The 51,510-nt window shown below is 35.0% G+C and overlaps 1 protein-coding gene and 1 long non-coding RNA gene across 5 annotated transcripts; one reads left to right on the top strand and one right to left on the bottom strand.

Annotated features, from left to right (window-relative positions):
• Positions 1 to 1,537: 1,537 nt before the first annotated feature.
• LOC128683599 (uncharacterized) lies at positions 1,538 to 8,851 on the top strand. Of its 3 annotated transcripts, none has more exons than XR_008406307.1 (3): positions 1,538 to 1,568; positions 7,411 to 7,570; positions 8,643 to 8,851. It is a non-coding gene; the product is annotated as an uncharacterized LOC128683599 (long non-coding RNA). The 3 variants fall into 3 exon arrangements; XR_008406306.1 differs by lacking the exon at positions 1,538 to 1,568 and adding an exon at positions 1,597 to 1,854; XR_008406308.1 differs by lacking the exon at positions 1,538 to 1,568 and adding an exon at positions 4,580 to 4,724.
• Positions 8,852 to 24,578: 15,727 nt separating this feature from the next.
• Positions 24,579 to 29,567, bottom strand: LOC128683799 (uncharacterized). Of its 2 annotated transcripts, XM_053769758.2 has the most exons (5): positions 27,706 to 29,052; positions 27,450 to 27,636; positions 26,933 to 26,995; positions 25,961 to 26,191; positions 24,579 to 25,396 (listed from the first exon to the last, which is right to left on the bottom strand). In XM_053769758.2, the coding sequence occupies exons 1-5, from the start codon at positions 27,777 to 27,779 to the stop codon at positions 25,265 to 25,267; spliced, it is 687 nt and encodes a 228-aa protein (XP_053625733.1). In that variant the 5' UTR covers positions 27,780 to 29,052; the 3' UTR covers positions 24,579 to 25,264. The 2 variants fall into 2 exon arrangements, with proteins under 2 accessions (XP_053625733.1, XP_053625732.1); XM_053769757.2 differs by lacking the exons at positions 26,933 to 26,995; positions 27,450 to 27,636; positions 27,706 to 29,052 and adding an exon at positions 29,061 to 29,567.
• Positions 29,568 to 51,510: the final 21,943 nt, after the last annotated feature.

The raw sequence follows: 51,510 nt of genomic DNA, 5'->3' as shown, positions 1-51,510 counted from the left end.
GTCAAATTACTCTGCTTCTTCTCCATTGATAGGTCAATAATATTAACAAGCTTCTATAACAAACAGTGCTGTAATCATTTCTTCAAAAGTTATTGAATGGAATGAATACCACATTCCATCATGCATTTTAAAATACATATCTTGTGATGTTTTGTCGCATGCTTACCAAAGTTGATCAATATTTCGTGTATATGAAGCTAAGAACGGTCACGTTGTATGCAAATAATTATAACCATCTAATTTAAAAAAATAACGCACATAAAATATATTTACTAATTTTGATGCTTCCATTAGTCGTTATCTAACAGATTTGCTCTGTAAAGCGATGTCATTTTGATTCTGAAGTTATATTGACATACTTCCATACCCTTCATATTTTGAGACTAAATCCAGTTTGAGCCAATTAGGGAACATGTTATGGAGCCTATGGATATCGAACAATTGTAGCTATGAATAGGAGAAATTAACAAGAGTTGTTCTCTTTTTTCCTCTTCTTCTCTGAAAAGATCATATATCATGTATGCAACCTTCGTTTTGTTTTGATTGCTTATTGGCTAATCATTTGACTTAGGACCAATTTTTAGATTTTTTTCTGATTTGCTCCAACATTTTTACAAAAAAACAAAAGGTTAGACGAGATATCGTCCTACAGATCTATTATATTACTTAATCATCCTCCCGGAACAATATTTTTCAAGAACTTCGAAACTGCTCACAAAAGATTACTATCTACCAGCTCGATGTCTTTAATTTAGAGCATAGTTTATTGATGGTAGTCGGATAGGTTTTTTTGCACACTGGTTGATACTAGTGTGAATGCGACTTTGCAACTTGTCGGTCGGTAGTCGTAAAAGTCATGTCTGATACCTTCAGGCGACTTGTATAAAATTAGACACCAGTGGTAGCATAACATACTCGAAATAAGAAGAAGAATCTCCCAATTGGAGAACCACACACCACAAGACATGCTATATCTAAGTACTTTTTAACTAGATTCTTGGCAAAACCCATCCAAACTGCGAAACTGACTTAAAGTTAGCATATTATTTAAAGTTGGAAATTTTAATCACCAGTATGGTATAAGTATTAAACATTATTCGATATAACTCGTAAGTATAAAAACTAACGCTGTTGAACAGAATCAACTGAATTCCGAATCAGCGGTAGCTGTAGAATTACCAATGTCATGCCTGACGGAAGCGTTAGCTTAGTAATAAAAACATTTATCTACAGAATCCTATAAAACTTAATGAATCGTACAACAATAAAAGCAGAGACAAGTCTGCAATACAGCACTCAATTTATTTTTATCAGAGTGCACTTGACATGCGCCGACTGACCTCCGAATCGATGGAGACTGCGTTTGTTGTCATTTCATCTCTCTCGCACTTGTTGTACAGTTCTATCTCCCGTCTCGGCTGTCAAGGTGACGACGACGTCAGATCCAACCAATCATAGAGAAGCGTTGTGAAGAAGTTCGTATTTATTTCGACAGATGGCGTCACTAGGTCAGAATTTACCGAGTCACCATGATACATTTTGTTCTGAAATTGAAGCAATTGTGTCTTGTAAGTAACTCATCATCTGAATCTTTATTGCTTTCTTCAAAGTCCATGGAATTGAAGTGCAATAATCGTTGAGTAGTGCAATTTAAAAAATCCTTATTTCAAATCTTACTTAGGTCAATTATAAAACCACTCGTCGCGTCTATCTGCATGAACGTGATAAGCTCAAAAACTGTCGGGCGGATTTTTGTATGGTTTTCAGTAATAGATAGTGTGATTTCTGAGGAAGGTTGAGGTGTACAATTTATTATGGTTTTAGAACCCCAGCGAAGCCCGGGACTGGTCGCAGGTACTTTATAAATTTTCTCTTAATAATATAAGTACGGATGTATAACAAGGTGGAAGACCTGCTATTCATCCATACTAATAATATTAAGAGAAAATGTTTGTACTTTTGTTTCATTTTTTTAATGAAATTTGGCACAGACATACAACCTTCATAGAAATCATCTTCAGAAACCTTCATAAGTGACGTAGGTATTTTTAAATTATGGTGGTACCCGAGCGAAGCCGAGACGGGACGCTAGTATGCTATATAAAACTGCACTTCCTATTTCCTGAGTCGAAGTTATATTGATTTGGACCAACATCGCGCGTAATAATTATATTTTCAGAAGAAGCATGAGTATTTCATAGTTTATGTATAATCATCTACATTATTATCTACTGAATACTCTTAGATACGGTAAGTACTCGTTCCATTTATCTGAAGCATTCCTGTAGATGTTGTTGGGCAAATTCTAGAGCATACGTCAAGAGGTTTCCTACAAATATTTCCACAAATTCATGTTCACCCTCTCTTTTCAATAATTGCATATTTTGAATACCGTCAACATTTCTTATGGTCTTAAATCCGACTTGTATATATTTTTCGAGAAGTTGTGTGATGGTTTGTTGTCAGGTAGTTGTCAGGTTGGCAGTTTTCTGTTTACTTAAGATTAAGTAAATAACATTGAGAGGATTGAAATTGGAACACGGTGACGGTGATGTCATTTCAAATTCAGAAGGTGACAAGATACAGTTTGATATCCGACCATAATGTCTTCTTTTTATTATTCTTTGCTAGCCAGCTTCGCTTCATACGTTCATACACCGACAAGACTCGCTAGAATTTTGATTATCGATCGCCAGAGTCTCGATTGTCACAATAGTTATCACAGCTAAACTCTGCGAGTAATCGATTGGTGAAACTCAATCCATCCGGGAAGCATAGTAAAGCCTCTATGCAGTGAAATAGTCTTGTGAAGGTTCTAAGTGACCCCTCATTACTTTTCTCTTCCTCACCCTCATATTGTCGTGTTGCATTTTTCGGCTGAGACATCTCGAATTCGAGGATCTGCGAAAAGAAATCAATCGTCTACTAAACTAATGGCTTCCGATGCACAATGGAGAAGAAGCCATGTCATAGATAAGTACAATGTAAACAAGAAAATTGAATAAGTTATGGATTTATTAGGCGTTTATTTTCTGAAAAATAATAATATGCGTACAACAGTATGTTTGTGAAAGAAATTGATATTACGAGTACATGTATTTCAAACGATTTCCATTGACATGAAAATATTTGCGAAACTGTGTTTTGTATTCAATATATGGAAATCGTATTCACTGCATTGATATTGTCTCATGGAAAATTCCTCTTGTAATGTTGCCGTGTGATCTTTGTTCTTTTCAGTTTAATGTTTTTTAAGGACGTTACATAATGTATTATTATGTTGGTAATATGACTATTGTCTCGTTTTTTGTGAGGGTTGAGAAATGAAATGACAAAATACGCAAGTAGCATTCTACTTTGGAATAATAATCTTAATTAAAATGAAGAATTTATTAGATAAAATAAAATTGATTATAGAACATACTTTTACATCTCGTGGACTTTTGACATAGTCTCTTATAATTATAACAAAGCAGTCGTAAGTAGGAAACATTTTTATAAAATAAATATTTATACAATGACGACGCCAACGATTGCATTCTATACACAATATCCATTTTTATCCATAGGTACTAATATTATAATGACAAAAGAATTGTAATTTTGTTTGTAATGTGTATATTTAAAACACTACTGGACCGATTTTGGTGAAATTTGGCATAGAGATAGAAGAAACCTTCAGGAGTAACATGGCTACTTTTTTATTATGGTTTTACACGAGCGAAGGAATGGGTGCCGACACTAGTAACCAATATAATAAATATAATAAACACAACCTATTAGCGTTAAATTTATAGAACTTTCGAATACCAGTAATTGAAAAATATTCTGGCACAATAGCCGGAAGCACGGGCTAAATGCAGAACCAGCACCAGGTAATAAAAAAGTCCTTAAAAGAAAAAAAAACACATTGCATTCGAGCGACCGCCTACCGCAGCCAAAAATAGAGCACGAACCAATTTGATTCTGAATAATTTATAACTTTAACTACTATCTGAACCTTTACTAAAAATATACTTTATTTTAGGGTACATAGAGTTTCTTTTTGTTTAAATTTATTTGCAAGTTAGAACCTTGAATTCTTAGCGTTTTCTCTGGAGCATCCGTGTTTACATGTTGGCCGGAGAAAATATTTTTCTGACGTCTTCGGTCAAGCAGAACGTTTTAAATGTCACAGGCAGTAAATTTTTTGGAAATTTTACTTGAGAACAACTGAAGTCTACGGCGGAATAATAGGACAGACTTCCTAGCTAGTTAATTGATTTTCTTTGTAAATATTGCTAACTTATTTGCTAAAAACGAAAGAAATAAAAACTCTGAAGCCTTTCAGTATCATAATCTAAATTCATCTATTCAACTCATAACTCGTTTACCTATTTAATTTACATGAAAAATATGTTCACGATTCGACACAACCTAATAATATTTTATTATATTATTCAAAGTAATTATCAGATCACTTTACACAAAGTAATTATCAGATCTACCTACGTCAGTATTAATTATCTTATCGCAAGGTTTCCAAGTCAACATACTGTCCATAAATTTATTTTATTTTATGTACCTACTAACAGCGCGTCTCGGCTTCGGTCGGGTAAAAACATAATAAATCATACCTTCCTCAGAAATCACACTATCTATTGGCCAAAACCGTAAGAAAATCTGTAAAGCAGTTTTTGAGTTTATCGCGAACAGATAGACAGCGGCAGAGGACTATTTCATATGTATGTAATATTATTAAGACGTGTAGCCAAGCGCGACTACAAGGTCACAGCGACGGCGGCGAGTCATGATGAAAGGGAGACGGAGAATGTCAATTATAAATGTGCCGGAGGGAGACGACGATATTCCTATTGTGCATTCAGAAGAGAACGGATGCGGTGTGCAACTTGTGTAGGGCTGGTATCGATATAATTGTAATGTTGAGCTTATTTATTTTATTATTCCAACAGCAGCGTAGCTAGTCTTCTATACATATATTAGGGAGTGGAGTGGTGTTACTATAGAATATTTACCAAAAACACCAAAATTTAAGTTCGTCAGAAGCGTCAAAGCCGAAGTAACTAAAATCATTCCAATTTTATAATGGGTTTTAATTGTCTGGTAGATAAGTAGGTACTTCCCTTTTAGAATGATAGCAAAGTTGTAGACTTATCTATAAAATGGCTAACTTAAAAACTGCGGCTTGATGTACAAAAGAAGGATATGCATGGTCTGACAACTAAATGTGAAAAAAAAATTAAAGCGGCCCCTAGGCTCCGAAGCTTAACGGTAAATACGGCTGAGAAAGAAACCGGGAGCACGTTCAGATGAGAAAAACGTTTGAAAAAAAGTTAAGAGTAATCAAACTTTTAATAGTGCCAACCCTACAGTCGTGACCCCGCGAGAAAGCGGGCGCGCCGAGCCGAATTTGTAAAGAGAATAAATTAGAAAGGAACACTAACAACAGACTCGCTCGAGGCTTGTAATATGTTTGAGTAGTGAAGGCGATTTTTAAATCTGCCTTCTTATTTCGATTCCAATTTTGAATTACGAGTATGTTGCCATATTCTGTTTGTAGTAGGTTAAGTAGTAGTTCTTTTTTCTTCTTAATTTAAATTTCCCATTTAAATGAAGATAATACAATTCTAAATGTGAATCAAATCTACCTTTATATGCTCCGTATGCTTAGTTATTTTGTTTGTGTAAAATGAACAAGAAATGAAAATTTATTGAAATCTTAATCTGATTTAATTAAAATTGAAGAGTTTACTTTTAAAATTCAATAAAAACAAAACCGGACGTGATCCCACTTTTGAATAATTAATTTTAAGCACATTTGGGCGGCCATATTAGGAAAATTATATGTTGGATTAGACTCGTTTTCATTTTGTAGGAACTTTTCTAAAACGAATAAGTAGCTACTTACCTTTCGTTTTTTACACGTGTGCAATTAAAAATGTCGAGTCATCTTTCAGGGTGTTTACACAATTTCTACCTGCAGATTTTCAAATTGTCAGCTTTTTCAACTAATATAGTAGTATAGTTATAGTACAATATACTCTACCCCAGATATAAAAAAATCATATAATTGATTATTTTACTTAGTAGGGATGTAGGTACTGATGTTTTTAATAAATATTTGTGGATTATACTAGTATAAGTCAGAGTCCACGCATCACATGTTACATGCATAATTTTGTGAAAACACCGCAATCTCTGTAATTATCTGTCCAATTATATTTTTTTCTGTTGGTAATACAAATATTAAAAGAATCTCAAAATTCGAAGATGTGGGGATCGAAATCTATACTAACATCACATAGCGAATGTTATACTTATTAAGGTTTTATTGGTATTTGGAGTAATTTTAGACTTAGTAAATGGCCACAGCAATCACCTCAACAATCATACATTTTCAGTCGAAAAACACGGCCTAATTTGTTTTTCTCGACATTTTACTTTTTTTTATCGTCGTTCAACTACCATTCAAAAATAAAAAAATAAAAAAGAAATCAAAATATCTTTATTTGTCTCCTCAATCTTTCTAGAACAGTGTTCCTAAATATGATTAATACAAGTATAACATTATAGTAAAAACTATAACAAATCATCTCTCCTCATTACCAATATAACAGTCTGGCGGCGGAGACTGTTCTCAGCAGACTAAACTGTCTATAGGGCAGACAACCACCAGGAACACCCTAGGTGATTGTAATCGAAGTTAATTTCATAGATTTTCCACAATTTTTCCCGAAAATTTGGGACATGATCGATGTGGCGAAAAAAATAGGGGGAAATTATGGAGTGAATTTCGATTGCATGAAAATCGCGCCATCACGGCTTCTCGACCGATGAAAGGATGTGTTGGGTGAATATTTGATTGATGCGTCTTAGGTCAAATACGGAATGCACTTTTTTTTCTTATAAATAGAAAATATGTGTGGCTTTATAGAGTACATACAAGTCTTTTCAGAATACGTTCAGAACAAAATGGAACTTTCAATCCAAGTTAAACATTACAGTTTGATATAATGTAAATAGTATATATTCTTTTTCATAGTCGTATTCTTCATGGCTGAGGGTCGTGGACATTACGTAGAATTATACACACACAACAAATTTTTTGGCATTAGTAATGGAGTGGTTTGCCATTGCCTTCTCCATTTCACACACAAGTTAATAATCAACCAGTGTGCAGGTTTCCTCACGATGTTTTCCTTCACCGGAAGCAAGTGGTGGTCGATGAAAACAACTATACATGATTCTGATTGGTATACAAACTAATGTAACACGAGTAGATTCGAACCTGGGACCTTTCGATCCACAGGCTGGCGTCTTAACCATTAGGTACACCACACCACCACTTTTATTATATATTACATTACATTAGGAATAATGTACTAAGTACTAAGTATTTTATTGTTGCAGTCGCAGTATCAGCAAAAGTGATGGATGAAGAGAAAGACAGAAGAAATAATAGAAGGAGATTGTTAGGAATTTAATGTTAATGAAGGTATGACTGGAAACAGACAGTTGTGGAAGGAGAAAAACATTATGCGCCGGCCCCGCATATCCCCATCGGGATTTGGTAAGGGACAAGAGGTCGGAGTTTCCTAATGAAAACTTGGTCCAACTCCATAGTCCGACCAGTCGTGTGACAACGTGTGTAGTCAGTTCCGAAATCATGTGCCTATCACAAGAAGTGAAGGATTTGACGCGACGGACAAAATTTAATAAGACCAGAAGTTTTTGGATGAGTTGCACCATCAAAATGACGTTGATATTAATTGGCGCACCGCTGACATTCAGACAAAATGGCGTGCTTTGCGTTTTTCTGCACTATCGTTAAAGATGCCGTCAAAGTTGACGATGCAACCCATCCTATGATCAATAAACATAGAGATCTTTTTTACACTTTAAGTGCAAGAGGATTTCTTCTTTACTTGTGCTGATGTTTCACTGATAACGCGATGAAGATGATCAACCTAGGATAGGGTGGAAAAGTATAAAGAGAATGGCCAAGCCTTAAAATTGTTTACTAACTTCAAGGAATCCTCCTTAAAATTAGCAAATAATTTTACGCATATCCATGCGTACCGTGGTTAGAAACTGTAAACCGTTCGGACTGGAGAAAAAGGTGGAAATAGCATTCAAGTTTTACATAGGTACCTACCTATTATGTCTAAGTTCGTGACGCTCTATGAGGAAGTAACCGGGAAAATGTTCAAAGTTTTGATTTTTCGCATTTTTCCGGTTAGTTATTTTTTAAATAATTACACTACCTTGAAATAATGCTAAAAATATGTTCTCCTGGAATTTACTCTATTAATTTTACTTATTTTTTTACGAGGCAAAATGAAGAAAAACCTGTAAGGTTTTTCATCACCTACTTCAACCTACAAAAACTAAAAGATAAGTGTTATTAGATTTTTAAATAATACTAAAGGCGAACAAATACTGTAGAGCTCCCCGGTAGAGCGACATAAAAAGCCACTAAAATCATTTCAACTTTCCAGCCACAAAACTCGTTTTAAAATCAGAAGAACGGCATTTACTTCTCTATAAATAACACATAAAATGAATTGGCCAGAGTTATGTGATATTTATAATTGGTTAGTAGAGAAGTAGTCGAATAACCACACACGTTTTATTTCCGCCAGATAACGGGTGCCGAGTACCAGGCGCGCAGCAGGGCGCATAGAACGCGGCTCGTTTAGGCCTATACCGCTGCGCTGCTACTGCCGTATTCCGCTTCCAAATTCAAAATTTAAATTAAATATCGAAATGATTTAAGTTACAATTCAAAATTGGAATTTGTTTTCATTCAAATTAAAGCTATTCAATGTATTTGTTTTAAATACGGGTTATCGTCCCAATAAAATTATCAATTAAGAATTCAACTTGTTTTTCATTTTCTATAATTGTAAATATTTTCTCAGAAACCTTTTGGACTTTTGAAATGTCAAAAACAAATGTCGTAGGTAAATAGGTTTTTTTATTTATTCCCGTAATATTTAATCTTGGGTATACTTAGGTATTACAAGGATTTACTGTCATAAACATTCAAACTTAATAATATTTCTAAGTAAGTAGTTATATAAATATTTATAAAACTCAAAATATCGAAATTATTTATTCGCTAAGAAGTAACTAGGTACATATTTTTTTAAAGTGAATAACATAAAAATCGTGGTTGAAGTTAAATTTAAAACATATGAACCCAAAAAATCAAGCAATATTAGTGTCAGTTTCTGAAAATCCGTCTCAGATGGTCCTCAATCAGAAATGATCATCCCTTTAAATAATCCCTCGTCCGCCGCAGCATGTCAATAATAATTATATTTATCTAACATCCCTTAGGGTGCCACTCACAGAGGGGTGGAGGGAAGATGTGTCGCGCATTGCTAATGCGGTAGTTATTATAAATGGGGTGTCTTTGATTGTCTGTGGATTTTGCAAAACCCGTGCGATATTGAGATATTTTTTTTAACTTTTAAACTGTCAAAAAAAACTAATATTTGATATTGTATAATTATAGCTGTTAACTGTTATTGTATTAGATATTTTATTGTTGCAGTTTCATACGACCCGCTCCTCGATACTTTCTCGTTTAGCTATTTCCCAAAAGGTTGCCAAGAAATTTCGATAAGGCCGGTTTTATTTTTAACCATTTGTGATAGGTATATATTGTATCTATTTATGTATAACTGAGTAAATTCATTTGTTCAATAAAGTGTTGTTATATTGTATACAATATAACAATACTTATACTTATACTTTATTCATTTGTTCAATAAAGTATTGTTATATTGTATACAATTTAACAATACTTTATTGAACAAATGAATTTACTCAGTTATAGGTACCTCTACTATGTAGTGTATATGCTGGTTTAGTCAATATACCTATGCCAAGCTATTTTTTTAATTGTCTCAGATTACAAAAAGAAATTTCTTTAATCCAAGACATTTGTGTGGAAATTGGTTTGTCGTGGTAATTTCATGTTTTTCTGCGTTGCTGGAGACGAAATACCTACTCGAAGTACTTTAGTGTTTCGTCTTCCACCACTACCATGCCCCATGCTTTTTTAGTAATTTATTGTCAATTCTTGTGAAAACTCTAGTCGGAGTTGGAGGTAACATAATTAAAATACGAGAAAACAGTAGATGACAATGCATTATTATGATAAGCATGACCTGATAGTGCACCCTCGAACTAGATCACTTTATTGACGCCAAAAATGTACATTTTTGGCGTCAATCTTAAAACTGAGTCTAAGTAAGTACCTGACCCAGTTTGAAGTACATTTTCACAAAAAAAAACATTTTTTTTTTATTGAAAGATCTTCTGAAAATATCATGTCCGTGAGGTAAACCGTTGACGAGTTCCCTACGTCGGGAGCCGTTCAGGTCGGTCATGCTTATCATAATAATGCATTGTCATCCAAATTAAACGTGTGTACAAATTTTCAGCTAAATCGAAGATATCTGCTTCAAAACTTAACTGCAAGATCCCGACCGAACGTAGGTACAAGTTGATTTAAAGTTTGCATCTTGATGTAAATATCGTTGTTTGATAAATGTCTTTATAAACCGGCAAACTAAGTCATAAAATTCCCTATAAGTACCTATTCAAACTCCCAACTGAATCCAGTATTTTGGCGTCCCCAACACGTGTCCTGCATTACAAGCGTGGTTCCGTATATTTGGACCTGCATACTGGGTGTCATGGGGCTGCGCCCGTCGCCCTTCACCGCCACCCACACCCTAGAGAGTAAAACACGACAATTGCTATAAAGAACTTCGTAATTTGAATATTTAAATGTAATTTGCTAATAAAAAAATATTCATAGAATAATTTTTGATTATAAAAACAATATCTAAATAGCTGACAATATTTTTTTTCTTAGCACTGGTATTCATCTTAAATTTGTTTTAAAGTGCAATTGAACAACACGTTCAAATAACATTATTGATATGAGACAAAGCAAGACATAGACGTCGAAGTTATTTACGAAAGTCAATCAAGGGATAGCTATAAACTGGAGACTGACAATCTGTCTCTATTTATTTCAGAATTTCAATTCCACAAATAAACTTGTCATTCAACTAGAGGTAAGTACCTAAGTCTGCCCCGTAAGGAACAAAGACGTGATAAATACTTACTTCTATACCTATATCTGAAAGTAGTTATATATGAACTTCATGCTTAATTATTGCACATTATGCAATGCGTACCTAGGTCTTGATTTCAAAAATATTACAGAGTGGATGGAAAAACAGTCTAATGCCGGGTCCACGCTGTCGTCGAACAGTTTGCCAAACTTTATCAGATTATGTATAAATTGCTGGTTTTTCAAAATCAAAAATCAAAATCAAATCATTTATTCAGAAATTAGGCCTTCACAGGCACTTTTTCACGTCATATTCTAAATTAAATGATGTTTACCAAAGCTACAAACTACTAGCATTTCGGAACGACCACTGCTGAGAAGAAATGCCGAAAGAAACTCATTCAAACAGTGGTCCTTATTATGCCAGAAGGGCTTACCATTTTTTAAATATAAATTTATGTATAATTTTTTATCAGTTATTTAACAATGTAAGTACACAATAAAGTAGGCACATGGTCAAAAGGTATACTGAAACATATTATGATTGTGATCAAGTGCTGATGAAAGGAAAATATATATATACCTATATATATATATATATATATATATATATATATATATATATATGTATAATTAACCAAACAAAAAAAACTTTTAATTAAAGATAGAGCTGACCAGTTCCTCCCGGCAGCACCCGTTCACGAATTGACGCGTGAGTCAGCTATTACGAAGCTCAACCACAATAGAGGGAACTTCCCGACCCGATCCACGACGCCGCTACCGGTTTGACCATTTGAGTGTGCATGACGTACTCGATCTCCATAATCTAACATAATAGATACCTATGTTACTTTCAGACACTTGACGATCACAAATCACGTATATGTTTTACAAGTAAATGTCAAAATATATGCAATAAACACGTCAAGAAAATATATAAATAATTATAAAAAGGTAAGATCAAGTGTGAGAGGTAGAAGTTTTAGGAAGGGTCCAAGGTTTTTTATCATTTAAATAGTCGCTAATTGTGTAATAAGCATTAGCCATTAAAGCATTTTTAATCTATGATTTAAATTTTGGCATTGGCAAGTTAATAGTCTCTATAGGGAGTTTATTGAACAATTTTACACTTTGACCCACGAAAGACCGCCTAACCTTTTTAAGTCGGAATCTGTTCATACAAAGTTAATGCCTATTACGAGTGTTCACACTGTTAACATCGCTCAATGTTTTATACAGGTGTAAGTTAGATTTAACAAAAATAAGTACGTCGAAGACGTACTGAGATGAAGCCGTTATAATATTTATCGATTTGAATAATTGTCGCAAGGAATCCCGTGGCTTAAGCCCGTAAATAAAACGAATTGCTCGTTTCTGTAAAACAAAAATTTTTCCTATATCAGCTGCATTACCCCATAACAATAATCCGTAAGACATTATGCTATGAGAGTAGCTGTAATACACGAGCCTAGCTGTTTCGATGTTTGTACACTGTCTGATCTTTCTCACTGCAAAAGCTGCCGAACTAGGTTTTCATTGTGGTAAATAGCATTCATACTATGCAAATGTTCACGCATTCGCGTCGGCGAGAGCGTTGTGCTGGCATAACAATACCTTAGGGGTATGTATTATGTAAACCCCAATTTCTTCACCGCGGCGAGAGCGTACCTATTGAAATTTTCTCTTCGAAAATAGATGAATGCGCTATAACTTGTTCACGATGAGATCCATCGCGTCATCGTAAAAACAGGCTACTATGAAACATAAAACACGTCGTACCACGTAATTGCGTCTACAGTTTTCGTGGATAAGTAGTCATGAATCACTTTCTAATAATAACCATAAGGGTAAAAAATTAAAAGTGAAAAGTCCACAGCAATAACATGATTTTTGAAACCAGTTCTTACAAAACCTAATATATATACTAAAAAAGTACTAAATATACGAGATCTTTTTTAAAATATCGAACGCGAGGAATTCGAAGAACTGGCTGGTAAAAATAAAAGTAAAAAAAATGCTACCAAGGTCCGGTGGCGGGGCGTGCACGCAGACGCAGGGCCACTCCCGCGGGGCGGCGCGAGGCGTCTCGCCCCGCCCCGCCCCGCCCTTCGAAGGCCCTTCCAAACTTCTTACCCAACAGACTCCAAGTCTGCCAGACGACTGACACGCCCTTTTTTAATTTCGAATGTGATTCTTTAATGTAAATCGAAACAGGACCTCCAATCAACATGTCAATGTGTCAAAATCAAATCTTGGAGATTTGATTTTCACGAGAAACATTTTTTGGTCAAATTTTTGGTAAAACATTTTTAGATGGGCAGCGAATTTATTTATTTACTAGCGTTAAGTTTGTCGCATTTTTAAACTTACGTGTTTTGAGCTAAAACTGTTTAGGGCGGGTATAGGCGGGTATATACCTAATAGTGTTACTGTTGAAAAACTACATCCATCACCACAACTTCGCACAGCAAATAAGTATCCAGAGTGGCTGCGACCACGGCGACTGTAAGATCTTTAAAACATCAGTTTTACATTAATTGAAAACGTTTCGTGCTGTACCTATCCGTTAATATGTATTTAAATAATATTGGTTTATTTGAAATGTTAATATGGTACTATAGGTGTTAATACAATGATGGTAGATACCAAAGAGTTCTTGCGAAAGTAATATTTCAACAGGTCCCCCTGAAATCCTATTCGTCTGGGACACGCAGCTACATCCAGCCTACATACAGCATTATGAGTGTTTTTATACCAGATTTAAACAATCTTGCGGCGATATCTAATATAAATAAATAGTAGTTCGAAGTATTCGCGGTACCAAAATAACAAAACAAGCCATCGCAGTATGTTATGTCGTAGTAGAATCGTTCACACTAAAGTTTTTCGATGCAACGAAATATCGGTAGAGGTATCGCAGAAAGGTTTACCAAGTACGAAACCTCGATGTAAAGGCTTTCGCACTTACCCAGGTATTTGTATTGTGTAGATGTTAAATAAGTACTTAGGTACAGCTTGATGCACCACGATCATATTTTTGCACCAATCACCACGAGCCTGCTTTTGATCTATTGTCGCGAATAAACTTTTTTTGCAGTTAAGTATTCGTGTGCCATCTTATTGTATACCTATGTTGTCCACGATTAAACTCACTAAATCAGTGACTTACCTTACCTACCTACCTTCTTACCTACCTATATGTGATTCATAAAGTTGTTCGACGGGCTTGCTAAAGGCGAAACGCATCCGCCAAGCTATGGCTATGCAGTCAGGGATTATTGAGTCGTTGTCACAAAGTAGGTACTTACAAAAGACCTGTAACTGTATTTATTGTAATTACTTTTATTCCAAAATTTGATCTGCGTGGAGGCTTTCGAAATTCGTCTGTAGAAGCAAGTAGGTACTTACGTAGGTCGGTCGGCTGTCCTAAAATCTTTCAGAATCCCGAATATGATACGATTAAAATGCCTAAGTTCGGTATTTTAATGATCCGGGCGCTAATGATTCCTTCAAATAGTAGCAAATAAAATAGTCAATGTGAGTTCAGGATCAGTACTTACTAAAATATAAGAAGTCTTTAGAATACCCAACGCAAAGACATAAAATAGGTTAGTACTAATACTGGTTAATATTAGTCATCCTTTCCTTTCTAAACCTCAAATTGCAACATCGAATATGTTTGTTTTTATCCTTAACACATTTATCATTATCACAACAGAAATTCAAATATCAGGTTTCAATGTATAAGGTAGCAAATACAACACAATCTACCGCCACATCAAAAAATCCCATGAGTGGAGGGGATTCGTGGGCGGGCCCTCGCTCTATTCTATTAGCTAGTGAAGCAGTCCGTTCCTAAACCACCACGCATCTCTAATGCCCTGGTACTTCGGTGTCACGACTACCTGTTACGTTGTCATTTGGTTTGTTTTGTGAAACTCGTATCGTGCTCGTATCACATGGTGGAAAATCTTGGTCCATATTTTTTACACAACTTCGAATCTATGGGATCTTAGTACATTTGTGTCACTACAACCTGTATTCTGTAGAACATGCAGTTTTTTTTTATACAGCAGACCTTTTTCGTTAGTTTATATATTTTCTCTACTAGTCTGTGTTTATGATATCTTAGTATCGTGGTGTCAAAACTGCTTGTCTAAATGTCGTAACTTCTGCCGTTGAGCAGCATTTTGAAGCCATGTGGCGCGGTCCTCTCGTCTTTTTATTTGACTGGGTACGTTTTTCTCCTCATTTTTATGAAAGCTTGGTACTGTGGTGTCACTGCAACCTGTTGTTATTGTATATAATTTTTAATTGTAGGAATATATAAACGTGGGATTGGTAGAACATTTTTAACGCTCGCGTTGTTTACGTGTTAGGTACAAATTGTAACTTTAGTTGAAGTCCTACTCTCTGTTTAAAGACAGTTTACATTTTATTTTTTATTAGTATGATGATAGATTACATTCTTTACTTGATTTTTTTTGTTGCACATTTTGTTCCAAATCTTCGTCTTAAATTTAGAAAGTTTTAAATAGGTACCTTGCGAAATGTGGACGAACCAAAAATCTTTAGTAAATTTACGCCTAAGGGAGTTGAACAGTTCTAATAAAAAAAGATCGTGTCTATCTGTGGAAGAAAGCAAAACAAAACTAATAAAGTATGGTTATAACCTAAGCGACTGTTATAAACCAAGTCTGTCCAAGAGTACCTATGTATACCTACTCTAGTTATTTAAAATCAATGGAAATTTTTGGACTTTCTTATGATTTGTCTAATGACAAGAACTAGATAGGTATCTACCTAGGTAGCTCGGGAAGGTAATAGGTACATTACCTTCCCGAGCTGTGGTCCAAGTCATCGTTTAAATGTTGAGGAGTTTCAATATTATTGTCAATAACAGTAGCAAACTCTGCTGTTGAAGATTACGTCACTCGTATCTCTTTGAGTTTTGATAGTTTTTGCTCTGTTTACCCCGTAAAACCCGGGTTTTGACGTGATACTGTATGAAGTATCTGTAGCTGTATCGAAATAGGTATTTTTTAAAATAAATTATGCATATTATACCATAACGTCTCATAATTTACATCTCACATAAGTTTCTAATTGCGAATGCGTGTTGAACAACGCAGAATGTTACCTCTCATATGGCAAAGGTGAAAATAATATACGTTGTCGGCACAGCTAGACATCGGTTTTACGAACGCAGCATACCTACTGACTACTGCGTCCGTGTTTATGAATCTATTAACCAGTCAAGGTGACAACATGCGCGGGATCGATCAAATCGCGCCTGCGCGCCTCTCTGATAACCACGTGGCTGTCAACAGATGGCGGTAAGCGTTACAGCGCATGCGTGATATTATTGACGCGCACACAAGTGCACTGAGCACACTAGCGCAGCTGTGACATAAATCATATGTTTACCGCTTTTACCATACGGCTTCAAATTACCTCGCACCGCGTAATGACGCAATGGAGCTGAACATTCCATTTTCAATCTAATCCTGAATGTGATAAGTTCTATTTTCCACTACAGTAGATAGTAGTGGTTGAGCTAAATGTCTCGCCGCGAAGAGCCACGTCGTCAATTAGGGCCGTCTTTATCTGTTCACCGTTTGCGGGTTAACATGCCTCTGCGTAGATCGGATGGATTGATTTAACCCTATTATGTTTATTACACCTATACGCTATGTTTACCCAGTATACAAATCAAATCTTTCGATTTGTATAGATCTTCTTCGAATCTTTGTGTAAGTACCGTTTACCTACACATAAAATATTCGGTTTTGTCATAACAAAAATGTAGGTAGTATCAATGTCCACGTCTTGTCCATGAATTTTCTGCAGTAACTATAGTTTGTTATCTAAATTTAAATAATATAACAAAGATTTTCTTTTATCTCAAAATATATAAGCATCACACAATTTTAATTCATCAATTCAGTAAGAACATAGCTAAATAGTAGGTAAAAAACATTGTAGGATAAATTCAAGAATTATGTTTCTGACACCAGGTTCTTCATATATTTAAAGACTCATTAAAGTAATACGTAAAACGCTGAAACAGAATAGAATATAATAAAATTACTTAGGTATTTGTTAATCGGGGCAAATTGGAGGACGAAGAAAAACGAAATGTAGGTAGAAAGATGGGAGATAATGCATCTGCTACATAATACTTACAAGAGGTAGCATTTCATCCATCAACCTTTACTGGTGAAGAAAGTGCTGTGATACAAATACTTAATTCAAACGTATATTAAAGAAAATACATTAATCGATGAACGTTGAATTTTATCTCCACAGTGTTTGAAATGAATGATTCCCATCGGTCTGCAAAAACTTTCAGTATTATTGCGAGTGGACTGCAGTAGCACCAACATGGAAGCGCAACGCATTATATCGGCGGACATACGATACTTCTGTGTCCACACCTCCTCTGCGAACGCGCTGCAGCGCCACAACAACCCAAAGAGTACCAAACCAATGCGTTGTTATGTGTGCGTAAAACATTAGGTATGTTTTGTCTTGTTCTGTGCCAAAGTTTGTAAAGTGCCTAATAGTGACCGAGCTAGTGGGTATATTACCTACAACTTTAGGGCTAATCTTAAATTTAATTTTAGACTACATTGTTTTTACGTGATCATTTTAGTTTTAACATTTATTTTATAATTCGTTTTGACTCATTATAAATTAATTGTAAGCTTAATGAATCAATAAAGATTTTTAATCTAATATTATAAATGCCAAAATTTGGCATTGCGTGTGGATGTTTCTTAGACAATCACGCTAAATCTACTGAACAGATTTCGATGTTATTTGGTACACAGGCAGAATACGTACTGAAATAGTACAAAAGGTACTTTTTATGCCGGAATTCCAATGGGAGAGGAGCCCGGGGCGTAGCCAGTTGGTTGATAATATTACGGGTAAAAGCGGGTATTCTAGAAATATTATTTAGGTACTAAATTAGGTTATTAAATACAACATGCGGACTTACAGACTATTGTAATTTTATATTTTTATATTATGATTATGATTGTATTTTTGTACACATAGCTTAATGAACAAAACAAGTATTCTTTCTTGATTTTCCTCAAATAGGGAATAAAAATACTACATATTCGATGTAGCTTCAACCGCTTGCAATAATTTAAAATTCGTTAAGTCTACAATCTACAATAAACTTCCATCTAACTAAAAGCACAGCTAAAAGCATTTTCACGTGAAAGAGACAAAGGCGCATAAAACGAAAAAAAAATCCGTATTCACAAAAGGCAGAAAGGATTTCTGTCCTCTCCGTGTAATTAAAAGTGGAATCGTGAATACTGTTGTTAGCTTTGTGTCTGTGTTTATTATTTGTTGGTGTTTGTGTCCGTGTTATCATAACCCATGTTACCCTTTTATTATAAAGTAAGTATAAAAACTTTATTATATTGTACCAAAGACAAGACAAAATACACAATTTAAAACAATGACAACTATAAAAATGTACTAAATGCTGCTAGTATTTATAGTTCAATCTCTTGTAGGCCCTGGTTGACTTGAGGAAAAGAGATACGACTATAAAATGGTACGTAACTTTCGCATGCTGAAAAGATAAATATTGTACGGGATAAAATAATATCATTACAACCTGTGATTATGTTGAAAAATATAACAACATGTCCTATTGTATAATTAAGATCATCAATATGAAAAGAGTGAAAAGAGCGAGGCTCTTGTCGGTGGAGTTCCTTCTATTGTTCTCTCTATTGTTCTCCAATTCCTCCACTTCTTCCACTTCATCGTCAGAACATAAGTTGTAGGAAATAAAGTTTGCATATTATTTGTTCGTTACTTCACCCGCTAACTTGCAACAGTCGAGTTTTACAACTTCAAACTTCCCGTCTGCAAAGTTTGAGGAGCACTTGCGCAATATATTAACAGCACTTGAAACTTTAACAACAACTTTGGCTATTTATGGCGCTGTTCTGTAAATATTTATTGTAGTATATTTGAATACAGAAACGTAAATAATATGTACGTAGTTATGTGAACTTTAGGATCTACTTAAATATCTCAATTGTTATTAAATTTAGAGGTTAAGTTTTAATAGATAACAAGCTACAATTTGATTCACATTAATTTATTTAAGGTTAATATTAGATTAGTTACAACAAGGAGTGACAAGGGTGACCAAAGATTGCTATGTAGAAGAAAAAAATGATGAAAATTACGGATCCAGCACCATTAATATCAACTTAGTGGTTACTAAAATCAAATCAAGTTCCAGTCGGTAAAACAGAAATACATACACAGTGATACTACACTTAAAGATTAACAGAGCGTTGAGAAAAAATATTCCATCAAACAAAAAAAACATTAATTATGATGAGAAGCTAAGAAATGCTCACAAAGGACCGACAAAAGACATCCCAAGCTCAAACGACGACAACATTGTTTTATGACCACGCTCGTCTGTGTTAAAAAAAGAAAAAAGTTAATTAATATCGCGACAAATGCTCAATCGAAACTGGTGACAACTACCAGGGCGACAGAGATCGAGAAGAGCTCGTTTGTCGCCGAACACGGACGAGCGCTGCTCGGTTTTAAAATACATGACGGTACGGTTTACGCCTGCGCTGCGTTTTCCGGAATGTTGGTTCGTAATGCAAACAAAAAGAAGAAAAGGAATATTTTGGCTCAGAACAATAACTACCGAACATACTAGAGAGGGAAAATAGTAAAGTTAGCTTTGGACACGAATCTATAATTTGAGGATGATTATGTACCTTACTATTATGTACTTATCTACTACTACTAACTTATTATTATCATACTAATGATTACACTAATTGCTATTTTTTTATAGTAAGATACGAAAATAAATTAGTGTCGTAAATGTTTACTTACATAAAGTGTATTTAGATTTCTCGGAATCCATGAAACGAAATTGTTTGAGAGGGGATCCTCTGTGGGTGGGCGGTGTACCATTATGCTCACCGGGAGGCGTTAATATATTACGTTTTGATATTTATTTATTTTACATTTGATTAATCATACAACTTCTACCTACTCGATCGGCTAAGACTTTTGATGAATTGTATTCAATCCTATTCAATAAAAATTACGACGTCATTCATATTTTTCGTGTAAGTTTTATACCTACTTATTTGCGTCAGACAGATGCGGCACGGGCAGGGTTATATTTGAAATCGTATTTTTATTTGCAACCTTATCCTTGAATACCTAAAAAAACATTGATATTTACCAAAAATCTTCAGGTAAAAAGTTTTATAAGCCATTGAGGGGCCAGTAATCTGAGTTAAGTCGGGATTGTTAACATTATCAGGAGTTCTACCAGCAGAGCAAACAACAGCCGAAAAGTTCTAAACATCTGCCGATTTCTCAGGAACGTGCCAAGTTCCCCTAATCGCCTCGGAACGACAAAGGAACCATGCGGTGTTTAGAACGAGAAAGAGATAGTGGATGAATAAGGATGAAGGGAGACAGATAGAGGACCGGAACATTACACAAGCGCGTCTCGGTTGACGGGGCCCGGACAAAATGAATGGCCCAGGAGCCGATTAAAATGCGCCGTAACATCGGAATGAATGAAAATAATAAAAAACCGTAATTGCGTAACATGAGAATAGCGGGAAGTTGAAAGACGAGAGTAATGATCTTGACAGAATTAGCTAGCAGATCCCACTGGAAAATTAATGTAACGCTAGGATTCCGAGGACATTAATTACACTCAATAGTTATTAAAAGACGTATCATCTTACGACTCTAACGAATGATACATAATGAAATTAAGTGAGGGTGAAATTGTGAATTACTAATTTTGCATCATGCCTGTTTGGTAGTACCTATCAAGTTTTCACGCCAATTAAATTCAGAATCCAATATTTCTATATAGGTATAGTAGGTAAGTATTGGATAGCAATTTGTAAAAGGAAGATCTTTGAAGATATTTTGGAACTTTGATGCGATAATCAACTGCGGTCAATTGTCACATCTTTGTAATATCTAAATGTAATTCGCCAACAGTAAGTAGCTATGCTAGTGTTAAGACTTTTTCCAATAATAAAAAATCATAAAGTCTTCCGTGCGTTTCACAATCGTCATTCGATTCAATGTATAATTCTTTATTGTGTCATACCGGCAACGGGACCAATACAAAATTTTATGAATTTTTACAAAATTTTTGTTCGCATTCACATGAATTGATCAAAAACGGTTCCTCATTAGAGACGGCGAAATCCCATTAAAAACGAAACATATGATCTTAATTATAATTAAAACAAACACTTTGTTCTTGTGCATATTTATTCCGTCAGTAACAGCCCGATTAGCATGCGTATATCAATGCGAACTTGCAGGAAGCTGTGTTTACGACTGATCGTCTCTTTAAACATGGCATCCTGGTTGTCAAGCAATTATGGACTGCTGTATTTTGCTTACCTATGTTCTATGATTTCCTTGTTTTCCATTAAGTAAACATATTATTATCCAATCAAATTATTATAGTTAATCTAGTTGATGTTATAAAATATTATTTACAACTAATTTTAAATCAACAATCGATAAAAAACTTACATCGTCTCTTACTCATCTGAGCTTTTTTCCGGTTCCCGACCTCCTCAGCGCCTCGGGGCCCAGGGCCCGCAATAAAACTTACACTGACGTGTTTACATATTTCGTATTATTGTTGTCATCTACAAATTGAAGCCAGCCGGGACACCCATCTAGAAGGAATGTAATGGTAATTAGAAGGAAAAGCTTAAGTGGTTTCCCAGAAGTACATGAAAAGTATGGGAAAACGCTATAATTCCCAGCTAGGTGAATCGACAATGGAACGAACATTCTTGACAAGGACCTCAGTTCTAGTGAAAAGGTTTTTTGGATATATTAGTGAAGATCTTAACCAGCATCAGTAGACTTTTGGCCTTAAAAGTTAATATAAAACTGGTCTTGACATTTCCTGGCAGAAGGGGCACAAACGCAAGACAGTGTTGGCTTGAGTTGAATATGCTGAACACCGTGCGAAGTGGAAAATGAAAAAGGAGGAAAATGAAGCCTAGGTTCTGACATTGGCCGGACGGCTGAAGAAGTATCGGGACGATCAGATGAAAGAGAGGTTGAAAACTGGATATGTTAAGTGGGAAAGTTCAACACAACGCAGCTGAGTGTGAACACGCTAGCTTGAACAGAGAAAAGGATACAGAAAGTCAACATTAAGTAAACCATGTGGATATATAAAAAAAACCTACGAGAATGTAAGAAACGGACAATCCAAAAAAGAAAGTGGTAGGTAATTAGGTAAACAGATATTATAGGATTAGCCTTCATTCTTTATTTTTAAGACATTTTTTAAAATAGTTTGCTTGAATAAAAACACGCTGAATTATTAATTCTTGAAAAACACGCTGAATTATTGAAATCTGAATTAAGATCTTGTGTTTCAATGACTGTATGGTACTCTCGTGATATCGGGTCGACGGCCGAACGAATGAAACGAACATACATAATGAAATGGGTTGGAAAGAGATGCCAAATGCCTGGCAAGTACCGTCGTCGTAAAAGTACAACTCGACTTGCACTTCTTGTTTCTCTTACGAGTTTGACCGTATTTTTACTTTAAATTTTATTTCTAATTTACACCCAAAAGGTGTTAAAATTTTATTTACATCATCTAATATTTTTGGGTCATCAAGAAAAATGTAGTAAAATCGATGCAGAAAATGCATTAATTTTTTATTGAACGATCTCTTAATCCCATCAACGAATATTTCTAATGATTGTTTGTTCATTTGTTTGATTTCTTGCTTTCTCACATGGGTACATATAGGTATATAATTAGGAGCATGTAGGGTATACAACACAGGGTAAGCAAGCTAATAAACAATAGTACTATCCACCAAAATGTATTATTAAACTAAAAATCTTTTAATAATTTCATCAAACCTTTAGTATTTCAGAGCATAGTGGGTGATCAGCGCGAGCAGCTCCGCAGCAAGAATGCATACAATGACAATCAATGCATGTTTGTTCATACTATAATTCTATCGAAGAATGATTTCTGATCAATTTATGTAAGCATCAAAATAATTACTTGAAGTAAGATGGCAATATTATGACAACAGAGATAATTAAGCTGTCCAAATGATAATCTCCTTTATAGACTGTGGCATATCGGCTGTCGCTTCAAGTTTATCAACTTCCAATTAGGGTGCAATGCAACCCTCTTAAATTTCACCTGCTGTGGGGGTCACTAGGATGATTTATTTTGTCACTTTTTATTCAGATAAACGTGTAATACTTATTACTAAGAGTGGGTTGAACCGTCAACTTTAACGTTAAAATTAACAAAAGCAAAATACACCATTTTGTCTAAACGTCAGCGGCGCGCAAGTTATAAGATAGTCAACATTAAAATAAACCGGTGTAGTAACTCATCCTTAGTATGATATTTAAGTTTTAGTAGGACTGAGTGCGTAATATATTACGCACTGAAGAAACCAAGACCAAGAAGGTCTTGGTTCTTCAGCAGCTGCTTAACATCGGAGCCAAGGGTCCGCTTTCCTTCTCCAATTTGCATTGTCTTCGACATCCTTAGTAGTCAGACCATTGGCACGCATATTCTTCTTGACGAAATCAAGGCACCACACGCCCTCTGCCAAGAGCATAGGCGAAAGTACAAACTTAATTGAATAAAGTTCGTAACCCATATTGTCTCGACTTTAAGAGCGGTATGAAATTTATACTTCTTTTTTCAATATCAGTCAAAAATAGCTTAGGTGCCCGTAATCTGCTTGCTGCTTCGGTGTAGTTATATTGGCCCAAATGGTCTGTGATTGGCCCTCACAAATTCAATCGAGTCGACACGCTAGGAAGTATGCTTGCTGCGGCTCCTTGTCGAATAGACAACCTTTAAAGCAGGTACTATTTAAACGAGTCTGGTAAATCATATGCAATTACTGCCTCTACCGCTCCCCTTCAAAAAGTCATTTTCGTAAATAATGACTCGACGATGGGGGCACAACCAATATGACATGGTTAGACACTCATTAAACTTTTGACATCCGTTGCAGTGCAAACATGGTTCGATGATGACTGTGGAATTGATCGAAATTGGTGCTGAGCCTTATGGGTTAGTTTTTGCCCGTGGCTTCACTCGCGCAACATTTTTTTTTTTTATATTTCTCACGGATATTTTTTCGGGGTGAAAGATAAGGTATACAAAATTTCGAAAAGATTGGTAGTAGTCGAGTAAATAGAACGTGAAGAGGTAACAAACAAACATACTTTCGCATTTATAATAATAATAACATCAATTATTGAGTTCATATAATTTTTTTTCTCGTATCCATCGGACAAATATATATAAGAAAAATAATAGATATAAGAAAATTTAAATATTTAAAGTTTGTTCTTTATGCGATGCCATCAGAATTTCTTTCAATTTGGTTTTATTCAATAAAAGATAAGCAGATAAGTGCTAAAATCAACTTTATTCCAATGACTTTAGTTAGTACCTATGTAGTGTGCAAGAACAAAAAAAAATACATTTACTCTAAGACAAAGACGTTACTCTAAGACTTTTTCTCTAAGACAATATTACTACATACTTATTTTTCAAAGTATTTGAGAACTTACCTTAAGTAATTATTATATATCACATTTACCTTAATATGCATATATGTTCCTTAAAATAGGTATTTAGATTTGCTACGTTTAAATCACTCATTTTACCCAATCTAACATAATGACCCTACCCTTTATTTTCTTATAAACTGTTTTTTATTACATTTTATAAGGAAAATAGACTTAATCACGAACTTTTTTTTCTCACCTAACTACACTGTGTTGGTTGAGTAAACATTTTGCCTGAAACACAACAAAAAAATAGATGCGCGAAGGTCCCGAGTTCAATCTCTCAGGTCTATACGAAAAATAATCTTTTTTCAGATTTACTTTGTTCTTAGATTTTTATCAAATTTAATTGTCCAGTCAGTATATCATAACAGAAGTCTCTTATTTTGGGGCTAAGTCAATCTGTTAGATTTGCCGGTATTTACTTAACTATTTATTTGTTTAAAATAAAAAAAAGAAAATTGACACGCTCGCGCGCTCGCCTCAATCCATCGCTCATTCGAGACAGGAGAGGCGATAGTGCCGCTATCCATTGATGCTCATATCTTCTTCTTCTCCAATCTGAAGGATTGCCTTTTGAATCACGCGCTTGAGCTTCTTCCTGGACTCATCTGACCGTAGGGTTCTTAGTTCTGAGGCTACAAAGTCGCCGAATATCTATGAAACATAGAAATTACAACTTAAAATATAGATGCGATACTTGGAGTTGGAGATCTGGAGAATGACATAGGTTTCTTTTACCGCGGAGTTCCACAATTGGTTATCTGCATGTAATAAACCTGTCTATATCTATTCGTGAGAGATATACAATAAAAAAAATTTGACGACCTCCGTGGCGCAGTGGTAAGGTTCTTATTTACTTATTATTTATTTATAAATATGAGGGGGTTTTATAGGGTACATGGAAATAATGAGCTTATTCACAACACAGACCTACCATTCCCTACTCCGAGACGTATGCTCTCAAGTTCAGAGAGGTGCAGCAAACAATCTTGCGAGATTTTTCAGGCTATGCTTTGTACTCTGTTTACCTTTTCCTACACACTCACTACCTAGTAACATTTCTAGACTAATATTTTAAAGAGGAAGTCTTTATAGCTATTGTATCTTCAAAACTACTCAACATAATTCTTTCCCTTGCATAATTTTATTCCTAAGAGACAGGAGATCGAAATACATTAGGCGCTAATTCGGTAAAAATCTTTAGACAAAAAATGTTACCTGGCACTCATCGGCATTGACTCCAGGTCTGATCCGGGGAGTGAGTTCTTCAGGCCACATCATGGGGTGGGCACTAGGAGGCAAGGGTGGTGGAGCCGAAGCAGCTACCCTCAAGGTAGTCCTTCTAGGTGTACTAGTGGTCCTATCAGGGTTGCTGCTGTCCATGCGTGAAGTATTTGCTCTGGCTGCTGCTCCAAATTCTTCTTCTTCATCAGCTTGGAATTCTGCCAACTAGGAAAAAATAAAATAGATATGTTTTACTCGTCTACAGATTTTCTGTGATTCCGTAAGGCGAAGTTCTAACTCAACTCAACTTCACGCGATTAACGTGACGGGAGTAACAGGACAGGAAAAAATCCCACTAGTTCGACTTAGTAAGACTACTGGAAAGACTTAGTAAGACTTAAGACTACTGGTAAGACTTAGTAAGTCTAGAAACAGCTGATTACACTGACGTGTAATCAGCTGTTGCTAGCTTGGTTCCAGTGGACCCTTGGCACCGATTCCCTATCTGAGGAAGAATGAGGAAAATGTAGGAAGTAGGATAGGACTAGTGGTTACTGGATTCTTAAATTACAACCCTCAGCTCCGATGCTTTTATTTTAATATCTGCTACATTTTTAGGTTTATCGACGAAATGAAATTGCTAAAAGTAAAATAAAATTCTAGAAAAGTACAGTCAGTAATCAACATTGTATGTAGGTTAACGTTACATACGGTTGAATCTGAGTAACACCTAGTACAATAGAACAATATATTCATTTTTAAATGTACACTAAAAGTGCTGGATCGATCAATCGGCTAGACCATTAGCACGCTTCCTGTGCTAATGGTCTAGCCGCTGAAGGAGAAAAGTAGGAAAGCATGAGGCTCCGACGCTTAACGTCTATGGAAGTAACATGGATAATGCTCAGGTGGGGCTCAGGTGGGAAAAGAAGTAGGTAAATAGAATAGATAACTCAAAATACAAACCTCATCTGCCGATACTTTTATTTCGATATGTTTTACATCAGTGTTTTCATTGAAACGAAGTCGCTAAAAGCAATATAACGTTAGTATATTTCATCACATCAATCTACAGGGTAGTTAACTTGTGCTTGTAGACGCGTTGACGTTGATTGTACCAGTAGACGCTATACAAATATTCATGTCAATAGGTTATCAATTGAAGTGACAAAAATAACAGGACAACATAAATTTTTCGAAGTGTACACACTGGTCTATTATTTTCTGGTTGTATAAATTTGAATTGCAAATTATTATTTTTCCGTGGTCAGGTGCCACGGGCAAAAAGAGGTATATTTGTTGTTGAAAGATGGAACACAAAAGATATGGCTTGATACGCGTGCCAATGGTATGACTCAAGATGCCGAAGACCATGAAATGGTGAAAAAAAGTAGAAAAGCCCTGAACTACGGCGCTTTTAACACCCGAGTACCTAAGCAACAGGGAAATGCTTAGACAGACAGAGTTTATCTAGAGATATTACATTTTCTTTGGCAATATTCTTTTTCGCCCTCTGTTTGAGATTCTCATAAAGATGACGGAGTTGTCTCCAAGTCCTGAAGCCGCTTCCAGCAACAGTATTGTACTGCTGACAAACAGAATCCCAAGCTTCACGCTTCTTAAAATTCAAGATAACGCTGGTTTGTTTGTTTTCCAAAATATGATGATATCTGAAATAATACACGTCGATGATGTAAATGAAGCTTTGTATAATAGAATTTCATTGTTTTTTTACTCACTTTTTTATCAGCTGTAGGAGAAGCTCTTTCTCCGCCATTGTATAATTGGATCCGCGTTTCTTTTTTTTATCCATGTTATATGATAAAGTAAGCACCTATTTTTTAAAAAGATGATTCTACTCACATAAATATTTGCAAGTCGCTGGCTCTTAGCACTTTTAATTTTACAAAAGAACGTTTCATTATACGACAAATTTGTCGGAATTGTTTCTTATATTATCTTATTTTTTTCAATTAAATGTAAATTTGTAGTTATATGAAATAAATGAAATAATGATATCATACTTAATTAAAGTAAATCTTTTGTTATTTTACGTCATTTTGGTATATTATGTAGTAAAGTGTAAATAAATATTCTGTAGTAATACAGAAGATGTTACGTCAATCGAGGCATATTCAATGGACGACATGGAAACCATGACGACTTGATAAACAAATTAATTTGACAAATGCTTAGTTGATAAATGCCTTAATATCTGTGTCGGATTAACCATTATGTATAGCAGGCAAGTGCCTAGGGGGTCACAATCAGCTAGAGCCGCTTGCACAGAATGATTAGCATTGATTAATTACTAATTTCGATCGTCAATGTCTCAAAACTGTTTAATTGTTTGTTTTTTTTCCTTAATGTACTGTTTTTATTGAACAGCAAAAAATGATATTGTTTGCGAGCTCCTTCATAGTTTTGTATCCGAGTAATATTTCAGTTGCAATAAAACAAAACAATAATCCACAAAGGCTGCAGACACAACACGTAGTAATCCCTATACCTAAATGGAAACCTATCAGAAATAACCGTGCCACTCACATTATTGTTAATGATTTACAACATAAAGTTGAAATGGTTGAAATTACTATAAATGTTGTATTATAGTTATAGTTGCCGTACCGAAAAAAAATTGCCCCAGTAGTTAATATTTATTTGATTGATGTCTATCTAAATATTCGTATCCTGTCCGATATACATGGTTATTCGTACAACATTAGCAGGATTAGAAAACTAGAATTAGAAACAACAGTTTTGGTAATAATAATCTTAGTAGCCGTATAATTTATAAAATCGAGACAATATACTACGTACTTGTAAATAATTATAAATAGGTAGGTACCTAAATATTTATAAACAGCAGTAAAATTATGATAATACAAGTCTTAAGCTATAAGTATTACATTTTACGTTGTCCAAAAATTTGAAATCTTTAAATCTTCTAACCGTTATGTCCAACAAAAGCTGCTGCCCAAAAACTAGACACTATAAGATGGCTCGACGTATAAAATCGCTGTTGCTATTATGACAGTCACTATTGGAGTTACAAGAAATAATTACAATACAATTATAAATAATACAGACGTACCGCAAGATTAACTCCATCGACATTTTCCAGGGGGTCGGCGACAGCAGTTGCCCGGAGCAAGAACGATAACGCGTCGAAGTACTCCCACCCGCTGCCCCCCGCCGCAACCTCCCCACCTCCGCTCAACGACGTCATTTGCCGCTTTTTTATTTTCCTCAATTCGTTGTTAAACTGCGTCCTCAAATTGTGTATCTTCCTGATTATCTCCTCAGTAGTTGTGCCAAACATACTAGCCAACAATTCATACTTCGCTTGCCTCGCTATCTTATCCCTATTGAATGGGTTTTTTACATCCCACAATTCTTTACAGTCTTTTTCCAAAGTTTCAATCAGCTTCAACGTATTTTCTGATGTCCATATGACTTTAGAAGGGATCCTACTCTCATTATCAGAATCTGCTTCTATTTTTGGCCAAATCATTTCACACGAATTTGAATTGGAATCCATTTCGTTGATATTTACGTTGCACTGTCGAAGCAGCTCTAGCGAGACTGCGGGGCAGGGGCGGAGAGCATTGAAACTGGTGTCGAGCGGATCGGCAACCGTGTGGAAATCATATAGCGCGGCGCGGCGTTGCCGTTTCGTGCACAGAGCAGCGGTTACGTTGGCGCGCTAACTTCATGGCGCTAAAAAGAGTAGAGGTGACCCATAATTAACACAGGCCCTTATTCACAAAGAGTTCTTAGTGAAAACAGCTGCTTATTATGAAATAATACATTTCGATATTCCTTTGAGGAATAGTGTTCCATTTTTAGGTACCTACTTAATTATAAATGTTTCTAAAATTCTATAACCTGCATACCTAGCAAACATTCTAAATTTGTGTTTTGTTCGTATTGTGACTTTCCACGAATAACTGACGGCACCTTATAAATAGTTATTTTGAACCTTTGTGTTTTTATTTTTGACGGTACAGTTTAGATTATCCGATTACAAAATATGCGTAACGAAAAATCGATCACAATGTTATCTATGTATAACGTAACATAAGTTTAATTATCATTTCGAATGAAATAAAATCCAAAAGAGTAAAAATGAATTCAATTTATCATTTTAAGTGTTTTCAAAACTTAAAAAAATAAAACAGACCTAACATTCTAACACCTACCCACAACACTAAAATGAAGTGGTAAATTTTACAAGCGTCCAATTAAGTAACAAATGAATACGCGCCGCCTGTGTGGCCATCACCATAACAACTCCCGCTCAGGGTTGTCACACATAAAATTGGAAAAGAATGTCTGTTCAAATTTTATAGATACCTAGGTAGCCGCGGAGGTTCGCTCGTTCTATGAATAAAGACAAATAAAATATTTTTCTTAATTTATTAGCGACTTTTCTTTTTAAATATACTTTTTAAATATGTCTTTTCGATAAAAACTAAAACGACACCATTATATCAAAACACAGTATTATATTATATGTCACTATTCAGTGACTTTGTTCAAACAATGAACCCTATACAAATCTAACACCGAAAAAATAACGTTGAAACATTTTAACATCGCTATTTTGTTGATTCTGGTAACCCTGTGATTTTACGATGACGTGTTATTGACTGCGACCTCACACGTTTTAAAGGTACTGAACTTCTTGTGAAATGAAAATTAAGCTCCCATCAGCTGCCTAGGTTGTGTGTCCCTTAGTCGTCTCGTACGGCATCCACGGAACATACTCTTCTTCATGCTTCGCATTGCGCGACATGCCCGCATCGTATGTATGAATGAATCGTATCATGAATTAAAACTAACTTTATATATTAGCATAGTTCATAATAGATCATTGTCTACGTATACCTACGTTTTATTTGTATAATATAAATATTTACATATCTCATTAACCTTTAACCTTATAAGAATATAATAATAGAAGTGTTAGTATTGAAAACTTATGACATTTTGAATAACCATAAACTCAGTTTCAAGCAGGCCTACCATCAACAGAACGATTCCAATGCAACTCAGTTCAATTTAGGCACCTAAAATGAATCGCATTCATACTAAAAATCAACTCGAATTTACGATGCAGATCAGTTTAGGTCGTAAAGTGGATCGTGTTAAGAGATGATGATCAGAAATGTATTTTCCGAACATCATCCATATTTATAGTAATTCCAGTTTTAAATCGCAGTCATACATTAATTAATGCTGTCGAGTCGACAGTCGCGTCAGGGCGACGGATTAATATCAAAATAATGAGGCCGAGACGACGCCCCGCCCCGCCCTATGCAGGCAGGTACCGACAGGAGCTTAGAAAACAAAAAGTAAAAAAAGTAATTAATATGCACCACACAAATATTTCTTATTAGTTAGTTATAATTAGTTATAATCGTTATCGTCATAATATACTATTTTTTGTTAGACGATCAAAAGATTCGAAAAATTCTTTCTCAATAGTTCGACGATAATAAATGGAACTAGTAGGTACAAACGATTTTTGTTTGAACATTCCATGTGTTAGTATTTTTTGGAGGCGGAGTAAAGACATCAAAGATTTCACCAAAATCGTCATGGAGTTTTTTTTGAAAACTTTTATGAAAACTCAATTATAGATTAACAATTCTAAATAGGGATTCTCCAACTTTTTTTTCGAAGTGCAAATTTATCAAACTCCTTTATTATCTAAAACATCTCCAGTTTTTTTATTATTCTATATTCATTTTATTATATATAAGAGCACTATCCCAGTTAGTCAATATTTTAATCTCCAGTTTTCATCTCAATATTTTAATCTCCAGTTTTCTTGCTGTCGTTACTTTCCTATCTCTCGAGACAGCACTTGACGCGGGCGCGCACCGGAAAAATGTCGTTGCTCCTGATTTACCGGCAGCTATTCCTGTGGATTGGGGTCTATCGGAATAAGATTCCTAGTGATGGATATCACGTGAGATAGGGTTTTTCACCATGTAAAAAATTACCTTTGCTTGCGATTTTGTGGTCTTCTATTTCACCAAAGCTTAGATCGGATATATTTTTTTTTGTATTCTGAGAACCAAACATTTATTGTAAAAAATCACATACCTATCTAATTTGTTTATTATATTATTGTTTATTTTTCTTTTGTCGATCTATGACTGGTTGGTACTACAGTAGGGATTTTACGAACTAATCGTCTTAAGTTGATCATTGGTTTAAATTATGAATAAAACCTACATGATTTCATAACCTATGAACACCTATTATTCAAAATTCCAATTGTATAATCAACTTTCACAAAATATACGAAAGCCATTAGGGGAGACACATTTGATAGACATTTCAAGCTCACACATGAATTGACGTCGAGATGGGGTGGGTTGACGCGTGGTTGATGGATTATATGAAACTGTAAGTTTTATCACATTCTCATATCATCGACATATTTATACTTAAACTAGCGGCCGGTATTATTTATCACCAGTAAGCACCACACGTGTAGTCTTCCCATATTACTACCATTTTACCCGAGTCTCTAAAACCCCTGAACTCTCTCACCATCGAATCGATTCGAAGCGAGACGCAGCGAACCAATCACATTGCAGAGTGGTTGTCGTTGCGTCACAATGGCGGGATATGATTGGTTAATTTCTTCGAATCGATTCGATGGTGAGAAGTGAAATCCAAACCTGCACTTCGCCCACAGCTTATGCTTAACTTTAACGGACCATCTAAAATGCCTTAGTAAAGGTGGTTCAGACTGACAATCAACTTCACCGAGGTATAAAAATCGAAGATATTTTCGTCATTTGATGTGTGAATTCAAACAGACCAGCTACGCCATTACGGCAAAAGTTCTTCAGAGTATAATAAGTAATTTTACTTATTTCATAGTTTAGGATTATGATTTTATGATATGTATTATAACATAAGCTGGGAGCACCTCCACGTGGTGAAAGCGGTAACATTTTAGACATCGAAAATTAGGTCTAAAATATAATTGAAACTTGCCTACACTGGCTAAAACTCAGATTACTAGATGTTGCTCGGGGCTTCGTTCTCGTGGGAATTTTTAGATAAAACATAACTTTCTATTGGTGAAATAATTTTTGAAATCGGTTCGGTAGTTTCGGAGATTACCCGCCTCAAACCTCAAACATACAATCTTACAAACGCTTACCTCTTTATAATAAGAGTATAGACTAGCGACCCGTCCCGGCTTTGCTTGGGTAAAAACATAAAAAATTATATATAGAAACTACATTATATATTGGTGAAAACCTCATGAAAATCCGGCAGAGAACTCTGTTTTATAATATGTAAGGATGCCTTCGGGCTTATAAAGATTTTTTTTAATACACATAAATACACATAAATTTCGGGGTAAAATCTTCTTTGTACACAAATTTTTGATAAAATCCGTCCAGTTGACTTGGCTTAGCTAAGTAACAAATATCCTCAGTTTCGTATTTATAATTCGCTGGAGTCGTAGAGTCCATGCAAACGAAGTCGCGGGCAACAGCTAACAAGTTCCCTATAGGGACATACTATATTATAAACAACTTAAGTTTTTATTGTAGCAAATTAAAGTTATAAATTTTCAAATGTAATTTCAATTTGTATACATGAATGATAATGTCATTGTAAATGATAGTTTTATATGGGTCTGTAAAAACCTGAAATATTTCTAAGGGTGAGTTGCAAAATGGCGTACTTTGCGTTTTTCTGTGCACATTAAAGTTAACATCAAAATTGACGATACAACCCACTCCAATAAATATTCTATTACATATGTTCCGCAAGAGATGGCGTTACTTGTTCCAAATAAATTGCGTCAAAATTTTTAGTGAAGTCCATTTGACTTATCGACAAAGTATCAATTAGTTATCGATATGGTAACTTGTATTTTTTTATATTACTGATCAAGCAAATAGGCTTACGGCCAACCTGATGGGAAGTGGTCACCGCAGCCCATGGACGCCTTTAACACTAGGGATACACATGCCGAACCGTGTAAAAATTGGGTTTCCCTTTTCATTCAAATAATTACCTAGATCTTAATTTACATTAAACTTCTTCTGGTAGTTTATGCCGAAGCCTAGTTGATAATAAATATTACAATGCTATAACATCTAAGACAAACATCATCAACATTTTCATCAAAGAGCATGTGCTCAATATCTAAGACAGAATACCGTTTGGATCGCATGCCCGTCGGTCCAGAGTTGCCAGTAACCCCGGGAACCGCGCCAACTGCGGCAAAAAACAGACAATCTCAGAATATATTTTAATACTTCGCGGTGACGGCTCAAAGGCGGATTTATCGCACGCCCTCTCTCATTGCTTCACCGATGCTTGCATTAAAAACAACCTATTTATAACTTCACATACGTATCAACAACCTTATAGCCCTGCATTTATAGTTAATTTTTGAATGAATCCACCTACGAATACGTCGTTCGAAATCAAACATGCGAGACTAGTAATCATTCGATGTTTGAATCCAATTTGTCTTAAAGTATCAGTTTTGAAACTGATTATGTGCTTAATAATTGAGGTAATAGGGTTGACAATGTAATAATAGATTTGCATGCTAGTGTTGTGGAAAGATACGCACGTTATGTCTGGAAGTCCGATAATGAATCGGCGGCGTCACAGGAACGAGTTCTGGCCTGAAATGGGTTTACGCCGTGCAAACACGTTTATGCCCAGGCGCAAATAAATTACTACTATCGTTTACGTCCGGGCAAGAACCTTTTCACCCAGTTTGCGCCTGAGCTTAAACTCATCTCTTCTGGCGATTCGCATCGGGAACGGAAACTGGTATTAAATATAATAGTGCCAGTGACGTGTAGTTAACGAGATATTTTATCGATGGCTTTTAATATTTCATTAAGATAACATTACTTACTTGGAATGTCACTGTCACTAGTTGCGGTCTGTTAGTGTAATGATATTTGTGTTCTACTTATGACATTATATTTCCTCAAAGTGGAATGAATGTAGCCTTTATTTATGTATTATTGGTACTAGTTTTATGGTACGTTTCATGATTTTGAATTCACCGGTTGTATTCAAGTATATACTTATGAGTCATAATCATAACAGCCCTAACAGTAATGTAAGAAAAGAATAAAAGTTCTTTAATTGAAAATTAATTAGTTTTATAATGAACTACAGATAATAAAATAACGCAGGAACACTACTAATAAATATTCAATTATAAAAGTCTATTTATTTTATGTTGTCGCCATAAATTCCATATTTATATAGCTATATGTAGGTATATAAATGAAAGTTAGTGTCACAACACAAATCAAGACCTTGTAATAAAACACAGCAAGTAACTGTTTCTCATCGTTTTGTACAAATATCGATAGATTTACGTTTCTTGTCCATCACTAGTCGTATCGACTTTTGGTTGTGCTCTGTTTATTACAAGACTTCAAGACTGGTTTAGAATGTAATACAATATCTTTAGGGCGTTCATTTCGATAACAGATGGATAAAGTAAGGTAATTGCCAGATGAGAAATGACCATTTTTTTCAAGATCAACTTACCATAATCTCTTAACGCAATCCACTTTACGACCTAAACTGAACTACATCGCAAATTCGTACCATCGACTTAATTTTTTGTATGAATGCCATTCATTTTAGGTTCCTAAATTGAACTGAGTTGCATTGGAGTCGTTCTGTAAAAGTTGATGGTAGGCCTGATGATGTCAATTCTGACCATAGATAAAAGAAATATGCTAAAATGCAGTCTAATGTTTGTCAAAAAATACAATATCCTATTATTTTTGATTGCCCCAGCTGGTACAGAAGTAACATCAACCCTTTGTTATAGGTACCTACAGTGCTAATGTTACAATGCAAAAGTTTCGACACAGGTATGCTCTGTTGAATCGGGTATGTATCGTGTTATTTTTTACTGAATCACGTATACGAGTATCCTTATCGGTTTTGGTCGAAATTTGGAGAACGGGTAGAATCTTGTATCGCACATAGGACACTTATATGCCGAAATTCTTCCGAGAGCAAAGCCGCAAAGCGTAACTAGTGATAATACACAACGAGTACCTATTTGACTCCTTTTGACGAATTTTTGTAAACGCGAACGGAAGTACAACACCCAGAACACCAGACATTTTCTCCCTAAATTCCCACTAAATCGAGGTCCCAGGCATCAACTAGTGATAAATAAATCATGTTTGTGGACTGAATCGTAAAAACAAATCTCTTTCACCCCAAAATAAACCATAAAGAAACAAACACCGCATTTTACGAAGTGTGAGCATAATTTATTCAATGAAAAACTCTGAGATACCGTGAAATTGAAAAGATGTGGTTTTCGGTCCGGAAAAGTAAGTTTGTTTAGTATCAAAGGAGAGGGAAAACGGAATTAGTAATGGGACAGAGATAAATATTTTCCGTTTCTATGAAGAGAACACCAAGGATAGGAACGCGGCGTGGAAGTTAGGGGAGGCTTTAGCCCAGCAGTTAAACAGCTAAAATACTAATGTGTGGGACACTCAAGTCCATCTTACATTATTTTTGTAATACAGGTGCTCATGAAAGGAAATTGTAATATCGATAGGTATTATTTAATTCCAAATATGCTGTGAAAAGGTGGCTATGAAAAAAGGCGTGGTTAAATAAATACTTTGACTTTTACGTATAAGTAAATAATACGGGAAAGGACATCCTGGTCTTGGCAGAAAGGGATTACCCAAGAAGTGTAGGCTTGATGTCGTCAGGGATGATATACGTGCCAATGGTCTGACATCGACGACCGTGCGAAATGGAAAAGAAAATGTAGGAAAGCGGGCTCCGACGCTCAACGGCTAAGAAAGAAACTGGGAAAACGCTCAGATGAGAGAGAGAGATGGAAAAGGACATCCATGGGCTACCTTTCATTCCAAAAAAAGTACTCTTCCCGTAGGAAAAATACACAAGCAAAACCTAGTTATAATCAGTCTGCATGTAGTGCAAGGAACGTAAACAAAGGCAAATAAAATTGTTACTATCTGCACGGGACCCTAAAAGGGTTGTACGGGTCCCAAGGGTCGAGGGACGGCGCGGGCGAATGTGTTATGGTTACTGCGCAATTATGCCCGGCATAATCTCTTTTGACACAAATGTAATACTATTTTTAATTCACAGATAGATTGTGCTCCTAATCAGTGAGGTTATTATGTAATATTTACGTGAAGTACTTGTATAGGTGTATATATAATCCATCTACCCAACGAAGACTGAAATCTGAAAGTAACTTTTTCACAAAAATTATAACCTTTTTGGGACTTACTAGTTTTTATTGTTATACTATAATAATAATAAACTACACATAACAATAAACCAAAGATCAACAAAAAATAATAATCCTTTATTTTTCTTAATTTCTTCTTAGAGCATTTTTAATACAATGCTCGATTTTTACGTGAGAGGAGTTGACGAGTTACCCAACGGAACATCGAGAACCATACATTGAGAGTTTTGGATACCATTAACTCACATAACAAAATAATATATATATTGTCGTGGAAACTGAATCGACGTGGACAACTTCAACTCTGTAGGAAAAGCGGAAGTAAGTGGAATTCAACTTGCCAGGTTTGCACTGTCTGTACTGTTATGCATCAGGTTTGCCTGAACTGAACTACAACATAGAATATGTAGATTTTGGCACAGACTTGTATTAAGGCTTGTAATGCGGTACATAGGCTACTTTATCTTGGAAAATGTATGGCTCCCGTGGGATAATTTTCTGTTCAATAGATAAGTAAAATAGTTATTTCCGCGGAAAAAGTTAGTTAGTTAGTACCTATGGTAAACACACAGTGAAAATCAAAATCAACCTAAAAATGTTTACTTATAATAAACGCCTAGAAAGGCAAAATATACTTAAAGAAAACATATTTAAAAGTACGTAATTACTCAGTTTAATTGAAATTGTAAAAAATATGCCAAGTTCTAATAAAATATCATCAAACCAACATTTAGTTGGCCCTATGATCTAAATCGTACAATATGCAGATAGAGCTATACAAAATGGCAGAGAATGATTACAAATCAGTTGTTTATCACCTATGATATATTATAGTAACTGGTAAAGTGTAATATTGCATTTCTATCTAATTTGAAATCTCACCACGTGACCAATTACCTATTAATTTTAACTTCATATTTCATCCTCAATGCACTATAGGCTACATTCAGCCAGCATTTCAACATTGAAATTCAAAAATGGAACGTAGCCTTTGCGCCTCATCAGTAATCAACGCGCAACGCAAACCTTCGCCAGAACAATAACTAGCCGTGTTCGCCCGGTGTCGAAACCCGAGGTCGTATGAAGGTGAACTGAGTGCTAAAGCCGAACATTCATTATGCGATCTGTTAATGCGACCTAATTATATACATCGCTTTTAAACACCAGTCGTTATCCAAACTTGCTACAATCATTTGACAGGAGTACAAACATTTGGCCCTATTCAAAATGTGATAAACTATATATAAATGTGATAATCAGTTAATTGACGATAAAAATAAATTGTTTTCTTTGCCATAGGGCAGACATGATTCAGGTTCAGGAGTAGACAGAAATAGTTAAAATTAAGATCATGAAACAATTACATACACGAGGTATAAGAACTCAAAAACTAAATAATTTTAATCACAAACAAAAAAGAAGTGCGATTTGTAAATTCTGTTAAACAAGCAGCAATAGAATCATATTTACTTTGGAAAAATGTTTTTGGCGCTCAAACTTAACAATTTTTGTAATTTTAACGGTTTCTTCACAAGGTTTTGTTGCTTCAACAACTATATTCCTGGTAAACATACAACTACAATTCACAACATATATTTATAAATTGCTGATACATGTTAATAGTAATAGAATAAAGAGCTTTTTAGTTTAATTTTATTAATTTTCTGAATAAATAATATTATTTCAAACTTGCATATGTAAGACATAATTTTGAATATAAAAAAAATCACGAAACATGTTGCGGATAACCGTAAGTTTTAGTTTTAGTAGACAAAAAAGTAATATCTTGTAAATTCATTTAGTCACGCGTCAAGTTGCTATCTAATACCATGAATAAAACTTTTCAATCTACATAAATATTATTTTAGTTAGAATTGTAGTCAACACGCCTGATAAAAAATCTGTTAGTGCGTAGTTTGATCAACAATCCACTCACGAACACGCACACATACACTACTATAAACAAGTTTATACGACCAATTTAAAAATGCACCGGCAATACACTAGTGTTCTAAACCTGTGTTATAAATTTCTTATAATTTCAGTAATGTGTGGCTCCATATAAATTGGTCGGGTAAGATTATATGAGATTTTTACATGCACATACATTTGAGCGCCAGACACACACTGGCACGGACTTGGCACGCAAAAGCAAACATGTCGAAAATGTATGAACCGTCAGCAAAACAGAAAATTTATATTATTAAATATCATATATAGTCAACTCGTGAACGGGTGTCCTAGATAGGACGGTAATTCTTCTAGTTAGCTTATTAAACGTTTTATTAGGTTAATTATATATTTTTTTCAACAGTACTTTATCACAAACATGACATCTGATGATCATCTTCTTATACATATATACATATCCAAGGTTGCTGTATTATCAAAAAATACAGTATATACAAAAAGCCTTGTGGTATGACAGGTCATCTCCTTGTGAGGAGGTTTAACATCATCTCTTATTTCAATCCAGTTTAGGACCTGAACTAAATTTATCTGCATCGCAATTTCATATCATCAAATTAATTTTTAATACTAATGCGATTCATTTCAGGTTCCTAAATCGAACTGCGCTGCATTTGAATCGTTTCGCAATAATTGGTGGTAAGCCTGGTCGATTTGACGGGCTAATAATTTATAGCGTTGATTAACTTTGTGTTTAATCTAAAATTTGACTTAAAAAGTACATGTGAAGGTATAAATGCCTTAACTTTGACATTATATAATCAACAGTATTACAGTTTGTATTGAAAATGTATTTAACTGTTTCTTCAAACTTGGACCGACGCACCACGCTATGCAGTATATGGTGCATTTTTCTAAAATAGCAAGAAAAAGTAATATTTTTTAAAGTATCTTCTATCTCAGTCTTACATACAGACAATAAGAATTGTTTGAATATAGTATTTTTTTATTTTTTTGCTGACGCTTCGTCCAACTCGCTCAATAGGGCGTCATTTGCATTGGTAATGGCTGGCGCGCGGCGTATTGGTAAACAGAGTGATTTACCTCGGCCCGGGCGATCGCTGACACGATAGCCGGCCGCCAGACAATCGCCGCTAGAAGGCGCTAGTAGTAATACTGGACTGGACTGGATAAATGATGTACTAATCGCACCGGGGCTTCACTGTGGATTGGGATGCAATTTCGGGATGCAATGCGCCCCTTTGATTTTCAAATTATTCGATATCTCTATCCTGATTTTCATCACAACATTTCTAAGTTAAAACTAAGTTGTAAAAAGAGCGAGAAACATGGAAAAAAGTGTAGTAGAGGATTATCTAAAAGACTAAAAAACAACCTCACAACATTTAGTCTTGTCACAAAATTTCGAGTTAGGAATGATGTATGGTCAAATTACTAATCTAATTCAAAACTAATGTAGATACTCAATTCCTTTTGACAGTTAGCGATGCTAATTGCTTTTGATAATAAGACAATTCGAATGGGTCTCTGATTAAAATAGATGACGAAACGTAGTCGTAAAGTAAATTCAGATTATTTACGCGGTGTAATTTACCAATATACAAAATGTGTCACATATTTAACTGCAGTTATCATGTGACATCAAATATTTCAACTATCAGAAGAGGTGAGTATTATAGTTAGTTTCCATAATTTCCTTGACAGGACAGTTTGAGTTTGAAACTGATATAATTTAATCTAAACTTGACATAGCGTTTGAAATTCATGAACTTGGCTTATTTTTTACATTTATTTTTTCTATGACAATATAAAATTGCAGATGACGAATGTTTATTTTGGTGAAACACCAGTGAAAAAAAACTGTAACGATGACAATATCAAGGATAAAAATAAAATGGTACATTTTTGAATTCGTCCAAACGCAACTGAACGATCCATACTAAATTATATTATAACGAGGAAATAAGACTCTGCACTTGTCCAAAAACCATAAGTTTTCCTAAACTCTTAATAAATTTAATTTTCTAGCGAACTTATTTTCTTTCGGAGTCTTCTCAACCGCGTTTATTTAAAGTAACAATTTATGGCTTCGATTCGTTCATCATTATTTAAAAAAATCTAAGGTCATCTAAGAGCCATCCATAATTAATGAAACGGCAACGATGAAAGGATGTGTAAAATTTTGTGTGTATTTTTAGCGTACCTGCACCTCAAAATGTAAAAACGGAACCCTTGTAGGATCACTATGTTGTCCGTCTGTCAGTCTGTTTGACGATGGTTTAAAAATGTTCTATAGAATGTTTCGAAAACACTGAAACCAAACCAACTGAGTTAAATGGTTACTATCGCCGACTTCAAATATTCAATTTTTTTATTATCAACATCGACTAAGTCTTATTTCAACTGTTATCATAAAAATGTGTTATAAAGTTTCTAACTTCCTACAACAATAAATCTATTTGACTACTAAAATTACTTTTCAGTAACCTAATTCACCTAGATAGATTGTATTTAAAAATGGTTGCTTCTTAGACGATTTGTTCTACTTAACACAGAAACAATTGTTAGTAAAAGAAAACAAACAAAAATTGTTTGTAGGTCGGTTCGTGTGTGGCCTAAATTACATTCATACCACACGCACTCCGATGGACGTCAGTGCTAGCCATTAAAGCTTATTACGAATAGTAAAGGCAATTATTGTCTAAAATGCTGAATAATGTCTTCTTATGTATGTCAGTCTTTACTCACAATATTTTATAATAATGTTCACTCCATTTTATTAGTAAACTTACTGAAAACCTTTCGAAATGTTTCGATTTATTTTTCGCCATTTCATAACTACATGTATTCGTGAATTGGGCGCGAACTTTCTGACACACTAGTGTGACACAGAAGAAGGTTTTTCTTCACTGTGGCATTATTTGGTACAGTCACAGCAGATATAAGAACATTCAATGTAATGTTCTTATATCTTTGGGTACAGTCTCTTTGCGAATTATCATTCTTATTCAGTATATCATAGATGCAAAAGTGAGTTTGTTGTTTATTGCCTTTTTGCCTTTAGGTGTAGTCACATTACTTCAAATTCTTTTGCCACATTGAGATCCCTAAAAAACTTGGAAGTTTCTTAGGGCAGTAAATAGCATACTATAGTATAGTATACTCTTTATAGTTTATACTTTGCCCAGCAGTGGGACGGAACAGTTAAAAAAATATAGTTTATACTATAATTTATAGTGTATATAGTTTATAGTGTATCTCTTTACTTTATATCACAACCCTACAAAAACCCATGAAGCAGACAAATGAGGTGCGACACTTCACCGGACACCGTACGTTAATCAGGCACTTACCGCCAAAACTGCCAATTATCCCGCAATTCCAGACGAATCCTGACGGCAGAAGTAAAAGACTGAGTGCAGTAAACGGGATGTCGCCTCCCGGGAAGCTATGGCGCCGAGAAACGACCAGAATAAAAGTTATGAGAGTCATTCGGTGAGAATATAAACAGCTTGTACTTATATGATTTATGAATAGACAATTCAATATTCAAGGAATATAAATAGTAAGTATTTTATGATTTTTCATTTATCTGTTTTAATTCTGTACATCCAAATATATGATCTGTTTGAAGTAGTGACTAAAATAATGATTTTTTTATGTTACCATTGTTTGACGTTTGAATTTTTTTATGAACATTATACTTAATATAGTTAACTTTATATATAAATAATTTACATACCTTGTAAACTAAACTTTAATGTGCTAAAGAGAACTTTATGTACAGATGTAAGTATATGTTATAAAATTTTGTAGGTATCGTAAAGTAAGTGTCCCATAACATAATTCTCGAACTTACTTTAGGGCTAACTCAATATGTATGATTTCTTAAATGCATACCTATATTTATTTATTAAATGCTAGGTCATTAGTTCTTTTCACTTTGGCGGCGCTCAGTCTTTTTTCCCTTCATCCGGCACGGCACCGGTGGTGTCGTCACGCCGTTTAATTACGAACCCCACAATTACGGCCCGTCCCGGATTATCCCCCGGGACCCCCCCTCCCTGGTAAACAGGGGGAAAAACTGTGAACTTTCTGAATTTCTCTTTATTTTAAGTAAAGTGCTTATTTACTTTTTTTGCAAGAAGCGACGGACTTGGGGAGTTATTTCTAAATAAACGACTTGTGGGAGATTTTTTCTTGTTTTGGTTTTAGACTTCCGTACCCACAGAACCGTGAACGCGATACTATTACTAAAACATATTTGTTATATATGTCACACATGCTTACTAATAAGAAAAAATATTATTACTTTAAAAAATATTAACTACGTTATTTAAAAATTATATTTCAAAAATATTACTATGAACGCGATAAACTCAAAAATTACCGCAACAATTTTTGTACTTTTCACAAATATTGAAGTTATGTGTTAAGTTTGCCCGAGCGAAGTAGCTAGTTCAATAGAAATAGAAAATTAGGTTATTCATTTCTCTATAAATTGTCGCCCACAACATAATTTTGCAAGCAGGATTCACACATACCATGCTATTTATTTTAACTGCAAAAAAACACAGTACACTTATGTTTTAATAAAATTTTGAACAATTAACAATTCAGTTTTCGTGTACCGTTCGGCCTCGTGGAATAATAACCCGGGTAACCCGGATAATCCCCTGACCCGGGCACACCGCAGGCGATATCCGGGAAACTTTTTAATTGTTCACGCTGCGATAGAGAGAACGAAATAATGCTGATTTTAACACAGGGAACTAGGAAATGTTATTTTGTTTCCATTTGGTAATAAATATTTAAAGCCATATACTACAGACTCGATGCACAAGTGTTGCTTGCTTGTTTACTGTAATCCTTACATATTATAAAACACAGTCGAGTCACACACGAATTTTGATTCGGTTTTCACCAATAGATAGTGTGATTCCTGAGGAAGGTTTTGGTGTATAATTTATTTATTTATTTATATTTATTTAGCATTATAATTATTAGTCTTCTGAGACATTTAGCGACACTTGAGTTGACACCAGATGGATATTTGTCAATAACGTATCAATTGTTTAAAATATTTACTTTGACTAATAATAAATCAAATGATGTATTAAATGGTGGTCATATACATTTTTCAAGCTAATTCAACTTGAAGAGACAAAGAGAACCCAAGTTCAGTTCTCACTTTTTAAATATTTTATTTTTTATTGAAGACATTGAACTCGGATTTAGTTTTATTACTTCGAAATACTTTTTTGGAAAAAAAAACGGGTTGCAGTCCGGGAGTGCCGGCAGAAGTGAAAATTGGGATATTAACGTTGAGCATTATTGATGTCTTACGAATTTTTCGTGTCCTATGACTCGAGTTTAACATTTTTTACCCGTCACAAAACGTGCACAACGCCGCTAAAGAAGTTTTCACTACAAAAATTGTTAAACAATTACTATTACAAGTACAAGATATAGCACTCCATTGTGTCAAACTTGTAGATTGGAAACGTGTGTGGCACGGGGAAAAACTTTAGGTGTAACGTTGGTACTGCTCAGTAGGGTCACCATTCCACAGTTTTTCATGTTTTTTTTATTTTTTTATAATACATGACTACTTTTAAAAACCTCGTCTTTTAATTTCTAACAATTAAAAATTTCCATTCTGGTACCAAACACAAAGAGTCGACATAAAAAACATAATTTCGGTATTCCGAATTCCTTGTGTTTGGTACCTATATTAAATTATTAAATCTTAAAAAAATTGAGTTTGTAAAAATATGCATTTTTCCTTTCTAACATCGCAAATGGATGTCAGAAAATATTTATTTCTATTTTTGTCCGCAGGAGGATTTTCATTTTATATTAAGTAGATCAATTCTATGACATGTTGTCACCCTACATAGAGGGCAAGGGAGGAACGCAAGAATCAATTAGAGTTACGTAGGTAGGTACGAGTAACATTTTTATTCTACTTTGAGAGTTACAAAAGAAAAATTGTTTCTCGTCCAGTTGGGGATGCTCCGTGCGTGATTTTTGGTTCCACAAATAAATTGCCAAATCATCGAATACCTACCAATTATAATAGTACTTATTTACGTTTTGAATGAATTTTCTTAATTAAATCTAACACGTTCACAAGTTTTGAGTAAAATTATTATTAGTCTCAGCTAAAAATTAATTAATCATGAGGTAAACTGAAAAGTAAGTATTATGAGGCAACACTGCCCGGTTATATAGGAATGTCATTTATTTATTAGTACTTGTACTTACTTTTAAATTATTTCGTAAAAAACATCAGCTCTTATACATGCATCATAATAAAACTGCATGTTTACGATCAATTGATTACAAAGTAACTATCTCGTTGCAATCTAACTCGTATAGGTTACCTAATTAAAAAATCCTCAAGAAAAATTTAATTGTCTAATAATTACGGTCACCGCACGCCTTTTGAACTAATAAGTGAGTACCACAAAAACCGACAAAGGTGTTATGAATAAATAAGCAGTTACCATTAACAAGGAAACAAAAAAACTTTTTATTGACGATGCATCTCGTTTCTTCCCGAGGTGGTTTTGATGCTATCTTGTTCTCAGAAGTTTCTTTCCTGTCCCCCTCACTCTCGCCACGATGAGTAATACTGTCCTCTCTTTCTGGCATCAATCGATACCCCGAGACACCCACGACAAGTGAACACGCTGTGGATCGAAGACCATTCAGTAATAAAAATTGATCGAAGAGTATTTTGAAAATAGTAATATTATATGATACTCACCTACTCATTATTTTTATTATTTACAGTGAAGCTTCGGCAAAGAATCAAGTAATAAAAAAATAGATTATGAAATATAACCTATTTCTTTTTATATATCTAGTACTAGCTGCGCCCCGGGGCTTCGCTCTCATGAGAATTACAGGATAAAAAGTAAGTACGCTATTCCAGATTATATTACAAAAAGCGGTCCAGTAAATATTGCGTTGATTAAAAAGATTGACCAACAGGCAGGTTGCCTGATGATAAGCACAAACTGCACCATGGACCCATGGACAACGGCGACATATGGTCAAAAGCAGATCAGCTTATCAAAATTCAGTCATATAAAAAAGAATCGTTCAAAAATCTGATCAATTAGTTTATCCATAGATCCGTATGAAAACTGATTTATTTTCACGCATTTTACTTTTTTCCAAGTATTACACTTTTTAATTAAGTAATTATTTCAAAAATTTTAAAGATCAGTGGTTCTAACTAATATATTTTCATGATTGGTATGTACAATACCAACAACTTGGATTTTTCACAATAGCCGATAAACGAAAAATCAAAACAACTATTGAAGAACTATTTCTCAGACGAAAAACACTTTCTAGTTATTTTTCTTAAATTACTAAAAAATATTGTTCTGATTGTTTTCGTTTTTCAGCAAAGTATGCAATAAGTTTGAGAATTCTCTATCTTCTCCATTTTTTGATTCAAACTTGGAAAAGTATGATTTCGGAACGTGCATTAGATGTTCTAGCAAGATATGAATGTTTACAAAATGTGCAAAATTTCTGCTGAGGCAGCTTAATACACGTGACAATATTTATAATTGGAGGAATGCTGGTTTGTCTTGTTAAAACATCATTTTTATTAAGTTCGAAGTGACTATGGTTGCTACAGTAATGGTTTGTCAATCGACTCTATTACCGCAACAGAAACGATCCAACTTCAGTAAAGTATGAGGATTGCTAAGAAAGAATAGAATACGTCGAAGAGTGGACACTTTTACCTGATAAGGGATGCCCACCGACCAAATTTTATGTAATTATTCTGTTTCACGTATATGCGTTTCCCGATATTTTTTCCGAATATTTACACTTAAGGTCACGTGCACACCGAACGCGTATCCAGCACGTGTACACGTGTGCATAGGTATATAACATTTTTGCTATTTCATACTACTACAGCTACAGCCCAACAGGAATTCGATGTGCGCGTTTCTTTATGCAACATTAATACCTAATTAACTAGATTTTCATATTCAATATGGCAAAACAATAAAGAGTGCCCTAAAAACCCGTTCCTCACTTAACTCTATTAAAAATAAACGGTTTGACATATTTATCATCAAAACAAATATAAATACGCGATATCGAAGCCGGCACATTCCTATTGACTGAATGAAATGTGTGGCGGCAAGCGGCTTTGTGATCGCTCGGCATGGTGTCCGAACTAGAAATGATGAGACTACAGAGGTAGCTCTTCAAGAAACTAATTTGAAATTAATATACTTTTGGATAGTTTCACCAGTGAACTGTGACGTTGAATTTGGCCTGCGCACAGCTGCGGCAGCAACAACAGTGCGTTTTTCTGCGCAGGTTAAAGGTCAAAGTAGACTGGTAGAACCTACTTGTCGGTGCGTATGTCCACCAAATGATACAAATAGATGAGAGCTCTTTATTAGTGCGAATAGAGTTAGAGATGAAGTTCTTCGAAAAGGGCGTGAGAATATTCATTCAGGGATGGCAACGTACGTGCGTTGGCGTCCATACCTCCTGCGGTGACCACTTCCCATCAGGTGGGCCTCATGTCTACTGCTTGCTTTCTCTGTAGTATAGAAAAATAGATATTAATATCAAAATAGAAGACAGAAGGAGAGATCTAAGAGTAATAAGTCAAATTCAAAGCATTTCTTTAGAAAAAAGATCTTTACAGATATGTAGCCTCGTCACTTTTTTAAGTTATATAGTATTACTCAAAGTTACAAATCATTTCGATACGACCGTTGCCCAGAAGAAATGTCGAAAGAGAGTTTTAAAACTATGTGTTGGTCCGTATGACGGGGGAAGAGGTAGGTAATAAAAATAAAATAAAACCCGTTCATTTCAGGCAACTGAAAACTAAAAAACTATATTACAGTATATTTCTTTCCAGTAATATTAATCGGCTAAAATAGCATCATTTAGATAAATAATGTGATAAATGAAGTGTGAATTTAGGAAATTAAAAACAGATGCATCAATCGTTTTGATTGATATTAGTTCATAAAATTCCAAGATTTTCATTATCATGACTCGACAACTTACTCTCATTCGTCACGGAACCTTAATATGGAGAACTTCTCACACTTTTTTTATTGAACCGCATACATTCCCCAAATATGGCAGCTATTCGGCCTCTACTGCCCCGTGAGATGTAAAAAAACCGAGTGTTCCTTAAAATTTGCTCTTAAAATTTTTGTTTTTTTTTTTATATAGTTACTTATACATTTTTATATTTTTTTATACATTTGGATTTTTACCCTTATTTGTATTGTAAATAAAACATCTTCCTGACAAATTTCATTATTCTAGGTCAACGGGAAGCGTTTTGAATTACCTCGTGAAATAGCAGAATATGCGAGGATGTTGACTTACAAGTTTAATTTTTTTCACAGCTATCCGTTCTTGAGAAAAAGGTCTTGAACTTAAAGAAAGAAGACAATGAAGTGGGCCTGTGAGCGTTCCTTTTTTATTATTTAACCCTAGAACTACTGTGCAATTGAACTGGCCGCCGACATCGTTTCCATTTTTACACAATTTGCTCCTAAAATTACATCTCTCTCTCATCTGAGCGCTATCCCGGTTCCTTCCCAGCCATTGAGAGTCGGAGACCAGGATCCGCTTTCGTTTTGCGTAGCCACTTCACACGGTCATCGGCAGACTATTGGCACGCATGTCATCATTGACGACATCAAGCCAGCATTTCTTGGGTTTGCTCATTCTGCCATGCCTAAAATTACATTACTAGAGTTTTTATTGGACATAAGTGTATATGTTACGGCTAAACCACGAAGTGTGGATAGATTAGATGACCTAGGTTTAGCCGGTAAGACCCAGGGGCAGCCAGTCTCAGTTGGTTACATATAAGTGTATCCTGCTTATCTTCGGCTTGTACTAGTTTTAGCATTTATTCTCCTAGTTAGACCTATAGGTGCTGCCGTTTATAGATTTATAGTAGGTGCTCCATCTGCAGTTTCTAGATTCCAATCTCTATTCACATACAAAATGCCTACCTCATCTGACTGTTCATAAAACAATAGGAGCTAGGCTTTATTCTGATAATATGATAAATACCTTGAAAATAGGACGGATATAATACGCACTTTCGTGTACAGCCGTGCGCACGAGCATGACATGACTAAATATCATGATAGCTGCCATTAGTGGCGCCGACTGTACGCAATATTATGTCAAAAGTCACGCTATAACTGACAAGTCATCCCCTACCATTTATTTGTATTAATTGTACACGATTATTTAAAAAATAATTTCTTTTTTACATAAGTCCATAGGTATACATATCTCACAGAAAACCCATCAGGTTTCGCTGCGTTAAAGCCGCTAATAAAACAGAGAACAAAATAGAATGTTCAAGAAGGCACAAGAACATTTTATGGTGGTATATAAATAAACTCGACTTCGACTCCACTCGAAACTGCGACATTACCTTCACTTGCCTTAACAGCTGAGGAGATTTTAAAAGGTCAACAAGCTACTACTTGACTACTTCTAGAAGATATAAATGTCAAAAATAGCCACATCTAAGTAGTAACTGAATAGGGAAGAACATAGAAAGATGACTATTCGAAAGATCGCAACTAGTGATAATAACCACCATTTACCACTCCTTAGTTCGCAAATAAATTAATATGAACTAGTGCAGATCCTGTGGTTCCGGCGCACCTCTCACGGAAAACATGCAAGTTTACATATATTATGAATCTATGTAATTTCTCTCATAAGTACACTGCTTGTCTATTTCACAACGATCGAAAACACGTAGTAACAAGAGAAATCACTTTCTACTTGCGCCAGCGCACGGTTCGCGCTAGAGACGAATAGACACGCATGGAATTGAACATTTATTTTCTTTTTTATTTATTACTAGTTGTTGTCCGCAGTTCCACCCGCGTTAGATCTCAAATTTTATCAAAATCGGCAAAGCGATTAACCGTGAAAGCGTGGCAGACTGATAAGCATGGATTATACTCGCTAACAACTTCCCGACCAATTTCAGTCGCTACGGTGAGAGATTTTACTCGAAATAATTCATCTTTGTAGTCTTCTCTCAGAAGTAGAAGCCTTAATAATAGTCTTCTTACTTCCCCTACCCGTAATTAAGCCTCATAATTGAAACCCTTTCTCCGTAAGGAGTCTGAACTTCTGTCTAGTCTTACCAGCCCAGCGCCGTAAGGAATCGAAGCACCGCTGATGGTATACGGCAGGCACCGCTGATGGTCTTCGCTCGTGGTCCCTGAATATCCCAAGAACTTTTCTCTTGATGATGACAACTATCATGGAAGCTGATGCATGGAAGAGCGTTCGGGAACTCGAAAATAAAACTAACAGCTCTTTAATGTTTTCTCGATAACTATTTATAAAACAGTCATTAAAAATCGTTTACATTGACGTTGTAGCTTATGGAGGTAAGTCTGTTTCTACCTACTGTGTTGCTTGTATAATATTCCATCTACACAGGAAAAGCGACGACAGTTATGTAGTCTAGTAAGAAGTGATTAATCGTGTAGGGGATAAAGTAGAACGGTCTTGCTACGACGAATTTTTATTGCAGTAAGTTGTCTTAAATAAGTGTGTGCTACGCTTTTTCTATTAGAGACGTCTGATTTTGCCTATGTACAATTAATGGTATTAACATTATATCATAGTACTTTCAACTTAATTACCTTTTTCAGTAAGCAAATAAGCATTCCCGGCCGTCCTAATATAGGAGTACTTCATTACTTCCCATGTAGGTGTAGTATGAGACGACGAGGCAATAACAGCATTTCTTAAGAGGGTTCACATTAGGAAAACGACTGTTTAAATCACAGACAAATGACTTAAATGTGGAGCTTTAGCTGAAATATCTGTAACAAGATACGCGAAGATGAAAGAAACGCTTTTTCATGCAGCATGCAAATTTTATAAATTGCAAAGGATATGAAATTTCGTAAACACGTAGATTATAATCTGGCATGGTACATATGATAGCGTTATCACAAAATTCTCATAGACACAAAACCCGGGGACGCGGCTTAATGTATCTTTAGAGAACGTAATTACGATACATTTCAGATTCGTGTCAGCGAGTCCGCATTTGCGTGATACAATCGACGACACATCAAATTACCCGATTTTATGAAAATTCGCCCCTATCACCGCCACATAGAGATCCATACAGGGTTACTTGATATACGGTTGACTGTAACATGTTCGTACCCCAGTGAGGGAGGGTCGTAATCTGATTTAGAGGCAGTTAGCGACAGGTAAAGTGCTTTTTGCACGCTGATTTAACTTGTTTGTAAAACCCTGA

The sequence above is a fragment of the Plodia interpunctella genome, chromosome 3 (assembly GCF_027563975.2).
Source record: "Plodia interpunctella isolate USDA-ARS_2022_Savannah chromosome 3, ilPloInte3.2, whole genome shotgun sequence".
Classification (NCBI taxonomy): domain Eukaryota; kingdom Metazoa; phylum Arthropoda; class Insecta; order Lepidoptera; family Pyralidae; genus Plodia; species Plodia interpunctella.
Note: the sequence above shows the minus strand (reverse complement) of the source record. Positions and strands in the feature narration are given on the sequence as shown.

What these genes read in the sequence shown, in the direction of transcription:
- LOC128683799 (XM_053769757.2), bottom strand. Translation starts at nt 29,507, where the DNA reads ATGGATTCCAATTCAAATTCGTGTGAAATGATTTGGCCAAAAATAGAA. An exon ending in TCGATGGAGTTAATCTTGCG is followed by an intron (nt 26,192 to 29,060) that starts GTACGTCTGTAT and finishes ATTTTTTCCTAG; the next exon opens with TTGGCAGAATTCCAAGCTGA. An exon ending in TCAATGCCGATGAGTGCCAG is followed by an intron (nt 25,397 to 25,960) that starts GTAACATTTTTT and finishes TATGTTTCATAG; the next exon opens with ATATTCGGCGACTTTGTAGC.